The 72,089-nt window shown below is 34.3% G+C and overlaps 2 long non-coding RNA genes across 2 annotated transcripts; both read left to right on the forward strand.

Annotated features, from left to right (window-relative positions):
• Positions 1-16,416: 16,416 nt before the first annotated feature.
• Positions 16,417-34,054, forward strand: LOC116583446. The gene is made up of 3 exons (XR_004282744.1): positions 16,417-16,481; positions 21,394-21,398; positions 34,032-34,054. It is a non-coding gene; the product is annotated as an uncharacterized LOC116583446 (long non-coding RNA).
• A 1,939-nt stretch (positions 34,055-35,993) lies between these two features.
• LOC116583454 lies at positions 35,994-41,485 on the forward strand. The gene is made up of 3 exons (XR_004282745.1): positions 35,994-36,111; positions 36,780-36,824; positions 41,354-41,485. It is a non-coding gene; the product is annotated as an uncharacterized LOC116583454 (long non-coding RNA).
• Positions 41,486-72,089: the final 30,604 nt, after the last annotated feature.

Below are 72,089 nucleotides of genomic sequence, written 5' to 3' on the forward strand. Positions count from 1 at the left end.
TGTCAAAGATTAATTGACCATATAATTGTGGGCTTGTTTCTGTGCTACTTTGTTCTATTGTTTTATAAGGGCTTTGTGTGTGTGTGTATGTGTATGTGTGTTTGTATTAGCACCATACTGTTTTGATTACCACAGCTTTATAGTATATCTTGAAATCTGATTGTGACACCTCCAGTTTTGCTATTCTTTTTCAAGATTGCTTTGGCTACTCAGGTCTTTTGTGATTCTGTACAAATTTTAGGATTACTTCTTCTAGTTCCGTGAAAAGCGTTGTTAGCATTTTGATAGAGATTGTATTAAATCTGTGGATTGCTTTGGGAAGCATGTACATTTTAACTCTATTTGTTCTTCCTACCCATGAGTATGAAATATCTTTCCATTTGTGTCATTTTTAATGTCTTTTATCAATATTTTATAGTTTTCAGAGTACAGGTCATTCATGGATTTGTTTTAGTTTATTCTTAGATGCTATCTTTTTTTGGTGCAATTGGAAATGAAATTGTTTTCTTAATTTCTCTTTCTGCTACTTCATATTAGTATATAGAAATGCAACAGACTTCTATACATTGATTTTGTATCCTGTGTCCTTTCTGAATTCATTTATCAATTTTGTAGTTTTTTGGTAGTTTTTAGGGTTTTCTATATACAGTATCATATCATGTATCATATATATGTGTCATATCACCCACAAATAGTGAAAGTTTTACTTCTTTCTTTACTTCATCTAATTTGGATGTCTTTTACTTCCTTTGGTAGTCTCATTCCTATAGCTAGAAATTCCAGGACTGTGGTGAATTAAACTGGTGAGAGTGGATTTTCCTATATTTTTCCTGTCTTAAGGAAAAAGCTATCAGTTTTTAACTATTGAATATAATATTAGCTGTGAGTTTTCATATATGGCCTGTTTTATATGTTATGGTATGTTCCCTCTAAATCTGTATTAAGGGATTTTATCAGGAATGAATGTTGCACTTTGTCAAATACTTTTTTCTGTATGTATTGAAAGGATCATATGGGTTTTTTTTTTTAACAATTCTTTTCTTTTTTCTTTCTTTAAATTTATTTTTTATTATTTTTTATCCTGTCTCTTCTTGATGTGATGTATTATGTTAATGAATTTCTGAATATTGAGCCACCTTGCATTCCAGGAATAAATTCCACTTGATAATAGTTAACAGTTTTTTTAATGTATTGTGTGTTTCAATTTGCTACAATTTTATTGAGCATTTTGTTCATCTTTTTTCATTAGAGGTATTAGCCTGTATTTCTCTCTCTCTCTTTTAATAGTGTCTTTATTTGGTTTTTGATTCAGGGTAATGCTAGCCTCATAGAATAAATTGGAAGCTTTCCTTCCTTTTCTGTTTTTTGGAATAATTTCAGAAGAATAATTAACTATTCTTTAAATGTTTGGTAGCATTCACCTGTGAAGCTGTCAGGTCCTGGCCTTTAGTTGGTTGGGAAATTTTAATTACTGATTCAATTCATTGCTGATAATCATCAATTCAAATACTTCTATTTCTTCCTGTTTCAGTTTTGGAAAGTTATATGTTTCTAGGAATTTACTCATTTCTTCTAGGTTGTCCAATTTGTTGTCATATAATTTTTCATAATATTCTCTTATAATTCTTTGTATTTTTATGGTGTCAGTTGTTATTTCTCCTCTTTCTGATTTTGTATGAGTCCCCTCTCTTTCCCTCTCTCTTTTTCTCTCCCTCTCTTCATGTTGGGTCTAAGAAAAAGTTTATCAATTTTGTTGATCTTTTTAAAGAACAAGCTCCTGGTTTCATCACTCTGTTGGCTTTGTTTGCTTGTTTTCAATTGCTTTTTTTCTTTCTATTTAATTTCTTTTTAAAAAAATACTTTATTTATTTACTTGACAGAGAGAGAGAGAGAGAGAGTACAAACAGGGGGAGCAGCAGGCAAAGGGAGCGGGAGAAGCAAGCTCCCAATAAAGGGCTCAATCCCTGAACCCTGGGATTATGACCTGAATTGAAGGCAGTTACTTAACTGACTGAGCCACCCAGTCCCCCTATTTTTTGTATTTCTGCTCTAATCTTTATAATTTTCTTTTTAATGCTGGTTTGGGTTTTTTTGTTGTTGTTGTTCTTTCTTAGTTCCTGTAAGTATAAAGTGAAGTTGTTTATGTGATATATCTCTTGGTTCTTGAGACAGGCCTCTATTATTCTAAACTTTACTCTTAGAACAACTTTTGCTACCACCTAAATATTGGACCATTGTGTTTTCATTTTCATTTGTCTCCGTCTATTTTTTTTTTTTTTTAATTTCATCTTCAATTTCTTGGATGACCCAGTCATTGCTATTTAAACTCTGTGTCTTTGTGTTCTTGCCAGATTTTTTTCTTGTGGTTAATTTCTAGTTTTCATTGTATTGTGGTTGGAAAAGATGCATGGAATGATTTCAATCTTTTCGAGTTTGTTGAAACTTGCTTGTTTCAATCACACTCATTGGGTGTGATCTATTCTGGAGAATGTTTTATGTGCACGTGAAAAGAATCTGTACTCTGCTTTTAGGATGGAATGTTCTGAAAATATCTGTTAGATCAATCTGGTACAATTGTCATTAAAAGACAATTTCCTTGTTGATTTTCTTAGTGGAAGATATATTCATTGATGTCAATGGTGTGTTAAAGTCCCCTACTATTATTGTATTATTATCAATTAGTTCCTTTATGTATGTTAATAGAACCTTTATGTCTTTGGGTGCATAAATATTTATAATTGTTATCTTCTTGTTGGATCGTTCCCTTTATGATTATATAGTGTACTTCTTTATCCTTTGTTACTATAGTATTTGTTTCAAAGTCTATTTTATCTAATTATTACTACCCTGGTTTTCTTTTCACTTCAATTTGTGGGTCTTGTTTTTTTTTGTTGTTGTTGTTTTTTTTTTTTTTTAATAGAAATATCTTTTTAAATAGATAGGTCTTGCTTTTTTTTTTTTTTTAAATCAATTTTGTCCCCCTATGTCTTTTGACAGCAGTTCTTAGTCCATTTACATTCAAAGTAATTATTGATATGTACGTACTCCTTGTCATTTTGTTACTTATTTTATGGTTGTTTTTGAGTCCTTTTCTGTTCCTTTCTTCTCTTGTTCTCTTTTCTCATGGCTTGCTGGCTTTCTTTAGTGATATACGTGGGTTCCTTTCTCTTTATTTTTTGTATATCTATTTCTCATTTTTACTTTATGGTTACATTAACTTTGTATATAACATCTTCTAATCATCTTAACCCACACACACCCACACACATACATATATATATACACTCTATATTTTATATTTCTATAAACTATATTTTTAAAGATTTTATTTATTTATTTGAGAGAGAGAAAATCTGAAGCAGTTTCCATGCTGAGTACAGAGTCCAAAGTGGGACTTGACCCCATAACTGTGAGATCATGACCTAAGCCAAAACCAAGAGTTGTATGATTAACCGACTTAGCCACCCAGGCACCCATATAGTAATGTACATTAAGTTGATAATCATTTATGGTTGAACTCATTCTTTACTTCCCTCCCCACCACATGTTAGGTATACAGTATCACACTTCACATCCTTAACTTTGTGTATCCCTTGACTATTTTTTTTCTCTTTTCTCAACTCCAGAGAGTATCTGTGATCATTTTTTAAAATTCTCTATCAAGCGTATTACTCTTCTCGATTTTGCTTAGGTCTCTTGCCCTTACTTTGTCCTTTTCTTTCCTTTGTGACATATTCCTTTGTCTCCTCATTTTGTTAACATTCTTTGTTTCTATGTGTTAGGAAAGTCACCTTTGTCTCCTGCTGCTGAAAGTAGTAGTCATATGAAGAAGAGTTCCTGGAGTGCCCTGCAGTCCAGTGTCCCTTGTTCACCAGAACCTCGTGCTTCAGGGGTGTCTTCTATATGTGTTGCTGGTACTCTACTATTGTGACTGAGCCATTTTTGCATTCTCTCCAATCATCTGCAATGGCTCTCTTTGCATATTGCGGGTAGAGTTTGGTCTCAGTTTGTTAGTGGGCCAGTCTGGGAGCTGCCATGGGCTTAAGTTGAGTCAGACCAGTCATTTATCTGAGATGCAGTAGAAATAAATTGCCAGGTGCTGTCCATGTTTTGCTCCCTAGAGGCTTTCATTGATGTGTGGGGCCTGTATTCAGACCAGATGTCTGCCCCAGCACACTAGTGGGGCTGCAATCAGACTGTCTGTGTGGTTATCTTTGCCCTCTCCCTGAGGCAGAAGTCACTATGGAGTGTTGCTGGCTTCTGTCAAGATTGCTTGCACACTACCAGGTTGTGACACCAGTTTGGGTGGGTTAACTGAGGGCATATTGGAGAGGACAAGTCTGCAGGAGAACATGGGGTTGGGCTATAGGTGCCAAGAAGGTCTGTGGTGATTCACTGCAGAAGGGAGCTGGCAGTCATCTAGGAAAAACTCCTGCTTAGGCCAGGATGGAAGGGGCATATCTACAGAAGAATGCAGGGACAGGCTTATGCTACCAGCAAGGTCTGTGACACTGGTCCAGGAGGGTACTTGCAAGATCAAGGGGGCAGATCCATAGAAGTACACAGGGGTGAGATAAACAGTATTAGCAATGTTTGAACAGTTCTGCTATGGGAAGAGACCTGGAACCAAGACCTGGTTGTAGAGGGCATATCTGGAGAAGAATGCCTAGGTAGAGTGCACTGTTAGAAAGTTAGGTAACCAGTATTTGTGCATGCTAGTCCTGTAGGTGTCCCTGTATCCAGGCTAGGAGGTAGGGGGAGGGAAATAGCACATGTAGGCTCCCCTGTTCCTAGAGAAGTTTCCCAAGGATCCCTGTGCCTCCAGCACATGTTCTGAGATTAGTAAACAAATATCTGCCCTTTCTACTCCAGGTGTTTTTCTAAGATTTTTTTTTTTTTAATTTATTTACTTGAGAGAGAGACAGTGAGAAAGAGCATGAACGAGGAGAAGGTCAGAGAGAGAAGCAGACTCCCCATGGATCTGGGAGTCCGATGCGGGACTCGATCCCGGGACTCCAGGATCATGACCTGAGCCAAAGGCAGTCGTCCAACCAACTGAGCCACCCAGGCATCCAACTCCAGGTGTTTTTCAAACTGCTGCTTCTATGCAGTATCTTCATGGGGCTGTTTATTGTCTGTATATTTAAGGGTGAGGGACTCAGTTTCCTATCACCCTCTTGGATTTCCCAGAGCCAAGCTCACTGATTTCTAAAATTTCAGCCCTACTGATTGTAAGAACTCATGAAATTCAGCCCTTTTAGTTTTCAAAGCCAAGTGTTATGGGGTTCTTCTTCCTCATATGGTCTCCCATTCCTAGAATGCCTGACATGGGGATCTGCTCCTTTCTTCTCTCTGTGCATCTACCATCCCTCCCTCCTGCAGAGTCTTGCAGGTACATTCTGCATCTCTGCTTTTCCTACCTTCTTTGATGTTACCACTTCTCCACATTTAACTGTGAGGAATCTTCTGTTAGTCTTTGGGTCATATTTGGGTTATTTACACTGAAATGGGTGTTATCTAGTTGTATTGATGGATTGAGGTGAGCTTAGAGTCTTCCTTCCCCACCATTTTCCCCTTAGGTCTAACAATGGCATTTGTATTATAGAGTCATATCTTTCTTACAAGTTAATAATTAATGTTCATATATTTTCCTGAAAATTCAGCATCTAAATTTCAAGCCCCCCCAAAAAAGTGATATAAGTTTTATTCAGACAGAATATGTACTTATTTTTTTTTTTAAGTTTCAAATATACCATAAAACTGCCCAAGAAAATTCAAATATGCTGAATATTTTAGAAAGTTTGTGGGCTTCCTTGATGGCTCAGTTGGTTAAATGTCCAGCTCTTGATTTCAGCTCAGGTCATGATCTCAGGATCATGAGATCGAGTCCTGCATTGGGGTCTGCACTTGGTAGGGAGTCTTCTTGAGATTCTTTTTCACCCTTTCCTTTTGGTCCTTCCCTCTATGCTCGCTCCTTCTATAATATATTAAAAAATCTTTTTAAAAACTTTTTATCTACTTTCTGTTCTTTTTAAATTTATACTATTTTTTTACTTCAGTTTCTAAAAATATTATTTTAATAGACCATGAAGTGGTAAGACAGGTACAAGTAAAATATGACCTAATTACTACTATAGTCTATCTCTAATGTCTCTTAATTGATATGCAAATTCAAAAAACATGATTTCTATAAATGTTGAAATTCTCATGTCACACGAATTATATTAAACATATAAAAATTCAATAAGTTATTTTTGGTATTCTATTAGAAAATCATCATAGTAGAAATATATAAGATTTCTGGACATAAGAGATTTCATTTTCCTTTCTAACCAATGAACTCTTCAACTAAGCCAGGAGTGATCATTGTTTTACAAGCAGTTGCTCATAAAATTCAACAGAATAATTGACATTAGGACCATAAAACTGTTGATATAAACTTCGTAAAGACAGAAGAGTTAACAAATTAATGCCAGGAATAGTTTGACAGCAACAGTAAAATAACAAATTAGATAGAAATCAAAAGCAGTTCAACTGGTTAGCACCAAATTAACAGTTAATTTCTCTTCATTTATTATCTCAGTCATATAATTATCCCCTCCCTTTTTTTTTTTTTTCTTACAAAAACCCTTACTTCTCTACACATGAACAGTAACCCTTTCTACTACTCTGGAATCTATGCCCCTGAATTGTAATTCAAAGACCCTGAAATAAATATCTTTGTTCTTTTTCAATTCTACCTCCTTTTCTCAGTTGACAATAAATAAAAGAAATGGTTTAGTAGTTCTTTTCTGGCTGACTGGAGTTGTCCATGCTGATTCAAATTGTAAAATAGATCATATTTTAAGAAGTTCATTTCTCTACATAATAGTTTTAATTTTCATATTATAATACTTTCCTTCCCCTTAACCCACATGCCTTGCTTGCTGAATATCAGTGAATAATTTGAATCCATTATTGATTGGTAAGTTTTGTTATTGTCAATATTGTGGCTTCCACTCAACTTCACTTATGCAACTTTAATTTGTGTGCAAAAAAATCATAATGCCAGGGAACATGGGTGACTCAGTTGGTTAAGTGTCTGCCTTTGGCTCAGGTCATGATCCCAGGACACTGGGATCAAGCCCTGCCATGTTGGGCTCCTTGCTTGGTCGGATGCCTGCTTCTCCCTCTCCCTCTGCCTGCACTCCTCCTGCTTGCACTCTTTCTTTCTTTGTGAAATAAATAAAAAAATATGTTTTAAAAGTACAAAAAAAAAGTAATTATGCCATTGCATTCATTTCATTCCTAATCAGCATGTTATATTATAGGTAATTTTCTACTATATATGATATTCACAATAAAAAATCATTCTTTATTTCCTAATTTGTTTTCATAGTAAGAAAAAGAGCACCTTAAATTACAGGTGAGGGCACATTTTCCCTCTACTGGCATTAAGAGGGTGTGAACATCACTACTTATGGAATAAATTCTCAACCACAGAGCAATACAGTGTTAAGTCTGGTTGCAAATTTTCAAAGTCTAACAATATGTTCACTTTCTATTCAGTCAGACTTAAATAATTAATTCTTTTTCCTTTGAGATTGAGTAAAATTAAAAATATCACTGTGAACAACCCTGCTGTTTGTAAATCTAGTAGTCACAGTTCATTTTGTAAGCATTGCAGAGTACCAATTTGAACTTAAACAGTTGTATAATAATAATGCATTGCATAGTTAGTTTCAGAAAGATTTACAAAAATAAATGGTCCCAGTTTTATATTGTGTTTACTTAATTATTTACTTCTATACCTTGTCCTCTGGCTATAGTTTCATGCCAACTTAGCTTCCCAGGCCTAAAGGATATTTCTTTTTTCTCTTATTTAGAAACATACTGAAGAGGCGGCATACTTTGTGCATTACAACAGTGATTACTACTTTCTTTAAATGTAAAACCAAAACCTAAAATGAGCAATTCAAATGTCCATATACTGAAAGGAAATATAAATCAATGGGTTGATAACCACTGCCTATATTTAAACCTCAGAAGAACAGTAGTGAATTATATATCCTTTAAAAGCACTATGAACATGACAAAGACACACAGAATTCAAAGAAGAAAAATCTCTGAAATGGAGATCTTCATTGGCAAGGTGGGCTTTTTAATCTATCTGTTCAATAGGCCTGGTTATTAAGCATTGTCCACAAGTTAGTGAATAAAACTCAAAAAGGAGGTTTTTTTTTTTTTTAATGGTTTCCAAGACCCACTTAAAAAGAACAAAAATGATAGAAATACCGCAAGGTATTCTTCTGATAGGAAATGGCATCATATGTCCTAAATAAATCACCTTAATTATTTTAATGCAACACATATGGATAATTCTACCATTTTTATTTTATAATTATGGTCATTTTATCTGTAAAATAAGTAAGTTTAGTTTTATTTAAAATCTTTATGGAAATTATTATTATTTTTATTATTTTAATTTTTAGTTAACACATAATGTATTATTAGCCCCAGGGGTGCAGGTCTGTGAATCATCAGGATTACACACTTCACAGCACTCACCATAGCACATATACTCCCCAATGTCCATAACCCAACCACCCTCTCCCTACCCTATTCCCCCCTGGCAACCCTGTTTGTTTTGTAAGATTAGGAGTCCCTTATGGTTTGCCTCCCTTCCAATCCCATCTTGTTTCTGTGCATCCTCACCAACATCTGTCATTCCCTGACCTGTTAATTTTAGCCATTCTGACTGGTGTGAGGTGGTATCTCATTGTGGGTTTGATTTGTATTTCCCTGATGCTGAGTGATATGGAACACTTTCCATATGTCTGTTTGCCATCTGGATGTCTTCTTTCCAGAAATGTCTGTTCATATCCCCTGCCCATTTCTTGAGGATTGTTTGTTCTTTAGGTGTTGAGTTTGATTAAGTTCTTTATAGATTTGGGATACTAGCCTTTTATCTGATATGTCATTTGCAAATATCTTTTCCCGTTCTGTCAGTTGTCTTTTTTTTTTTTTTTTTTGACTGTTTCCTTTGCTGTACAAAAGCTTTTGATCTTGATGAAGTCCCAATAGTTCATTTTTGCCCTTGTTTCCCTTGCCTTGGTGATGTTCCTAGGAAGAAGTTGCTGCTGCTGAGGTTGTAGAGGTTGCTGCCTGTATTTTCCTCAAGGATTTTGATGGATTCCTTTCTCACATTGAAGATTTTCATCCATTTGGAGTCTATTTTCATGTGTGGTGTAAGGAAATGGTCCAATTTCATTTTTCTGCATATGGCTGTCCAATTTTCCGAACATCATTTGTTGAAGAGACTATCTTTTTTTCCATTGGACATTCTTTCCTGCTTTGTTGAAGATTAGTTTACCATAGACTTGAGGGTCTATCTCTTTCCTCTCTATTCTGTTCCATTGATCTATGTGTCTGTTTTTGTGCCAGCACCATACTGTCTTGATGATTACAGCTTTGAAATAGAGCTTGAAGCCTGGAATTTGGATGCCACCAACTTTGGCTTTCTTTTTCAACATTCCTCTGGCTATGCAGGGTCTTTGCTGTTTCCATATAAATTTTAAGATTATTTGTTCCATTTTTTTGAAAAAATGGATGGTGTTTTGATAGGGATTGCATTAAATGTGTATATTGTTTTAGGTAGAATAGACATTTTCACAATATTTGTTCTTCCAATCCATGAGCATGGAAAATTTTTCCATTTCTTTGTGTCCTCCTCAATTTCTTTCATGAGTACTTTATAGTTTTCTGAGTATAGATTCTTTGCCTCTTTGGTTAGGTTTATTCTTAGGTATCTTATGGTTTTGGGTGCAGTTATAAATGAGATTGACTCCTTAATGTCTCTTTCTTCTGTCTTGTTGGTGTATAGAAATGCAACTGATTTCTGTGCTTGGATTTTATATCCTGACACTTTATTGAATTCTTCTACAAGTTCTAGCAGATTTGGAGTGGAGTCTTTTGGGTTTTCCACTTAAAGTATCATATCATATGCAAAGAGTGAGAGTTTGACTTCTTCTTTGCAGATTTAGATGTCTTTAATTTCTTTTTGTTTTCTGATTGCTGAGGCTGGGATCTTTAGTACTATGTTGAATAGCAATGGTGATAATGGACATCCCTGCCATTTTCCTGAATTTAGTGGGAAAGCTCTCAGTTATTCTCCATTGAGAATGATATTTGCTGCAGGTTTTTCATGGATGGCTTTGATGATATTGAGGTATATAACCTCTATCCCTACACTTTGAAGAGTTTTGATCAAGAAAGGGTGTTGTACTTTGTCAAATGCTTTTTCAGCATCTATTGAGAGTATCATATGGTTCTTGCTCCTTGTTCCTTTTATTTTTTTCTCCTCTTGTTTTTATCCTCTTGTTCCTTTTTTTATCCTCTTTTATCATCTTGTTCCTTTTATTAATGTATTGTATAACATTGATTGATATGTGGATATTGAACCAACCTTGCAGCCCTGGAATAAATCCCACTTGGTTGTAGTGAATAATCCTTTTAACGTACTGTTGGATCCTATTGGCTAGTATTTTGGTGAAAATTTTCATTTATGTGTTTATCAAGGATATTGGTCTGTAATTCTCTTTTTTGATAGGGTCTTTGCTTTGGGGATCATAAATTATTATTATATTTTAATTATTATATTTTTAATAATTCTTCACTTAAAATATTATATTTCTGTAAAATTGACATATTGTATTGATGTTTGAATGAACCATAAATCCTAACATGGAGTATGAGCAAATCTTCAGAACAGATTCTGATTGAAATAATATTAGGTATTTTTTTTTTTTAATTTTCAGAATCTATTTTGAAAATCTGGGGCATATTCTTATGCACTCAGTTGTAATGCCCCCACCTCAATCCATATGTTGAAACCTTGCCCCTCAATGGAAGATATAACATGGAGATATAATTTCTAAGCAAAGTAATTAAAAAATAAAGAAGGTAATAAGTATGGGTGACTGATTCTGTATGAATGATGTCTTTATAAAAAAGGAGAGATACCAGAAATTTTTCTTTGTGCAATCAGAGAAGAGCCTTGTGTGGACATAGCAAAAAGGTGATCATCAACAAGCCAGACACCAGAAACTAACCCCTAACAGCACCTCAATCTTAGACTTCTAGCCTCTAGAACTGTGAGAAAATAAATTTCTGTTGTTTAAGCCACTCAACCTATGATACCTGTTATGACAGCTCAAGCAGATTAATACAGAACATATTCTATTTAAGGTAATCATTTAAAAGTTAGCTGCAATATCTAGTAGGGAAAGTCTTGCTGTTTCAGGAATTCAGGTGTAAGGAACTATGATATTTTCTGTTTCTGTAATTTATTTATCTTGCAGCAAAACTCCCATTTTCATGATATTTTAAATTACAAATTAGTCAACTTAAGGTAGTTAGTTGTTGCCATTTCTCAGTGTGTCCTTTTAGCTTGTCCTAATTCTTTCTTAGTTGCTGTATAATTTCTGGAGTGGGAGCCATCTATAATATAACATTAATTCATAGAGTCATTTTGTTCAAAGCCACCCTCTGTCTCCCATTGATATCAATAAGAAAAAAAACTTATCCTATCTTTTCCTTTATTATTGCTTTACATTCCACTACTTTTCTTAACTGTCAGTGGCTCTAAAAAACAGTAATTTGGAAAATGTGGATGCTCTATCTGGAAATAAGGGAAATTGCAGGACATCAGGGTAGAGGTTTTGAAGGGCAATAACCTCAAGATTTTTTGGTTAAACTCATTTTGCCACTAATCCTGCCCAATATCCACAAGGAAAATCCTTCTCAAGTCTCACCACATCCATGGCCTTCACACAGATCCTAAAGCTAGGCTTTTAGATTCAGTTCTTCCAAACACTCTGGGGTTTCCATCACCAAATCTGTACTTTCAGGGATCAGCTCAGGGTGGAGGGAACTAGAGCATTTATTTATGTTCTCATTAACATTAAAACATATTTATCTCTTTCTAATAATTCTTCTACTCACACCTCCAAAACAACTTACTGTAATTTGACTGGTTATTTTGCTCTTTACCTATTACGTTCCTTATTTATAAGATAATAAATTTGAAGATCTCTTATTTGAAACTGAACAGCCCAAGTTCTTGCATAGCATATAGAATTTTTCCTATCAAATTAATTGCTTAAACCCAATTTTTATTTTATTTTGAAATGTAATTAATACCGATTATAAATATTTCCTTATTTTTCCCTTTCACTTTGATTTCTGCTTCACCTACTTGCCACACTTAGTAGATAATAAAGGACAATCTGGATGGTGACTGAGCAAGAGAAGTCCTTGAGGCAAACATTTGTAACTTTTTGTGTGTGGTGGAAGTAAATCTCAGAATTTTATTATGCCTATTTATTTACTTTATAGTTTTATCATCATAATTTTTGTGGGCTTTTTTTTTTGCATAGTCAACATACAGATATAATTGGAAAAATGTCTAACATACTGTAATGATATAAGTTAGGGTCATTTTTTTCTCAGGGAAAGCCATAATTTGACATCGAAAGTAAAATGTAATGATCATCTATTATGAACAAGTCGATTACATAAATTTAGGAAATCCCTGTATATTTAGCATTGTGATTTCTTGTTATAAGAAATGGAATAGAGCTTAAAGGAATGAAGTGACTTACCCAGATTAATGCAGCTAGGGTTTAAGGACAAAACCTATTTTCTTTCTTTTCTACAACATTTTTCTCGACTCTGTCCAAAATCTTAAATATATCTATTTTACTGTTTAGTGTACATTATCTTCATAACTTCCCCATATATTACATATATTACATACTAAATATTGGTAGTTACTACATCCTACTTGCAATGCTGTCATGAAGCTTAGAAAAACTTACATATGTACAATAGATCATTTATTTAATAACATTACAGTTCAACTGAAAATGTGACTCTTTTTACTACAACACAATAGATCCTCTTATCAACTTCATGTAGATTAAAGCCCAAAGAGTAATCTCTCTTTAGTTCAAGTTTCAACACAAAGGAAATATTGACATTTTTGTTTAAAAATTTAAGATTGAAAAGGTAATCAAAATCTGAAGAAAATTGTTTTTAAAAGGCAATTATGAAAATATTATTAAAATAAATAGAAAAAGTATTGTAATATTTCATACTCTTCAAAAGATTGTTCAATAGGAAAAACTATGCTTCACTTTATATGTGCAGGAAGTTTAAATACTATTGAAATGGGATGAATTGTGTCCAACACTAAATTCATATGTTGACTTCTAATCCTTAATAATTCAAAATGTGACTTATTTGGAGATAAGTTCTTTAAGTAATAAGTTAAAATGAGGTTATTATGGTGAGTTTTAATTCAATATCACTGGTGTCCTCTAAGAAGAAGAGATTAGGACACAGACTCACACAGAGATAAAACCATGGGAAGTTACAAGAAAACACTGCTATCAGCAAGTCAAGAAGAGAAACCTCAATAGAAATCAATTGTACTCCCACCTTGATCTCAGAATTCTAATTTCCAGAATTATGAGAAAGTAAATTTTTGTTGTTTTAGCTACCCAGTGTTTGGCACTTTATTATGGCAGTCCTAGCAAAGGTTACTTTTAAAACTTGCTAAGCTCAGGAAGCATTAAGATGGTGGAGGAGTAGGGAAAAACCCAAATTTGTCTAGTCCATCAAATATAGTTAGATAGTTATCAAATCATTCTGAATACTTGAGAAATCAGTCAGATATCCAAGAGAACAAAACCTGCAAGTCTACAAGTCGAAAAGTGACCACCTTTGGTTGGTAGAAGGTGAGGAGATTTGAATCAGTGATATAGCTAAGAATACAGTGGAGGGGAGGGACCCTGCTTAAAGAGGTTATCAGAAAGTATTATAAGCAGTGGAGTGCAACATCAGAACTTTAGAAGCTTCCAGAATTGGAGACAAGCCTTGCTTAAAGGTGCTCAGGTGGTGAAGTAGGATGGAATCCCAGGTATGATACTATGTTTTGAAGATCCCCTGAGTCACAAGAAGAACAGATGGTGCCTAAGTGCTGCACTGTTCCCAGGTACCGGGACCTGGATGGCAACAGAACAGTGAGCCTAGGTGCCCTGTTTCTGCTCTGTATTGCCATAAACTGCGAAGGACTGTGCAGTTGTGAGACCAGTTTCCTGGAGCAGTCTGACAAAAGAAGGAATTGTGGGGAGACCCTCCCCAGGAGGAACAATGTGGTTCTGCACTGCAGGAATCCCTAAAAGTTGGAGTGCCTGAAATAAAACTCAGGTGCATGCATGAAATAAAAAAGTTCAGAGAGGGGGCACCTGGGTGGCTCAGTTGGTTAATCAACTGGCTTTGGCTCAGGTCATGATCCTGGTGTCCTAGGATCTAGTCTCACATCGGGCTCCCAGCTCCATGGGGAGTCTGCTTCTCCCTCTGACCCCCTTCCCTCTCATGCTTTCATTCTCTCTCTCTCTCTCTCTCTCTTTCTCAAATGAATAAATAAATTATATAAAAATATTCAGAGATAGGCAGGATGAACACAGGATCCTGGTAGAAACTAGGGAGAAGAGAGTGATTGATTGCTCTTCTGTGAGGGCTCAATGAACAGTGGGGAGTGTGAATTTTCAGCTCCAGGCCTAAAGAACAGAGCACCATCATGTCCATCCTGTGCATCAGAGCTGAAAACTGCCAGGGAGCAAAACACCACCATCTAGTGGAGTCTGGAGCAGATTAGGCCAAGCCTTACCTCTCTGCACACTAGAGGAGCATTTCTACTAGGGCAAGTCCACCAGAGAATCAATCATCCAGTGTCCATAGGCCCCTCCCCTAGAAGACCAGCACAAGAAACTCACTTTCACTAAGTTAACTGGTAATAGAGAGTTGCAAGTCTTCAGCTCTATGGAAAGATAGAATCTATCTTCCTCTGTACTTTATTCTTTGGTTTTCTTTCCTTTTTTCATTTATTTTCTTTTTTTAAAATTATTTTTTATTCTTTTTAATTTTATATAGTTTTTAATTTTTTCCTTTGATTGTATTTTAATTAATTAATTAATTGATTTTCTTTCTTATTTTGGGATCTGGTTCCTTTTAACAAGCAGATCAAAACACCCCATTGTTGTTGTTGTTGGGAAGTTGTTATTGTTTTCTGTTTATTTTGTCTTTTCTTTTTGAGACAAAATGACAAGACAGAGGAATTCATCCTAAAATGGATGGGAATTCATTTAGGAATTCATTTAGGAATTCATTCTAAAAATAAATTCTTTTGGGAATTCATCTCAAAAGAAGGAACAAGAGTACTTCAGTACCACAGTACTCACAGCCAGGGTTTTAATCAATACAGATATTAAGTAATATGTCTGTCTAGAATTTGAAACAATGACTATAAGGGTACTATCTGTGTTTGAATGAAGTATAAAAGACACTAGAGAATTCCTTACTGTAGAGGTAAAGAACTAAAATCAAGTCAGGCCAAAATTAAAAATGCCATAACTGAGATGCAGTCCCAAGTGGAGGCCATAAAAATGAGGATGGACAAAGGAGAATGATGAATCAGTAATACAGAAGATAAAATTATGTAAAACAATGAAGCTGAATGCAGAGAGAAAGAAAAATATTAGATCACGTGGGTAGACTTAGAGAACTTAGTGATTCCAAAAAGCAAAATAATATCCATATTGAGTCCCAGAAGAAAGGGTAAAGAGGGGCAGTCTTATTTGAACAAATTATGGCTTGAACTTCCCTAATCTGTACAAGGAAACAGGCATACAAGCCCAAGAAGCACAGAGAATTCTCCTCAGAATCAAGAAAAACAGGTCAACACCATGACATATCATAGTGAAACTTGCAAAATACAAAGGTAAAGATAATTCTGAAAACAGTGTGGGAGAATAATTCCTTAACCTACAAAGGTAGACACATAAGGCTGGCAGCAGACCTGTCCAGAGACTTGGCAGGACTTAAAGGACTGGCATAATATATTCAACATGTTAAATAGGAAAAAAAAAATGCAGTCAAGAATACTTTATCCAGGAAAGCTGTCATTCAGAACAAAAGGAAAGATAAAAATTTTCCAAGACAGGGGCGCCTGGGTGGCTCAGTGGGTTAAGCCGCTGCCTTCGGCTCAGGTCATGATCTCAGGGTCCTGGGATCGAGTCCCGCATCGGGCTCTCTGCTCAGCAGAGAGCCTGCTTTCCTCTCTCTCTCTCTCTCTCTGCCTGCCTCTCCATCTACTTGTGATTTCTCTCTGTCAAATAAATAAATAAAATCTTAAAAAAAAAAATTTTCCAAGACAAACAAAAGCTTAAGGAATTCATAAACACTAAACCAGCCATGCAAGAAATATTAAAGGGGACCCTTGGAGTGGAAAAAGAGACCAAATGTAACAACGAATAGAAAGGACCAGACACAGTCTATAGGAAAAGCAAATTTACCGGTAATATAATGGCACAAAATTAATATCTTTCAATAACTACTTTGAAAGTAAATGGAATAAATGCTCTAATCAGAAGACATAGGTATCCAAATGTATAAAACAAAACAAAAAAACACAAGACTCGTTGACCCATTGATACACTGCTTACAAGAGACTCATTTTAGATCCAAACGCAGCTCCAGGTTGAAAGTGAGGGTGTGGAGAACCATTTATCATGTTAATGGACATCAAAAGAAAACTGGGTAGCAATCCTTATATCAGACAAATTAAAAACCAAATACTGTAATAAGAGATAAAGAAGGACACTATATCATAATAAAAGTGTCTATCCAACAATAAGATCTAACAGTTGTAAATATTTATAACCATGCTCGGGAACAGCCAAATATATAAATCAATTAATAATGAACTTAGAGGGGCATCTGAGTGGATCAGTGGGTTAAGCCTCTACCTTCAGCTCTGGTCATGATCTCAGAGTCCTTCGATTGAGCCACACATCAGGCTCTCTATTCAGCAGGGAATCTGCCTCCCCCCCTCCCCCGCCTGCCTCTCTGCCTGCTTTTGATCTCTGTCTGTCAAATAAATAAATGAAATCTTTTAAAAAAGAACTTAGAGAAGGGCACTTGGGTGACTCAGTTGGGTAACTGCCTTTGGCTCAGGTTATGATCCTGGAGTCCCAGGATTGAGTCCCACATTGGGCTCCCTGATCAATAGGGAGTCTGCTTCTCCAGCTGATCTCTCTCTCTCTCAAATAAATAAATAAAGTCTTAAAAAAATAACTTAGAGAAAATTCTTCATAATTATACAATAATAATAGGGAACTTTTACACCCCCTCACATCAATGGACAGATCATATAAGCAGAAGATTGATAAGGTAAGGCTTTGAATGTTTCTGTTATGTCCATCTGGTCCAGCGTGTCATTCAAAGCCCTTCATTTTAAAGCAGCAGAATACACTTTTTTTTGTTTGTTTGTTTTTTTGTTTTGGGTGCATATGGAACATTCGCCAGAATAGATCACACACTGGGCCACAATAAAGACTCAACTGGTACAAAAAGATGGAGACCAACCATATCATGCATATTTTCAGAAAACAATGTTATGAAACTTGAAGGCAAATACAAAAAACATTTGGAGGGAGCACAAATATATTGGATGTTAAAGAACATCCTACTAAAGAATGAAGGAGGCAACCAGGAAATCAAAGAAGAATTTAAAAAGTACATGGAAGCAAATGAAAATGAAAACATCACAGTTCAAAACCTTCAGAATGCAGCAAAATTGGTCCTATGAGGTTAACACATAGCCATACAGGTCTTCCTCAAGAAGCAAAAAAAAAGTCTTAAATACATAGCCTAACCTTACACTTAAAAAACCTGCAAAAAGAGCAGCAAATTAAGCCTAACTCCAGCAGAAGGGAAAGAATAAAGATTAGAGCAGAAACCAATGATGTAGAAATCAGAAGAACAGTAGAACAGCTCAAAGAAACTAAGAACTATTTTTTTTTTAAGATTTTTTTATTTATTTGACAGACAGAGATCACAAGCAGGCAGAGAGAGACAGAGGAGGAAGCAGGCTCCCTGCTGAGCGGAGAGCCCAATGCAGGGCTCTATCCCAGGACCCTGGGATCATGACCGGAGCTGAAGGCAGAGGCTTTAACCTACTGAGCCACCCAGGCGCCACAAGAGCTGGTTCTTTAAAAGAATTAGCAATATTGATAAAACCCTAGCGAGACTTATCAAAAAGAAAAAAGAAAGGACTCAAATAAATAAAATCATGAATGAAAGAAGAGAGATCACAAAGAACATGGAAGAAATGTGAACAATTAAAAGAGAATATTTCTAACAATTACATAACAAAAAATTAGGCAATCTGGAAGAAATAGGTAAATTTCTAGAAACATATAACTTACCAAAACTGATTCAGGAAGAAATAGAAAACCTTAACAAACACATGCCAGCAAATAAATTGAATCTGTAATAAAAAATCCCCTAACAAACAAGAGTCCAGGGCCAGATGGCTTCCCAGGGGAATTTTACCAAACGTTTAAGGAAGAATTAATACCTATTCTTCTGAAACAATTAAAAAAAAATAGAAATGGAAAACTTCCAAACATATTCTATGAGGCCAGATTTACCTTGATCCCCAAACCAGGCAAAAACCCCACCAAGGATCTGTCCAACAAGAAGAGCTAACAATTTTAAATATCTGTGCCCCTAACATGGGAGCAGCCAACTATATAAACAAATTAATAACAAAATCAAAGAAACACATCAACAATAATACAATAATAGTAGGGGACTTTAACACTCCCCTCACTGAAATGGACAGATCATCCAAGCAAAAGATCAACAAGGAAATAAAGGCCTTAAATGACATGCTGGACCAGATGGACATCACAGATATATTCAGAACATTTCATCCCAAAGCAACAGAATACACATTCTTCTCTAGTGCACATGGAACATTCTTTAGAATAGATCACATCCTCGGTCCTAGATCAGGTCTCAACCTGTATCAAAAGATTGGGATCATTCCCTGCATATTTTCAGACCACAATGTTCTGAAGCTAGAACTCAATCACAAGAGGAAATTTGGAAAGAACCCAAATACATGGAGACTAAACAGCATCCTTCTAAAGAATGAATGAGTCAACCAGGAAATTAAAGAAGAATTGAAAAAATTCATGGAAACAAATGATAATGAAAACACAATGGTTCAAAATCTGTGAGACACAACAAAGGCAGTCCTGAGAGGAAAATATATAGTGGTACAAGCCTTTCTCAAGAAACAAGAAAGGTCTCAGGTATACAACCTAACCCTACACCTAAAGGAGCTGGAGGAAGAACAAAAAAGAAACCCTAAACCCAGCAGGAGAAGAGAAATCATAAAGATCAGAGCAGAAATCAATGAAATAAAAAGCAAAAACCAATAGAACGAACCAACGAAACTAGGAGCTGGTTCTTTGAAAGAATTAATAAGATTGATAAATCCCTGGCCAGACTTATCAAAAAGAAAAGAGAAAGGACCCAAATAAATAAAATCATGAATGAAAGAAGAGAGATCACAACTAACACCAAAAAAATACAGAAAATTATAAGAACATACTATGAGCAGCTCTATGCCAACAAATTTGACAATCTGGAAGAAATGGATGCATTCCTAGAGATATATAAACTACCACAACTGAACCAGGATGAAATAGAAAACCTGAACAGACCCATAACCAGTAAGGAGATTGAAACAGTCATAAAAAATCTCCAAACAAACAAAAGCCCAGGACCAGACGGCTTCCCGGGGGAAATCTACCAAGCATTTAAGAAGAACTAATTCCTATTCTCCTGAAACTGTTCCAAAAAATAGAAATAGAAGGAAAACTTCCAGACTCATTTTATGAGGCCAGAATCACCTTGATCCCAAAACCAGACAAGGATCCATCAAAAAAGAGAACTACAGACCAATATCCTTGATGAACACAAATGTGAAAATTCTCACCATAACACTAGCCAATAGGATTCAACAGTACATTAAAAGGATTACTCACCACGACCAAGTGGGATTTATCCCAGGGCTGCAAGGTTGGTTCAACATCTGCAAATCAATCAATATGATACAACACATTAATAAAAGAAAGAACAAGAACCATATGATACTCTCAATAGATGCTGAAAAAGCATTTAACAAAGTACAGCATCCCTTCCTGATCAAAACTCTTCAAAGTGTACGGATAGAGATTACATACCTCAATATTATCAAACCTATCTATGAAAAACCCACCGCAAATATCATTCTCAATGGAGAAAAACTGAAAGCTTTTCCCCTAAGTTCAGGAACAGAGCGGGGATATCCATTATCACCACTGCTATTCAACATAGTACTAGAAGTCCTAGCCTCAGCAATCAGACAACAAAAACAAATTAAAGGCATCCAAATTGGCAAAGAAGTCAAACTATCCATATTTGCAGATGATATGATACTATATGCGGAAAACCCAAAAGACTCCACTCCAAAACTGCTAGAACTTGTACAGGAATTCCGTAAAGTGTCAGGATATAAAATCAATGCACAGAAATCAGTTGCATTTCTCTACACCAACAACAAACCAGAAGAAAGAGAAATTAAGGAGTCAATCCCATTTACAATTGCACCCAAAACCATAAGATACCTAGGAATAAACCTAACCAAAGAAGCTAACAATCTATACTCAGAAAACTATAAAGTACTCATGAAAGAAATTGAGGAAGACACAAAGAAATGGAAAAATGTTCCATGCTCCTGGATTGGAAGAATAAATAGTGTGAAAATGTCTATGCTACCTAAGGCAATCTACACATTTAATGTAATTCTTATCAAAATACCATCCATTTTTTCGAAGAAATTGAACAAATAATTTGAAAATTTATATGGAACCAAAAAAGACGTTGAATAGCCAAAGGAATATTGAAAAAGAAAGCCAAAGTTGGTGGCATCACAATTCTGGACTTCAAGCTCTATTACAAAGCTGTCATCATTAAGACAGCATGGTACTGGCACAAAAAGAGACACACAGATCAATGTAACAAAATAGAGAGCCCAGAAATAGACCCTCAAATCTATGGCCAACTAATCTTCAACAAAACAGGAAAGAATGTCCAATGGAAAAAAGACAGCCTCTTCAATAAATGGTGTTGGGAAAATTGGACAGCCACATGCAGAAAAATGAAATTGGACCATTGCCACACACAAAAATAGACTCAAAATGGATGAAGGACCTCAATGTGAGAAAGGAATCCATCAAAATCCTTGAGGAGAACACAGGCAGCAACCTCTTTGACCTCAACTGCAGCAACATCTTCCTAGGAACATCACCAAAGGCAAAGGAATCAAGGGCAAAAATGAACTATTGGGATTTTATCAAGATCAAAAGCTTTTACACAGCAAAGGAAACAGTTAACAAAACCAAAGACAACTGACAGAATGGGAGAAGATACTTGCAAATGACATATCAGATAAAGGGCTAGTGTCCAAAATCTATAAAAAACTTAGCAAACTCAACACCCAAAGAACAAATAATCCAATCAAGAAATGGGCAGAAGACATGAACAGACATTTATGCAAAGAAGACATCCAGATGGCCAACAGGCACATGAAAAAGTGCTCCATATGACTCGGCATCAGGGAAATACAAATCAAAACCACAATGAGATACCACCTCACACCAGTCAGAATGGCTAAAATTAACAAGTCAGGGAATGACAGATGCTGGCGAGGATGCGGAGAAAGGAGAACCCTCCTCCACTGTTGGTGGGAATGCATGCTGGTGCAGCCACTCTGGAAAACAGCATGGAGGTTCCTCAAAATGTTGAAAATAGAGCTATCCTATGACCCAGCAATTGCACTACTGTGTATTTACCCTAACGATACAAACGTAGTGATCCGAAGGGGCACATGCACCCAAATGTTTATAGCAGCGATGTCTGCAATAGCCAAACCATGGAAAGAACCTAGATGTCCATCAACAGATGAATGGATAAAGAAGAAGTGGTATATATACACAATGGAATACTATGCAGCCATCAAAAGAAATAAAATATTGCCATTTGCGACGACATGGACGGAACTAGAGGGTATCATGCTTAGCGAAATAAGTCAATCAGAAAAAGACAACTATCATATGATCTCCCTGATATGAGGAAGTGGAGATGCAACATGGGGGGTTAAGGGGGTAGGAGAAGAATAAATGAAACAAGATGGGATTGGGAGGGAGACAAACCATAAGTGACTCTTAATCTCACAAAACAAACTGCAGGTTGCTGGGAGGAGGGGGGTTGGGAGAAGGGGGTGGGGTTATGGACATTGGGGAGGGTATGTGCTATGGTGAGTGCCGTGAAGTGTGTAAACCTGGTGATTCACAGACCTGTACCCCTGGGGATAAAAATATATTAAATGTTTAAAAAATAAATAAATAAATAAATAAAAAACACCAAAAAGGAGAATTACAGATGATTATCTCCAATGAACACGGATACAAAAATTCTCACCAAGATGTTAGTTAATAGAATCCAATAGTACACTAAAAGGATTATTCACCATAACCTAGTGGGATTTTTTCTGGGATGCAGAGGGGGTTCAAAACCGCAAATCAATCTACATGGCACACAACATTAATGAAGGAAAGAATAAGAACCATATGATCCTCTTGATAGATGACTTAAAAAGCAGTTGACAAATACAAACGTCCTTTCTTGATAAAAACCCTCAACAAAGTAGGGATAGAAGGAACATACCTCAACATCATAAAGGTTGTATATGAAAGACCCCACAGCTAAAATCATTCTCAGTGGGGGAAAAAATGAGAACGTTTTCACTATGTTCAGGAACACAACAAGGATGTCCAGTATCACTACTATTGTGCAACATAGTACTGAAAGTTCTAGCTTCGGCAACTAGACAACAAAAAGAAATAAAAGGCATCCAAATTTGCAAAGAAGTCACACTTTTACTCTTTGTAGATGACTTTATAGTCCATGCTGAAAACCCAAAAGGCGGGCGCCTGGGTGGTTCAGTGGCTTAAATCCACTGACTTCGACTCAGGTCATGATCCCAAGGTCCTAAGATCAAGCCCTGCATCAGGCTCCCTGCTCAGCAGCGAGGCTGCTTCCTCCTCTCTCTCTCTCTCTCTGCCTGCCTCTCTGCCTACTTGTGATCTCTGCCTGTCAAATAAATAAATAAAATCTTAAAAAACAAAAACAAAAACAAAACAAAACAATAAAAAAAAAAAAAAAAACAGAATCCACCAAGAGTCTGCTAGGACTGAAACAGGAATTCAGCAAAGTTGCAGAATATAAAATCAACACATAGAAACCTGTTGCATTTCTATATACTCACAATGAAGCAGTAGAAAAAGAAATCAAGGAATCAATCCCATTTATGATAGACCAGAAACCATAATAGACCTAGAAATAAGCCTAACCAAAGAGTTGAAATATCTGTACTCTGAAAATATAGAACACTTGGGAAATAAATTGAGGAAGACACCAAAAAATTGAAAACCATTCCCTGCACCTGGATTGGAAGAAAAATATTGTTAAAATGTCCATACTATCCAAAATAATCTACACATTTAATGCAATCTCTATCAAAAGAACAGCAGCATTTTTCACAGATCTGGAACAAAAAAATTCTAAAATGTGTATAGAACCAGAAAAACCCTGAATAGTCAAGTAATTTTGAAAAGGAAAATCAAATCTGGAAGCACAATAATTCTGGACTTTAAGCTATAATAAAAAGCTGTAGTCAATAAGACAATGGGGTCCTGGCACAAAAGCAGACACTTTGATCAATGGAACAGAATAGAAAACTCAGAAATGTACTGTCAACCCTTTGTTCAACTAATCTTGGAAAAAGCAAGAAAAAATATCAAATAGAAAGAAGTCTCTTCAACAATTGGTGCTTGGAAAACTGGACAGCAACATGCAGAAGAATGAAACTAGACCACTTTTCACACCATACACAAAAATAAATTTAAAATAGATAAAAGATCTAAAGTGAGACAGGAATACATCAAAATCTTAGAGAAGAACACAGGGAGCACCCTCTTTGACCTAGGCTGCAGCAACTTCTTGCTTTGGGACTTCTTCAAGATAAAAAGCTTCTGCAGCAAAGGAAACAACAAAACTAAAAGGCAACCTACAAAATGGGAGGAGAAGATAGTTGCAAATGACATATCAGATAAATGGCTGTCATTCAAAATCTATAAAGAACTTATCAAACTCTACAACAAAACAAAAACAACAACAACAACAACAACAAAACAGTCAACAAGCATATCTTCAAAGAAGACATACAAGTGGCTAATAGATATGTGAAAAAGAAATGGTCAATATCACTCATCATCAGAGAAATACAAATTAAAAGTACAGTGAGCTAACATGTCACACCCATCAGAATGGCTAAAATTAGCAATTCAGAAAACGAGAGATGTTGGCAAGGATGTGGAGAAAGAGGAACCTTTCTTCACTGTTGATAGGAATGTGAACAGGTGCAGGCAGTCTAGAAAACAGTGTGGAGTTTCCTCAAAAATTTAAAAATAGAGCTACCCTCTGACCCAGGAGTTACACTATTAGGCATTTATCCAAAGGACACAAAAAATGGCAATTCAAAGAAGCACATGCACCCTAATATTTATATCAATAATGTCCAGAATTGCCAAAAGATGGAAAAAACCCACATGTCCAGTGAGAGATGAATGGATATAGAAGGTGTGATTGATATATATATGATATACATATCTATCATATATATATATATATATATGATAGAATATTACTCAGCCATCAAAAGAATGGAAACTTGTCATTTGCAATGATGTAGATGGAACTAGTGTATTATGCTAAGTAAAATAAGTCAGTCAGAGAAAGACAAATACCATATGATTTCAGTCATATGTGGAAAATTAAGGAACAAAACAGATGAACATAAGGGAAGGGAAAGAAATATAAAATAGGATAAAAACAGAGAGGCATACCATTAGAGACTCTTAACTATGGGAAGTAAACAGTGTTGCTGGAGGGGAGGGTGGGGGGGGATGGGGAGATTAGGTGATAGGCATTAAGGATAGCACTTGATGTAATGAGCACTGGATGTTATATGCAACTGATGAATCACTAAATTCTACCCTGAATCTAATAATAAACTATATGTTAACTAATTTGAATTTAAATTAAAAAAAAAACTTGCTCAGTTTAATTTATCTCTAATCTTTTATGCACCGAAAACAAAGCATCTGAATTCAAAGAGTACTAGTATTGCTATTTACTTTTGATAAATGGAACCAATTGCATTTTCCAAGTTCAAATTAATTATCTTAAAATAGACCAGGCTAATGTATGATCGACTCATCTACATCAATTGGACATTTGCTAGAGACAGAGAATCTTATTTCCCACCCAAGGCATCAGTCGGAATCTGGATTTTGGAAAAACCTCTAGAGTGATTTATATTTACATTAAAGCTTGAGAAGCCCTTTTGAATGTTGGTTTAACATTGATAGTCACAGCCCTTCAAATTGTGAAACATTGAAACCTTATTGAATTATTTTAAATATGCTTGGTCTTTGTAATTAATGTTACTTTTGTTATTAGTATTAAGAGTTTGAGGGTTATTTTGTGATTACATTACATATTATTAAGAGTTTGAGGGTTATTTTGTGATTAAATCTTCTGGATATTTTTATTGCCTGATACTGTAGTGGGAATCCAGGGGCAAACAATCCAAGAATTGTATATCCTCCTCCATAAGGAACCTGTGTGATCACTTAACTCTGTCCATGAACTTTTTAGTTAGGTGACCACTAAAACTGTTTGAGAGTAGAGTTGTTCACTGGATAGAATGCTGGGACAAGAGAAAACTATAACTGTCTGGCACACCAGAGCCTGTGGACACTCTAATTATGGCCAATATGAGATAAGCAGGTATCTCCAGATAGATGTGGCCAGAGGTAGTGATATTCAGGAAGGGAAAATGAGAAGTACAATAGGACTTAGAAAGTTCATAAGGACAAGTTGTTGCTCCCTGGGTTTATGCCTTCTATAATGGCTAATTTGGCAACAGTGGGGGTCTATGACTTTTATGAAACCCTTTTGCTAAAACATTACTATTTTGAAGTAATTATTATGACTCAGTGTACATTATGAAGGTGGATGAAGAGTTAAAATTAGCCAATACTTTAGTGTTATATATATCAATGGAAAGTGCTATGATATTCAAAATAGCTTTCCTGGGACATAAGTGTCTTTATTTTCCTATTTAAACATCAATAGTCCTTTCTCTGTCATTATAAGTGGATAGAAGGTTGAGCTAATAATAATTAGGTTATATGTATATTATATATATATATATATATATATATATGTTTATAAATAAAAAATAGGTTAGGAAATCAGAATTGTTGACTGCTCATGAATATAGAGTAGCACCATTGGTTGGAGGTGCAATAAAGTACTGTCGACATCAGTAGTAACAGAGAGGAACATGTCTAACTTTATAATGTGTAGCATGCATCAATCTCATCTGTCCATTGAACATAAACTTCAGCTTTATTTAGGTTTACAGTATGCATAACAAAAAAATATACAAAAATATATTTCTCAACCTCCTTTACAATTATTTACAATTATGTCAGAAACAAACAAACAAACAAGAAAACCCACATACTTGGGCAAAGGATATAGGGGACACTTACTAGGAGAAACTGCCATGGATTTTATAAAGGGAGTCACTCATCTATCACATGCCTTTCATCTTCCTTCCTACTCTCTTCCTGTCTAACTAGAATTTAGGCATAGTTCCAGCTGAAGAAATGTCAGCAGGACAGAGACACATGCCCGTCTATGTCCAAAGACAAGAGTGATAGCACCATGAGGATGGAAGATCTTATGTCTCTCCATCACCTCTTGAATTAGAACCATCCAAGAAAACCTCTATTGGATTTGTAATAAATGACACATGTACTTATGCAATGTTTCAGTCATGATATATTTTTTGGTAGCTTGCTACAGCAGCCAGCAAAGCTTCGGGAAATTCACTAAAAATGGGGCAACAGGAAGAAAAGCTTTGATCCCGCACTCTTTTTCTGCTTTGTGCAACTAACAGGCAAATGAAATTTCTTTATTTTTTTTTAAAGATTTTATTTATTTATTTGACAGAGAGAGATCACAAGTAGGCAGAGAGGCAGGCAGAGAGAGAGAGAGAGAGAGAGAGAGAGAGAGGGAAGCAGGTTCCCCGCTGAGCAGAGAGCCCGATGCGGGGCTCGATCCCAGGACCCTGAGATCATGACCCGAGCTGAAGGCAGCAGCTTAACCCACTGAGCCACCCAGGCGCCCCGCAAATGAAATTTCTTTATTAAGTCTACACACTCATAATAAAACCATCAAATAAAAATTCACTCCATGATCGAGTCCCACATCGGGCTCCTTGCTCAGCAGGGAGCCTGCTCCTCCCTCTGCCTCTGCCTGCCATTCTGTCTGCCTGTGCTCGCTCTCCCCCCCCCAATAAATGAATAAAATCTTTAAAAAAAAAAACAAAAATTCACTCCATGAGTGTTGGTATATCTATCTCTATATATGTCATATATATTTTATGTATATCATATACATGTATATATGCATATGTGTGTATGTGTGTGTGTGTGTGTATGTGTATATATTCATTGATAATGGAAAACTGAAGTAACTATATCTCCATATATGAAATGATTTATCATTTCAAATTCATTAGAAGTTCCAATTGCTTGAATGCATTTGTTTCAAAAAGAATTTAATGCACAGGTATCTGACATAAGTCTGTACTGTAATTTTTACCCTTTTTCTTATTTATCTTCATGGATGAATATGAAGGATTGGAAATCAAGGCAGTATCTCCCACTCCAAATTCAAAGTATGTGAATTTTTCCATGTGTCTGGCAATATTATTTTTAAAATAAATAGATAATTCTAAGTCAGAAACAGTAAAAGGAAGTGTGAAAGCCCTATCTCAATGTATTATTACATTTCAACCTCCCTCTGCCTCAACCTGACTTATTTGAAAAACCTGATTTATTTGAACAACCAAGAAGTGCAATGTCTGGGTAGCTATTTTTTCTGTGTTTTAGATTTGGAGGTGATGACTTTGAAACAACCCAAAAGGCAAATATTTCTTAGCTTTCTTCTCTATGTAACCTTTTCTTATATACAGAAGTGAGTTATTAGAGTGTTAAAAATCCTGCCAATGGATATCTCAATAAAATTAAAACTAACATAAAAGTAGACCGAGTGGTAAAAGGAATATTGACTTTCTCTTTATTACACATTTACCAATATGAAAGATAGTAAAATATAATTTTATGTTAGATAATAATAAAAATGTGTTCTATAATACTGTGTATTTATGTATATTTATGGCAAGCTTTCCAATCTTCTGCTTAATTTCTGAATATGAGAACCAATAATGCATTTTCTTCATTAGTTGTGTATTTCTTAGTGAAAGTGACATTTATTCATCATTGAAGTATTAGCAATTTCCTTTTGCCAAATTATTATTTGTAACCAAGCACACATACATACATAATACATTGTGATCACTAAATGAGAAGCTGAGATGAAATCAGGTTCTAGAAATGGTCATATGTGTTAATAAAGGCTGTGTTTAGATATACAGATAAAAGACAGGCTGATGAGATTATCCACAGCTCCAAATAAAGTAATCATTTACTATGATTTTATTTAACCTTTTTTTAGATTTGGCTTTTATTAGATAATTCATTTTATATCTGGTTTTCTTTTAGATATTACTTGGAGCTGTTTCTTTTATAATTTAGGGGGAAAGCATATTTTTCCACAATTTCTTGGTTGTTTAGTTTTTCTCCAGTTAAACTGCATATACATATACATATATATACATATGTGTATATATATATGCATTATTATTATGGTGAACCACAATTCTGGTGTTTAATATGGAAAAATATTCTGTTAAATATCAGTTATCTCTTCCTAGAAATTATTGATCTTTCCCTTAACCTTGTCAAAACAATTCGGATTGAAGATGAGGAAACAGGGTTATAACAGAAAGATTTTGAAGGCACCATAAAGTCTGTGTAGCACATATTATTAATTTAAAAGTGTATTTTAAGAATGATTGCTGTAGGTTTGTAGTAAATATGATTAGTGATATCATTATAAAAGAAAAAAATCCCTCATCTCTTTCATTTTATGTGTGTAATTTGATTCTATTACTCACACTATTTGCTATTCATCTTGTGTCATTCTCCATACTCACACTGTTTGCTATTCATCTTGTGTCATCTTGTGCTTTAGTTTTAAGCAATAAAAAATAATATTATCTCACATATTATTTTCCTGTTTGTCAATTTTGTTTTAATAATAGGCTATACTTCTCAGGATTGAGGGTCAATTTCAAGTCAAACACACACATAAACATTTATCTTTCTATAGCTAATTCAATGACGTTAGTATAAGATGAGGTTTAGGAAAAGCTCATTACCCTGTGACTTGTCAGCAGCTTCTAAAATTGCTGTCAAGCAGAAGGTTTGACAACACTCTGTATCAAGGCCTGGAATTTCTTTGAATAGTAATTGAGGAAGCCTAACTATATTACATCTAAATCAGATTGTTCTTTCCTTCTCTCCATTAACCAAAAATAAATTTTCAAGAAATATATTTTTTTAAAGATTTTATTTATTTATTTGTCAGAGAGAGAGATCACAAGTAGGCAGAGAGGCAGGCAGAGAGAGAGGAGGAAGCAGGCTCACTACTGAGCAGAGAGCCCGATGTGGGGCTTGATCCCAGGACCCTGGGATCATGACTTCAGCCGAAGGCAGAGGCTTAATCCACTGAGCCACCCAGGCGCCCCAAGAAATATATATATATATATATTTAATTAATTTATTTATTTGACAGACAGAGATCACAAGGAGGCAGAGGGAGGCAGGCAGAGAGAGGGAGGGGAATCAGGGTCCCCGCCAAGTGGAAAGCCCGACTCCAGGGTCGATCCCAGGACTCTGGGATCGTGATCTGAGCCGAAGGCAGAGGCTTTAACCCACTGAGCCACCCAGGTGCCCCAAGAAATATCTTAAAATTGATGTGTCAAATGTGATTATTGATTTATATTTTATTAAAGCTGTGAATAAGGTGGAAGATCATTTCATTTGACTCTGAACCCAAATTTAGAGACTGCATAAATTAAAAGCAGTTTCAGAGTTATAGGAGTCCCCCATTATCTGTGGGTATATGCTCCAAGACCCCCAGTGGATGTCTAAACTTCAGATAGAACCAAACTCTATATATATAATTTTTTTTCCAATACATACATGGCTATGATAAAATTTACAAATTAGACCAAGTAAAAGATTAACAATAATCTCTAATAACAGAACAATTTTAACAATATACCATAATAAAAGTTATGTAAATGTGGTCTCTCTCTTTATCTCAAAATACCTTATTGTATTCTGTTCAACCTTCATCTTGTGATGATATGAGATGATAAAATGCCTGTATGTTGAGAGGAAAGGACGGGAATGGCATACACATTGTGATGTTGTCTTAGGCTACTGTTGAGTTTCTGATGATATTCAGAAAAAGGACTATCTGCTTTCAGATCACACTTAACCATGGGTAACTAAAACTGTGGGAAGCAAAATCCTGGATAAGGGGGCTGCTGTATTAATTGTATCCCTGTGCTAAAGAAATTCACTACCTAGAGTATAGTGTTTACATACATTTCTTTTGTATTTAACATTAGAGTTTCCAAACACACACACACACACACACACACAGTTTTCCAAAATACGTGGGTCAAGTCTTTTTCCCCACCTCTTGAGTTTAAATTCTGTCTATATATGAATGCATGTATGTATGTATGTATGTATGTATCATTTATTATTTAATCTATCTATCAACCTACCAATTTATCTATCCATCCACCCATCTCACCTATCATTTTTTTAATCATGCAGTTAGTTTCACTTTCTATAGTCTTCATTGTACCCTGTTGAGACTGCATTTGCAGGCTCAAACACTGTGTGTGTGTATTAATGAAAGATATTAGTATATAGTTTATCTGTGTCTGCTTGATATTAGTATTATTCTGGTCTCATAGAAATATGTAGGAAGTGTTCCCTCTTTTGTTTATTTTCTGGAACATATTATGAAATATTGGTATTAATTTTTTCCTTAAATTTTATTCAAATTTAAACGTGAAACTTTCTGGCCCTGGAGTTTTCTTTTTTAGAAGACTTTTAACCAAAAAAAAATCAATTTTTTTAGTAAGTGTAGAATTATTAAATTATGTATTTCATCTTGATTGGGTTTTGGTAGTTTGAGGTTTTCAAGAAATTGCCTATTTTATATAACTTGTCAAATTTATTGACATAAGATTTTTTTGTATAAATACCAGATGATCAATAATGTCATTTCTTCCGCTTTTCATATTGATAATATTTTTTATTCTGTGTTTTTCTTTTTCTTTTTTTGGTCAGCATTAGTAGAGGCTTATCAATAATGCTGATATTTTCAAAGACCTGTCTTCTGTTTTGTTGTGGTTTTCCCAATTTTATTGATTTCTACTCTGGTTTTTTTTTTAATTATTATTTCCTTATTCAACTTGCTTGGTATTTAACTTGTTCTCCTTTCCCTAGTTTCTTATGGTGGAATTTTACATTACTTGATTTTAGATCTTGCTTTTCCAATGCAAGTTTTTAATGACATAAATTTCCCTCTAAGCAATGCTGTGGTTATATTGACACATTTTGACATATTATTTTTTACCTTTATTCATTTGAAAATATTTTGAATTTCTTTTAGACTTTGTCCTTAACATATGGATTATATTGATGTGAATTTTTTTCCCAATTATCTGGAAATTTCCCCGATATCTTTTTAATTATACTCATGTCTCCTATCCCTTGTGTCTAGTAACCAGCAATCTGTTTTCTATATCTACTAGCTTTATGTTTGTTTGTTGTTTGTTTTGTTTTGTTATCAGATTCTGCACATAAGTGAGATCCTACAATTTTTATCTTTTCCTATCTTATTCCCTGTCTCTTAGCATAATGCTCTTAAGGTCCCTCCAGGTTGTTAGAAATGGCAAGATTTGATTTTTTTATGGCTAAAGAACATGCAGTTTCTTTATCGATTCATACATATGGACACCTAGGTCATTTCCATATCTTGGCTATTGTAATAATACTGCAATGAGCATAAGGGTACATATAACTTTTGAGTTAGTTTTTCAAGTATCTTTGCTTTTTTTTTCTTTTTTTTAAATTAATTTATTTATTTTCAGAAAAACAATATTCATTATTTTTTCACCCCACCCAGTGCTGCATGCAATCCGTGCCCTCTATAATACCCACCACCTGGTATCCCAACCTCCCACCCCCTCACCACTTCAAACCCCTCAGATTGTTTTACAGAGTCCATAGTCTCTCATGATTCACCTCCCCTTACAATTTACCCCAACTCCCTTCTCCTCTCTACCATCCCTTGTCCTCCATGCTATTTGTTATGCTCCACAATCAAGTATCTTTGTTTTTAATGTCCAAGATTACTCATTTAGGATCCAAGAACATACTTTGTATAATTGTTCTTCTTTTAAATTTGTCAAAAGTTATTTTATGATATAAAATATGGTCTACCATGGTTATTGTTTCTTGCAGATTTAAGAAGAATATGTTCTGCTGTTATGTGAGATGTTTTATTAATGTCAATTTGACCAAATTGTATGATATTTTACCTACTTATTCTATCAGTTTTTGAGATTAGTACTGATGTTTCCAAATACACTTTTAGATTTTTCTGTTTTTATTTTTTAAATGTGTATATTTTATCCTAGTGTATTTCGAAACTCTGATGTTAGGTAAATACACATTTAGGATTTTTTTAACTTCCTGTAGAATTCACTCTATATTATTATTTAATTTCCCTTTAAATTACTTTCTGGATGTTAATACTTGTGTGGAATATATTTCTCCATCCCATTCCTTTAAATTTATCTATGTCTATATTTAAATGAGATACTTCCAGTCAGTATGAGGTTGGGTCTCAATTTTTTTTCTTCAAGATTTTATTTGAGAGAAAGAAAATGTGAGATAGAATGCAAGTGGTGGGGACGAGGCAAAAAACGAGGGAGAAGTAGACTCCCTACTGAGCAGGGAGCCCAATGCAGGGCCTGGTCTCAGGGCCCTGAGAATATGACCTGACCAGAAATCAAGAATGGGAGACTTAACTGAGCCACCGAGGCACCCAATGAAAAGATATATTTAGACTAAACATGGTGCATGCTGTTTGCTTTTTTTGGGGGGGGGGGCGATTAAAAAGTTAAGATCTCAATGAATTAACTCTTCTTTGCAGTTATTCTTACAGCATAAATAATTTGTGAAAGTAGTTTTCCTTAAGGGGACTAATAGAGTCAAAGAAAGTATATATTTAAATAAAATTTGAAGTCTAAGAATTATAGATCTTATAAAAGAATCTATTAAAGTGCAAAAAATCAGTAAAACATGCTTGTGATAAATATTCATATTTTCAATGTATTACAAATTATCCAGCATTAATTAATAAGAATAAAATTGAGAGTCAGAGAAATGTGTCAGAAGCTTTCGACTTCCTTTTTATTTGGTTCTATCTTGTTTGGTTTGGTTTGATTGCTTTTTTGTTTGGTTTGGTTTTCCTTCCTTTCCACAAACCATCTCTCACTCTAACTTGGTGCCAATATCTGATGTTACCTAAGATTTCGGAGGACACTGATTCCTAACATGTGGTTCACAGATACTTAGAGCTCCCTCTTTTAAGGAAGACATTTTAGGGGGTTCACCAAGTCAAAACTATTTTCATAATTATACCAAGACTTGTTTTTCCTTTTCTACTATGTTGACATTTTCAGTAATAGTACAAAAACAATGAAAAGTAAAAGTTCTGGCATCTTAATATGAATCACTACAGGCACAATACTGTGCTGATAATTATTGTATTTTTTTTACCTCCTCACACAGGAAAAAAAGAGCACAGCAACATCATTGAATCACTGACTTTTAATACATCTCTTTTTAATAATTTTTGTGAAGCAATAACTATGTATAAAGCACTATTTCCAGGGGCACCTGGGTGGCTCAGTGAGTTAAAGCCTCTGCCTTCAGCTCAGGTCATGATCTCAGGGTCCTGGGATCGAGCCCCGCATCGGACTCTCTGCTCAGCAGGGAGCCTGCTTTCTCCTCTCTCTGCCTGCCTCTCTGCCTGCTTATGATCTCTTTCTGTCAAATAAATAAATAAAATCTTTAAAAAAAAGCACTATTTCCATTTGTCTTTTATTTCTAGTTATCAAAGCCTTAATTCCAATGTATTCTGTACAATTGGCACATATTAGGAGTTTAATAAATATTCCCACAGTTAATGTTATCAATAAAATTAAGGTGCTATGTGTATACAAGGTACAGAATAATTCTAAAATTATGCTGTCAGAAAGCTGCTTTTCTTATTTTGAATACATGTTCCTGCCCTCACTTCTGAATTCCATTACTAATAGTTGTTTTCTGGCAGAAAACACCCGGTGAGTGTGACCTTGGCATTTGGCGTTTTGGGGACCCATAGAGAGAGAGCTCTAATTCTGGCAGTTGAACTGGAGAGCAGAGAGAATTCCTCTTGGTACTAAAGAACACAGCTTGGCTCATTGCTGGTTTGATGGAACAGAGGCTACCACTTCTGAAGACCGAAATCTCTATCTGCCAGCCAGCATAAACTATGTTTGAGTATCCACAAAGAAAACAGCTTTATTTTATTTTATTTTATTTTTATTTTTAATTTTTTATTTTTTATAAACATATGTTTTTATCCCCAGGGGTACAGGTCTGTGAATCACCAGGTTTACACACTTCACAGCACTCACCAAAGCACATACCCTCCAGCTTTAAAACTGAGATGGATGACCTAGAAGCCACATAAAGGAAATTAATAAAAAAAAAAAAAAAGTTGTTGTTAGTAGAATAAGCTTCGGAGGAGACAGATAACAAATTGACTAACAGAAGGAGGAAAGAGAAGGAAAACAAGAAGGAGGGAGATTAAGGAAAAAAAAAATAAAGGAGGAAGAAAGGCTACAAAAATACAGATTTGAAGGGGCAGACGCACCCCAATGTTTATAGCAGTATTATGAACAATAGTCAAATTATGAAAAAAGCTCAAATGTTTTATTTATTCATTCATTCATTCTAATTTTTTTAGAATATGAATTTTAAATAATGCACTTACAAATATTTCATTATCAACCTTCTATTTAAACCTTCTCTTTTCGGGTGCCTGCGTGGCTCAGTCATTAAGTATCTGCTTCCAGGGTCCTGGAATCAAGCACTGCACCAGGCTCTCTGCTCAGCAGGAAGCCTGCTTCTCCCTCTTCCACTCCCCCTGCTTGTGTTCCTTCTCTCTGTCAAATAAATAAGTAATATTTTAAAAAAATAAAAAAAAAAATAAACCTCTTTTCTAGATCTGAGAAGCTAGATCAGAGGAGAAGAAATGCTGGGAGGCAGAGTACCCAGTCCTTGAAGGGGAATGATAGAGACATGAGCTGGAGGCAAGGACTATGACAAATTAATTTAATTTAATTTAATTTAAAAAATAAATTAATTACATAAATTAAAACCCTGGGTTTGGGGACAGGGGGCACTACAACGTGACCTTCTGGCTTCCAAGACCTTGAGGCTGACAGAACAAGAGCCATAAATGCAGAGCATATGCTCTCCTCTTCCACTTCTGCACCAGGGCAAGTCCTAGACTTACTGTAATGTATTTGCATTACAACAACCAAGCCTCTCCCCAACCATGGAGAAAGGCTGCCATGATGGTTCCTGTACAAACCTTGTAGGTTCAAAAACTCCCCCTCTCAACCTGAGGAAGTAGGGGTTCTCCATTTAACTGGAAGGAAACCAAAGTTGTAATACACTCAACTAAATTTCATAGTTGCTGGTATTTTAATAATTTATCTTTGTTAAAGAGATAACTGATGTTTGGAAATGTATAGAGAGCTTACTACATAAATTTGAGTTAACTTTTTTTTTTTTTTAGAAGGTAGAGAATTCTGAATGATCAACTGCAAGTGATATGACTTATTTAAGTGTTTAGGTGTGGATGCAAGGAGGTTGAAACATAAACAGAAGAGAATTCAAAACATTTCCAGTGAAAGTGCAAGTTACTAATGGAAAGGAAGTTAAGTTCTTTAAAAATTTTAAGGAGCATAAAATGCTGATATATAACATATCAGATATAAGCTACACCCTGCCAAAGGATACATTCAGAATTTGTCTTGCAAATGTCATGAAATGATTCACTCTATCATTTCTTTTTCTTTTATTTAATGATTTCACACAGTCTGGGAGACAAAGAAACAGTCTAACAAGACTTTTTGCTCATTTACTGCTTTGTATGATACATGCAGATGTATTTCATAACAGCCATTTAGATTCATTTAAATTCTCTTATTCATATTAGAATAAACACTTATTAGTTATTTCTTTAATAATAATAATAATTTGTTACTTCTGCATTTACTATTTATATATATTTATCAACATATACCTATCTATAATATTCATCTATTATATTTGTAATAACCAATATAGTCCATTAAAGATTATACTTGTAACCAGAGGATTAACTAAACACGGTGGTTGTTTCATTTTGTATTTTAATGGAAGTAGTAAAATATCAGTTTCTGAATTATATGAAGTCATTATTGACAGATGTTTATATTATAAATTTTTGCTCAATAATTATTTTCACATGCATTTTATATTATAAAATGAATAGGTATTCATAATAAAATCACCAAAATAGGTATTTTTTTTTTGTATTTCTAGGAAAATATTAAAGCACTGGCTATTCTAAGGACATTTTATATTCATGTAAGTTTTGGAAATATGACAAGTTCAACTTAGCATCCAAATGTATAGGTTCTAAGGATAAAAATAATAAATTTCTCATGCCAACAAACTTCTTAGACTTGATTTTAAACTCATGCTAAGAGAGCTGAGCAGTATGTAACAATTTTAGTTCCTTAATAATGTATAAGATGTGCTTGACTTAGTATTAAAAAGCTCTTGGAAGGCACGTTTTAAAAGATAAACCTTAATTTCTAAACAAACTTTAATTTTACCAAAAGAGTCCTTTTAGGCCTCACAATCCCATAACAACAAACACAGTCACATAACCTGTTTCTGCTTCACTTTTTTGCCATATACATTTAATTTAGGAAACACTTATGTGTTTATAAAATACAAATATTATATTTTGTTTAGGTAAAACAATACTGTCAACAACTCAATGAGGAGGTTGACTATAACACTCAGGGGATTACCAAGGTCACTATTGTCTAAAACCCAAACTGAAAATAACCATACAAGCAGTTTATAAATCAATCAATCTATCTGTCTTTATGTCATCTATTTGCATTTTACTGTGGGAGGTTTTTCAACTTTTCTTTGTTTAAGTAAGACTGATTTCTTAATGTATTTTACTCTCCCAATAACTGGCTTGTGTGTGTATATATATATATATATATATATATATATATATATATATATATCCTATACAGATTTTTGAGGTGGAAGACAACCTTATTTCTCGCAATGGCATTGAGAATTTAAAATGAGATGTTAAAATAAGAATTTAATGTTCTTCCCACATCCCCAGATGAACATGGCTGGTAATAGATGTGCATTAGGATCAGTTAGTTTACCACCTGTCTTTCTCTCTTGGTTTGACTCTATCAAAATGAGTGTAGATAACATCCCCAAATCCTGGCACTCTTGCCTATGTATTTGGGGCTAACAGGTAATTCATGAACACCTTACTGTCTCATTAATAAATTTTGCTAAGTCCTACAAAAAAATTTAGGGTTCATTTAAATATAAGAAGTCAGAATTGGAGTTATATTTTGCCTAATAATCCGGAGCATTTTAAACATAGACTAGTGATTTGTTAATTTTAATTCTTAAAATTTCCACAACCAAACATTCAATTAACCTATTCAAATTTCAAAACTCTAAATGTGAGTATTCTGAAAGTGATTTTTATATTTAATTCGTGAAGCTAAATACATGCATACATGTGTATTTTAATTAGAATAAAGTGTTCTGATATATATGTGTACGTATGACTGTGGGTGTATGTGAATATACTTTAAAATCACTATCACAATTAAGCCAGTGTGATATGAAAAGAGAGAGAACAGTTCAGATTAATCTGGGCAAAACAGAACTCTTAGAATATATATTGATTTTCCACCTTCCAAAATACTTCCATAAATCATGATCATTGCATGCCATTCCTATGTGCCCTTGATGCTGCAAACTATAATCTAATCTTTACTTCAAGCTTCTAGAAAAGGACATTTTTCTTAGCATTTCTTCCTACTTATGCATTTTACTTACTTTCTCTGTCTGCTTTTTTCTTTTATTTACCTACAATATTGCTAGCTATACACATGATGCTGACATCTCAAGGTCAACAAAATGAACTAATGAATAATAATACTTTTGTTCTCAGTGGGATTCTTGCCCATGAGTTTGGTAAACTAAGAAAAAATAAACTTTCAAGCAAGCAGTGTTTAAAAGCTTCTAAATGTGATTTCTGAAATGTTTAAAGCCCCAAATCCTTATGACTTCACCCTAAATTTAGGACTTCAACTTTATACAGACCATCTTCACCTAGTATTTTCTATGTTCTGTATCCCCAAGAATATCCTATATGATCTGACATTTGCATTCAGGATAAAACAAATTGATAAATGTTTTGTAATTTTCATTTTGTATGAAATCAAAAGTAGTATTATCCTGGCAATATTCAAGGAATGATTAGTCCTGTCTCATTTATATTTATTACTCTTTTCTATTTTGATAATTTTTCCCATATTCTGATTATTCATTACACCACTTGCACAATTGATTGGCTATAAATGAATGCTGTGAGCTCTACTCAACTGAAAAAGCTCTTCTTTGTAGGATTCACATTGGAAAACAATAAAAGTGGAACAGGTAAATATATTGGATATGAGAGTGCAAGAAAATGGATTAGAACAGGACAAGTGAAATGAAGAAAAAGAAAAAAATACAAAAGACTTTATTAGAAATGATAAATGTACAAAAATAGCATGATAGCAGGAAATAGATTGAATGAATCAATTGCACATTTGTACAGTGTTTCTTAATAACTTCTCCTCTTAAAACACATTCTAAAGAATCTCCAAAAGCAAAGAGTCTTTAATGGAATGCACCTTCACTGAAGGGTAGTAACTTGACACACTTCTTTCAGGAGAGTTTGAATTTTATAATGGAAATATCATGACATTAACCAAAGGTGTTCACTAACTGATCTGAATTAAATAGATACAAACCAAAGGCAAGATACCCTTAGGAATTTGAACATAGAATAATAATGGCCTAATTTATTCAGAGTATAAAGTGCAGCTTAAGATCAGTAAAGCAATTATAATTTCTATCTTCAGAAATGTTTTATTTTAATCACTAGACTCAGGTTATTTTTCTCTGATAATAATTGATTGCCTTTCATACACAATATCCATCTGTTTATCATCTATCTATCATCTATCTATCATCTATTTTCAGTAGCAAAGATGAAAGGCATTCTCATTTGAGGTTAAAAAAAAAGTAAATCTAGATTGTTATTTACTACAAAGATTCTAAATCTATAAACTAACCTGATTAAGCTCATTTTAAAATAAACATATGAAAATATAGAAAATATTTAAAAGATAATAATAAACAGGGGAAGTTTAAGATTTAGAATGAAATGCAAAATAGCAAAAAGGAAGAATCTAGTTATCTCTGATTGCTTTGAAACTTTGAAATAATTTTTAATAGTTCTAAAAATTCCTAAAGAATTTTGTGTTTGCTAAAATTTGTAAAAATAATTGTCATCATTTTATTCCTACTTTTAGTTACTATTTCCTAAAATTTATAAAAACAATTCATGTACATTATACAATTTCTAAGAATAGTAATATGATTCTAAAGTTTGCCTTTTAAATAATATACAATGCATTGCTATTTGTGATTTTCAGAAATGTTTTATTTATTCTTTTTCTCTTCTCTAGTGAAGTCATGTTTACCTTTACTGGATTCTAGCAAATAAGAAATGATTTAAAGTCAACAAATATTCTTAAACGCTTACAATCAGAACCGTATTATACAGATTAACTCAAATTTTTTAAAAATGTTCAATAACAATTGAATGAATTTTCAATAAAGTGAATTTTGAAGGTTATGAACTTTAATAAAACGATTTTATTTTCTTTACTGATTTGAGTAAACTACTCATTATAAATACAATTTAAATTTAGAAATAGGAATAATTTTGATGATGGTGTTCATGATAGTATTGACTTATTAGTCCACTTTGAAGAAACATTTGTATGTTTAACTTACTGTGTTACATCATCATTTTAACTCTAGTTGGTCAAAGATAAAGCTGGACATTAACTAAAGTAATGGAAACATTTTATTCTACAACTACTGGCAGTAGGGAAAAGTGTTGTGGCTGACCCAGATTTGTGCAGAGATGTCTGGGTGCTTTATGGGATAATGAGGGATTAAAGAAGAGACAAGTGGAGGCTTAGTCTGGTCAGGGAAATGAAAAATTATGAAGGCTTGGTTAGTGTAAAAGCCATTCAGATAGCTGGGTCTGCTACCTGGCAATATTGAAGGTAGAATTTTATTCTGCAACAAAGTTTGGGAGACAGAGTCCTTATCCTTTCTGAAAGAAATTTCAAAGGCATGGCTTCCAGGTCCTTGAGAAAGATACTACTGGGTTATAGGAGATACATACATATATTTATCAAAAGAACAGAGGAAGCTTTTTAAAAAATAAATGCTCTAGGACAGGGAGTTCTTAGCTGGAACAAGTAGCAAATTCTTTTGGCAGCCTTGAGTTTTCTCAAGCCAAGTTTTAAAGGACGGTGGGATGCTTCTAATGACTCCATCTGAAACAGTTGGAAGGCATGCTAGGGTTTGTTCAAATTTCTTAGCACAGGGGTTTGAATAGAGTCCTGCGTGCCCAGCGTGCTTTGCAGTTCTCAGATTAGAGCAGACAAACCCGGAGACTACAGAGAATAGGGATTGATGTAATGCTAACACATGCTACTACTTACAAAGAGATAATAAGAGGCAGACCAAGAAAAATTAAATAGAAATGGATCAAACTGTTCAGGAGCAACAACAAAAATGTGAACAAGAGGATGAGTAATTATTGGCATAATTAGCGACAATATTTACGTGTTGTTAGCAACTGAATATTTATAAACCCCATTTGTATGTTGAAACCAATTCTGCATGTGACATTACTGAATATAGGGGCTTTGAGAGATGATTAAGTCCTAAGTATGAAGCCCTCATGAATAGGTTTAATGTTCTTACAGAAGACCGCCTGGAGAGCTCCCTAGTCCCTTCTGCCATGTAAAGACACAGGAAGAAGATGGTCATCTATATATCAGAAAGTAAGCTCTCACCAGACACCAGCTCTGCTTTGATCTTTAACTTTGTTGCCTTGATCTTTAACTTTTCAGTTCCAGAATTGTGAGAAATAAATTTCTGTTGTATTAAAAAACTACTCACTCAGGCTTTGGTGTTTTGTTAGAGTAGCTCAAAAATACTAAATGGACATTTATCATTCAAATTAGAATATCTTTGAATTAATTTTATAATAAGTTATGGCAATTATTTATAAATTCAACAAATTTTACTTTTTTTTAATATATATTTTATTTTATTTTATTTTTTATTTCCAGCATAACAGTATTTATTATTTTTGCACCACACCCCGTGCTCCATGCAATCCGTGCCCTCTATAATACCCACCACCTGGTACCCCAACCTCCCACCCCCCGTCCCTTCAAAACCCTCAGATTGTTTTTCAGAGTCCATAGTCTCTCATGGTTCACCTCCCCTTCCAATTTCCCCCAACTCCCTTCTCCACTCTAAGTCCCCATGTCCTCCATGCTATTTGTTATGCTCCACAAATAAGTGAAACCATATGATAATTGACTCTCTCTGCTTGACTTATTTCACTCAGCATAATCTCTTCCAGTCCCGTCCATGTTGCTACAAAAGTTGGGTATTCATCCTTTCTGATGGAGGCATAATACTCTATCCCCAGGAGTACAGGTCTGTGAATCACTAGGTTTACACACTTCACAGCACTCACCAAAGCACATACCCTCCCCAATGTCCATAATCCCACCCCCTTCTCCCAAACCCCCTCCCCCCAGCAACCCTCAGTTTGTTTTGTGAGATTAAGAGTCACTTATGGTTTGTCTCCCTCCCAATCCCATCTTGTTTCATTTATTCTTCTCCTACCCACTTAAGCCCCCATGTTGCATCACCACTTCCTCATATCAGGGAGATCATATGATAGTTGTCTTTCTCTGCTTGACTTATTTCGCTAAGCATGATACGCTCTAGTTCCATCCATGTTGTCGCAAATGGCAAGATTTCATTTCTTTTGATGGCTGCATAGTATTCCATTGTGTATATATACCACATCTTCTTGATCCATTCATCTGTTGATGGACATCTAGGTTCTTTCCATAGTTTGGCTATTGTGGACATTGCTGCTATAAACATTCGGGTGCATGTGCCCCTTTGGATCACTACGTTTGTATCCTTAGGGTAAATACCCAATAGTGCAATTGCTGGGTCATAGGGCAGTTCTATTTTCAACATTTTGAGGAACCTCCATGCTGTTTTCCAGAGTGGCTGCACCAGCTTGCATTCCCACCAACAGTGTAGGAGGGTTCCCCTTTCTCCGCATCCTCGCCAGCATCTGTCATTTCCTGACTTGTTTATTTTAGCCATTCTGACCGGTGTGAGGTGATATCTCATTGTGGTTTTGATTTGTATTTCCCTAAAGATATTCTCTTTTTTTTTTTTTTAACTCTACTGCCAATGTGGGGCTCAAACACATGGCTTCAAGATAAAAAATCATATGCTCTACTGACTGAGACAACCAGACACTCCAACAAATTTCACTTCTGATTAATAACATGTGTTTTAAAATGGGAATAAAATATATAAAAGTAATTCTAATTAGCAGTTTGTAGGCCACCAGTTTCTATCAGCCAGAGTGAACATATTAATTACAGTATCCTATTTTATACTAGAAATATTTAGTTGTGTTACATGACTCCAACATCCTTCCTCATAATGTTCACTTTTCTGACTATAGATTTTTGCTTGAATATATTGAAATGGAATTTTAATTTTGATGAGTTTTAAGAAATACATATTCCTATATAAATAACATTAAGATACAGATCATTTCTATCACCCGAAAAAGTTTCTCTCTCACTTTTTGCTGTCAATTTTCAGGCAAAGGTAATCATTGATGTCGTATCTGTCACTATAAATTAGTTTTTCCTTTTTTTGAATTTTCATAGAAATAGAATATTTCAGTATGAACACTTTCATGTCCATCTTATTTTAAGCATCACAGTATTTTAGAGATAAATATGTTTGTGTGTAGTAGTAATTCATTACTTTTTTTAAAGATATTATTTATTCACTTATTTGTCATAATGAGAGAGAGAAAGCACAAGCAGGCAGAGGCAGAGAGAGAAGCAGGTTTCCTGCAGAGAAAGGACCCTGCCGTGGGACTCAATTCTAGGACTCTGGGATGATGACCTGAGCTGAAGGCAGGGGCCTAACTGACTGTGCCAGCCAGGTGTCCCTAATTCATTACTTTTTATTACAGGATGTTATCTCAATTATGGATTTATCACAGTTTTTTCTTCCATTTACCACTGAATGAGATTTTGAATTATTTTCAGTTGGGGATGACTATGACTACAATTGCAATAAATATTCAAGTGTAAATTTTGAAGTAAATATTTTTACAATTTATTTATTTTAGAGAGAGAGAGAGCAGATAGAGGGGCGGAGGGGAGAGAGAATTTTTATAATTGTCTTTTCTTTACATATGCTCTCATTTTTTTTTCCTCTGCTTCTATGATTTTTCTCTTTACCATTAATTCCAGCACTATGATTTAAATGGGCTTTCATGTGGGGGTACCTGGTGGTTCAGTTGTTGTTTAAATGTCTGACTTTTGATTTCTGCCCAGGTCATGATCTTGGGGTCATGAGATTGAGCCTGGCATCCAGCTCCACGCAGGCTGGGGACAGAGACTGGTTAAATTCTCGAAACTCTTTAAATGGCCTTAGTGTGATTATCTTTGTTCTCAACCTATTATAGGTCTTTGTTTCCTTCATGATCCATAATTATACATCTGCTAGATGGCTCACTATTTCACCACTGGTCATGGAATTGCTATTGTTTTCTTTTTATATTAGTACTTTTTGTGTGTGTACTTTACTTTGGTGGTTCCTATCACTTTGTCATTGAGTAGATTGATTATTTCTTCTGTGGTAGCTATTAATTCCATTCAGAATTGTTTTAATTTCAATATTGTAGTTTTTATCTTTAGAAGTTCCACATGGTTCTTAATTTTGATCAGATATAAGACATCACATATTTAATATTGTTGAATGTTCCTTTACTATGTTCCTTTAAAGTATTTTGAAGCTTGAACTTTAACAATGCAAAGTTTGTTTTTAAGCTTTGTTAGGATAGGTCTAGAGTAGTCTTTAATTGAAATACACTTTAGTCCAACTACTAAATTGTGACCCTATCTGAATACTCCAGGTGTTCCAAGAAGATCATCATTCTAAATGGCTAGAACTAAAATTAATGTCCAATTCTATATGAGTTCATTTCATTTTTCAGCTTCCAACATCCTTTGTTATTCTTTGTTCTGTACATGTATATTTTATCATTCAGCAAATATATCAAGAGAACGTCTTTGCAGATTTTTGAGGCTGCTTCTTTGTATACAATTGACTCTTAAATGACTTGGATTTGAACTGTGTGGGTCCATTCAGGTTGTTTCCAATAAATACAATACAGGACTATAAATGTATTTTTTCTTGTGGTTTTTCATAATAACAATTTCTCCTCTCTAGCTTACTTTATTGTAAGAATACAGAATATAATATATATGTTTTAATTGATTATGTTATTAGTAAATCTTTACCAATTCACAGTACACCACTAGGAGTTAAGTTTTTGGAGAGTCAAGAATTTTATGTGGACTATGCAACTATGCAGAAATTGGCTTCCCTAACCTCCATGTTGTTCAAGGGTCATCCATTGATTCCTGTCTTTGCTACTTTACCTGTAAATTCCAGCTATTTCTTCCTCCTTATTTATCAACTTCTATCTCTCTAACTCAACAAGCTCTAATGCTTTGATTGGGTTTTCCCTTCCTGAACCTTAGAACAAAAAGTACCCCTAGGCAAGAGCTAAGAGAATCTTCTGGCTCTCTTGTTACTCCCCCTTTGCTGAGAGATTATAGTCCTGTGCTTTTGTTATCAAGGTCTGAAAACCACTGCTTTTCATTCAGCTTATAGTTACGACTAGAAGATAAGTTTGATCCCAAGGACTCATTCATCTTAGCTGGAATTCGGTATTGTATGTGTGTGTCAATTTTAGTTTTGAGGTAGAGGAAATTGATTATTTATACATTTAGAAATATTTTGTAATTATGGAATTGACACACTTATTTAACTTTTTAATTTTTTAACTTTTATTATATACTTAAATACACAATATATTATCTAAAACACACACTTTTTTCTTTTTTTTAATTTTTTATTTTTTATAAACATATTAAGTTGAATTTTTTTTAAAGTGTGTGTGTAAAACACACACTTTTTTAAAAAAATATTCAACTTAAAGTCTCTTAGTTTTGTTTTTTTTTTTTTGAACTATGTAATTTTTTTGAACTAAGAATGTAATGGATCATGAGATAGAATGGGATCTGTAATGTGTGGCAACATATTCTTTTTAAACAGAATATATATGTAGTCTACATTTTAGTAAAAGTCTGAAAATTAAAGAGGCTGTTACAGTTTTTGAAACATGTTAAGCAACAGATCACCAGCCCCTTTTCCTCAGGACTAAAAGCTTTGTCTCACAGAGCACCTATCAGTTTGAGAAGCGCATTACTGATGGTTCAGTAGTCTCATTTGTTCTGCTTACCTAGGTGGAGATGTGTTTATGATACTTTTCTGGACACAGTTTTTGAAAAGACTCCATTTTATCATATTATGAAACACCTGTTTTTGTATTTGTTATCATATATCCTCCATACATCTCTAGCAAAGGGAAGCTCAGCAGAAGCAAACATAGATTAATAGCTGGTAGGTGTAATAAACTTCATAACCTAAAATCTTGCTGTTTTTAACCCCATCCTGTCATTGTAATTCACTGTAATATTTCTAAGACTCTGCTTTTTGTTGCTCTTTTTTTTTTCTTTCTTTCTGCAGCTGCATAAGCAGGTGCAGATTTGAAGCAGTATAAGGAATGAAAGAGAGTTTATCATGCAAATAATAGTATCATTTAACCCACCCCAACCCTGTAATTGACCTGATTGATCATAATGTTAAGATTGTCTCTTTGAATTCACTAAAACCACTGGTTAAATATAAAACAAGGGGTATTTTATTGACACAGTAGAACCTAATAGCGGTCTATCTTTTAAAAATACGTATTATTTTCCTAACAGAACCAACTGAGGTTTGTGTTCTATGAGTGTATCTTTACCCTTGCTTTGAAATGAGAAATACCATATCATTTTGTTTTCTGCTGTACATTTGCCACAGTCCTTAAAGGTTTCACGCAAAGCAAAGTAAATCATCCAGACACATAATATTCATAAGCACAGCAGTTTAAGTAAAATGAGGACTATTCCTTTTAATTCAAATTCCTGGTAGATTTTTTTTTTTTTCCCCTCAAGCCAGGTGCACAAAGAGCATGACGATGTAACAACATCCATATGCCAATTTGAATAAATTGGACTGATTGGCTCCTGGAAACTCTTTGGAAGGCGCAAGCATATCCAGGAGAATTAGACCTTAATGTCCAGCTGTCTTTTATACCTAATAAGATAAATATATCAAAAATAGTCTTTTATTTGGCTATGTCTCTTACAGAAAAACATGGAAACCAGTACAAAGGAAGTGACTCTGCCTAACATGAAACAAAAGGGAAGGACGCTTTGTAACAACTTTCTGTGAAAGGTTGCAGAGCCACATAATATAATCTTGAGTAACTGACAAACTTCCCTAGGTGATAACACAGTGAAAAAGTTCTGAGGAGCATGCCATATATTTTGTAAAGATAGAATTTAAAGGGACAACTGTTAATATAATCATATAGTCTTTGTAGATGGCATTCTGAGCTTTTTAAAACTATCCCATGTCAAAACAAATAGAAAAGAGCTTACCACTGATTTAGGTAATTCCAAATAACGCCACCTCCAATGTTTCTTTTTAAAGCCCATAGCATACAAATACCCAAACACATATGTTTGGCATCTAACTTATTTTTGCTATTCTGTGAGCCTAGTGCATCAATTTGCTCATATTTGAAGCACAGAGTTATAAAACAAAATTCAAATGTTGTGACTATTTCATTGAGGCCATTACTCTCTAGTCATCAAGGCTGAACATTTGAAATATTCTTAAAATCAATTTATCTCTGTACATTGACTTTGTATCCTGCCACGTTACTGAATTGCTGTATGAGTTCTAATAGTTTTGGGGTGGAGTCTTTTGGGTTTTCCATATAAAGAATCATGTCATCTGCAAAGAGAGAGAGTTTGACTTCTTCATTGCCAATTTGGATACCTTTTATTTCTCTTTGTTGTCTGATTGCTGTTGCTAAGACTTCTAATACTATGTTGAGCAAGAGTGCTGAGAGTGGGCATCCTTGTCGTGTTCCTGATCTCAATGGGAAGGCTGCAAGCTTTTTCGCATTGAAGATGATATTTGCCATGGGTCTTTCATAGATAGATTTGATGAAGTTCAGGAATGTTCCCTCTGTCCCTATACTTTGAAGCGTTTTAATCAGGAATGGATGCTGGATTTTGTCAAATGCTTTTTCTGTATCAATTGAGAGAACCACGTGGTTCTTCTCTCTTTTCTTATTAATTTGTTCTATCACATTGATTGATTTGCGAATGTTGAACCATCCTTTTAGTCCAGGAATGAATCCCACCTGGTCATGGTGGATAATCTTTTTAATATGCTGTTGGATCCTATTTGCTAGGATCTAGTTGGGAATCTTAGCATCCATATTCATCAGGGATATTGGTCTGAAATTCTCCTTTTTGGTAGGGTCTTTGTTCGGTTTAGGGATCAGGGTAATGCTGGCTTCATAGAAAGAGCCTGGAAGTTTTCCTTCTGCTTCAATTTTTTTTTTTTGAAACAGCTTCAGGAGAATAGGTATTATTTCTTCTTTGAAAGTTTGGTAGAATTCCCCAGGGAATCCGTCAGGTCCTGGGCTCTTGTTTTTTGGGAGGTTTTTGATCACTGCTTCAATCTCGTTACTAGATATCAGTCTATTCAGGTTGTCAATTTCTTCCTGATTCAATTTTGGGAGTTTATAGTTTTCCAGGAATGCATCCATTTCACCTAGGTTGCTTAGCTTATTGGCATATAACTGTTAATAATAACTTCTGCTATACAAGTCAATTTACAGTAATCAGTGGCTTTCTTATACACTAACAATGAAAATACAGAAAGGGAAATTAGAGAATCGATTCCACTTACTATAGCACCGAGAACCATAAGATACCTGGGAATAAAACTAAACAAAGGGATAAAGGATCTGTACTTGAGGAACTACAGAACATTCATGAAAGAAATTGAAGAATACACAAAAAGATGGAAGACCATTCCATGCTCTTGGATCGGAAGAATAAATATTGTTAAAATATCTATACTGCCTAGAGCAATCTATACTTTTAATGCCATTCCAATCAAAATTCTACCAGTATTTTTCAAATAGCTGGAGCAAATAATCCTAAAATTTGTATGGAATCAGAAGAGACCCCGAATTGCTAAGGAAATGTTGAAAAACAAAAATAAAACTGGGGGCATCACATTGCCTGATTTCAAGCTTTACTACAAAGCTGTGATCACCCACCAAGATAGAATGGTACTGGCATAAAAACAGACACATAGACCAGTGGAACAGAGTAGAGAGCCCAGATATGGACCTTCAACTCTATGGTCAAATAATCTTTGACAAAACATAAAAAATATATACAGTGGAAAAAAGACAGTCTCTTCAATAAATGGTGCTGGGAAAACTGGGCAGCTATATGTAGAAGAATGAAACTCTACCATTCTCTTACACCATACACAAAGATAAACTCAAAATAGATAAAAGACCTCAACATGAGACAGGAATCCATCAGAATCCTAGAAGAGAATGTAGGCAGTAATCTCTTCGATATCAGCAACAGCAACTTCTTTCAAGATATGTCTCCAAAGGCAAAGGAAACAAAAACAAAAATAAACTTTTCAGACTTCATCAAAATCAAAAGCTTCTGCACAGCAAAGGAAACAGTCAACAAAACAAAAAGGCAACCAATGGAATGGAAGAAGATATTTGCAAATGACAGTACAGACAAAATGTTGATATCCAGGATCTATAAAGAACTCCTCAAACTCAACACACACAAAACAGATAATCATATCAAAAAATGGGCAGAAGACATGAACAGACACTCCAATGAAGACATACAAATGGCTATCAGACACATGAAAAAAATGTTCACCATCACTAGCCATCAGGGAAATTCAAATTAAAACCACAATGAGATACCACCTTTACACCAGTTAGAATGGCCAAAATTAGCAAGACAGGAAACAACATGTGTTGGAGAAGATGTGGAGAAAGGGGAACCCTTTTACACTGTTGGTGGGAATGCAAGTTGGTACAACCTTTTTGGTGAACAGTGTGGAGATTCCTCAAGAAATTAAAAATAGAACTTCCCTATGACCCTGCAATTGCACTCCTGGGTATTTACCCCAAAGATACAGATGTAGTGAAAAGAAGGGCCATTTGTACCCCAATGTTTATAGCAGCAATGGCCACGGTTGCCAAACTGTGAAAAGAACCAAGATGCCCTTCAACGGACAAATGGATAAGGAAGATGTGGTCCATATACACTATGGAGTATTATGCCATCATCAGAAACGATGAACACCCAACTTTTGTAGCAACATGGATGGGACTGGAAGAGATTATGCTGAGTGAAGTAAGTCAAGCAGAGAGAGTCAATTATCATATGGTTTCACTTATTTGTGGAGCATAACAAATAGCATGGAGGACATGGGGAGTTAGAGAGGAGATGGGAGTTGGGGGAAATTGGAAGGGAAGGTGAACCATGAGAGACTATGGACTCTGAAAAACAATCTGAAGGGTTTGAAGTGGTGGGAGGGTGGGAGGTTGGGGGAACCAGGTGGTGGGTATTAGAGAGGGCACAGATTGCATGGAGCACTGGGTGTGATGCAAAAATAATGAATACTGTTATGCTGAAAATAAATAAAAAATAAATTTAAAAAAATCACTTTATCTCTTAGACTAACATACTCTGCCACTTTTAAATCTGATAATGACCGTAGAATTTCTTTTGGAGATGAAGTAAAGTAAATGCTGCATCTGCTTGATATAGTAGTATTTAAGGTATCTAAATTTCATAAATTCCTTTATACAAAAATAAATAAAAATAAAATAAACTGATACAAAGTACAAGTACAATAGTGAAATAATATTACACTTGGCACATCTGGCTTGAAATCAGATATGATTCCACTTTGATAAGCTGTCATACTTAAAATAATTACAGCAGATAGCATTTTCCATGAATAAGATTTATTGTGTTTTTTTAAGATTTTATTTATTTATTTATTTATTTATTTATTTATTTTGAAGGGGTAGGTCAAAGGGAGAGGTAAGAAGGGATAGAATCCTCAAGCAGACTTCTTTATGAGTGCAGAATCTCACATGGCACTCCATCCCAGGACCTTGGGATTACGACCTAAGCCAAAATGCATGCTCAGCGAGGAATCTTCTTGAGATTCCTATCCTCTCCTCTGTTCTTTTCCTGACTTGCCCTGTCCCTCTCTATCAAATAAATAAAATCTTAAAATAAATATATACATATATATTTATATATATATATATGAATGGAAAGATATACCTTTTTTCTAATGTATTTCATTATACAACAACTCACCAGGAAAAAAAAAAAAAATTCATCATACATTCTAGAGTTCTTCAAAATCAGTGGTGCTTTCACTTTTCATACACCATTTTTAGTTATCTACTTAGAAAAGAGCAAAATCTGTTGGGTGCCTGGGTGGCTCAGTAGGTTAAGGCCTCTGCCTTCAGCTCAGGTCATGAACCCTGGGTCCTGGGATTGACCCCTGCATTGGGTTCTCTGCTCAGCAGGAAGCCTGCTTCCCTTCCTCTCTCTCTCTCTGCCCGCCTGCCTACTTGTGATCTCTGCCTGTCAAATAAATAAATGAAATCTTAAAAAAAAAAAAAAGAAAAGAGCAAAATCTAAAGTTAAGTTTATGTATGCCAATCACACACCTCTGATTTAATGCAAATGATAATTTCTCAATGTGTAGAACAGAGTTCTTTGAATAGGAATGTAAAAGTGTGAAACTAGAAACTGAGAAAGCAAAGCAAACCAAAAGCTTATTTGGGGTCTTTAAGGAATTTAAATCCAGGAGACTTAGATTCAAGAGGAGACTGAAAAGTTCCAGGTAGGCAAATCGAACTCCATATTTCAAATCTTGGGGGTCTGTTTCAGATCCTCGATTATTGTGAAGCCATTGTTTTTGCACCCATCCACCTTATTAGAGTTCCTCCCCATCTGGCCAAAATGACTTCCAGGAAATTTAAAAGCCCATGTCTTTTATTTCGTCTTCATTTTTATTTTTCTCCACTTTTATGGGTGAAAAGCAGCCATATATACTGGAGGAATTTAAAAAGTCACTGTACAAGTCCAGAGAAAGTTGCAGAATTAAAAAAGACCTAAAGGTCTAAAAAGACCTCAAGCTTGCCCTTCATGTTTACTGATCTTCTACACAGAGACAGCTTACAACAAAAAAGAAAACACTGGGAAGGGGAAGAGTCTGATTTTCAGAGTAAACACATTATTAGATTCATATGTCTAGTTTCCAACAAAAATATCACAAGGCATACAAAGAAATGAAACCAGGTCCCATTCGATGGAGAAAATAAAACAACAGAAACTTTCTTTAAAAATGACTTTAAGAAATGTACCCAATAAATACTTTAAACAGTTATTCTATATATCCTCAAAGAACCAGAGGAAGACATAGACAAAGAAAACTAGAAATATAAACTTCCCATTAATTATAAAATAGACTATGACTCTATATTTGAAGAGAATGAGCTAGTAATACTTGCATGAACATGCATGGACCTCAGAAGCCTTGCATTGAGAAAATGATTAGTGAATGAAACCAGATATAAACCTATATATACCATGTAATTCCATTTATATGAAATCCTGGAAGAGGCAAAACTAATTTATAGTAATAGAAATCAGAGCAGAGATTGCTTAGGTGTTGAAAGAAGAGTGTTTCACTGAAAAGGAGCATAAAGGGTTTTCTGGTATAATAAAAGTGTCCCATTTCTTTATAGAGATCTGTGTTACATGGGTGTTAGGAATTACTCAAAAAACAAAATACATCTAATAAATAATAAGAAGAAAGTAGATCATTTAGTCATCCATTTATTGATCCATCCCCTTTCATCCCCTTCTATTTAGCAAACAGTGATTTAAAAAAAGACCTAAGCACAGTGTAGTAACTATTTTATATTTTTATATTTAATATTTTTTAAATTTTATTTGTAAATGAATTACCCAAGATAAATGGGTACCCAGGGTACTCAAGACACCAAGGTGTTCCTTATATATTTGAGACTGAATATTTGTTTTACTAAAATAGATGGAGATCCCAATTTTTTTAATAAGAAAGTACAAAAAGGCCTGAAAGAGGGAAAGAAAGAAAATAACAATAAACAGCATGTGGTTTATTCATAAACCATAAACTTGAGACAGTTATCTATGACCCAGTTCTCAACCTAAAAAGAAATAACTCAGAAAATTTGTAAAAGTAAGAGATTTGGGATTGGTGTAATTTAATTCTTGAGTCAAGTTCTCTTCTGGTTCAAAGAGAAGAGGTTCAAGCAGTAGATGTCCCTACAGAATTAGAGAGTTATGAGAAAATTTTTCTGTTATCCTTTGTTTCATAAATAGGTGTTGATGGAGGATAATTTTTAGCTTTGTAGGTCCATCTTGAACATTGTCACCCCAAGTCACTGGAACAGCCAAAAAGCATCCTGTATATTTCCAAATGTTCCTCTGGGACATTGTCTCCTCCCACTTTTCTTCCTCCCATCCCCAACTTGGAAGCTATTAACCTAGAAATCTTGAGTGACCACATTTCTATCAGGGAAACCCTGTCCTGGAAGTGTGACTAGTGTGGTAAAGAAATACTTTGAGAGAACCATCTAAGAAGAGACTAAGGGTGGTCCTAGACAACACTTAAAAACACAATGTGGTTTAAAAAAAAATTCAAATACTGACCAGCTTACATGGAATACAAAGGACGGGCTGAGTGCAATCTATTGTACCCAAAGACTCTCGAGAAAAGTAGCGGCCAAAGAACTGAAACAGGTAATCAAAGACCATGCTGTAATGAAGGACTTCAGCAATGGAGGCACAAAAGGAGTGGGAAGATATTGAGTGATTTGCTAGCTCTGTAGATATCAGGATGGACCAGAAGTTTTTATGAATTAAGCAGCCCACAAGATCTGAAAAAGGATGATCCATAATTCTCAATCTTATCACTAATCCTAGAACTTAGATAGCCTTCTGAGCTGTCAGAAAGAGAAAATGTATTCATAAAATTATTCTAGAGTGACTGAATGGTTAAAAATAAGTCAGACTTCAAATGAAGAGGTTCTTTTTAGCCTTACCTGGCAATACTGAATTCATCCCAATAAGAGAAATAAATGTTTCGGCTAAATAGAACTCAGTCGGAGACAAGTACATTTGCAGGCTTGAAACCCTCCTTCTTCCGAGGTGAGAGTATGTAGTAAGAATTTTTAAGAATATTCATGTAGTATATATCTTTATCTGTGGTTGAAGACAATTCTCCAGATATAATCAGAAAAGAAAAATATCTCATAAGCACATTAGAGTAATGCTGCGTGGAGAAGAGGCATACTCTTAGAGTTATCAATTTTAGAGTATTCCGTAAGATTAAGCTTCAGAACATATTAAAAAGTTTGTCAAATTCTTAGAGAAGAGTGAGCAGAAGGAGTGAATTAAGTAGCATAGAAATATATATTTAAAAGCCAAATATTGGATTCTGCATTTTATAATGAAATAACTATCTTCTTAGAGGTTTTGGTACTAAAATTGAAGCAGCCTTCAGAAGACTTTGCTATAGAATTAGAGGAGACCATTCCTAAACCAGAAATTTTAGGGTAGAAGTGCCCAGTTTTTGAGAGGTTCTCTCTCTCTCTCTTTCTGTGTGTGTGTGTGTGTGTGTATAAATATATTTATAAATATAAATATATATTTATATTTATTTATATTTATATTTATATTTATATTTATATTTATATTTATATTTCTTCAAGGGCATGCTTTGTTTTGATTGTATAAAATCCTGACTTGCTGATGTACATTAAACCCCTAAAGAAAGTCAATGGCAAGTCATATGAAAGCTGGAATTATGGGTTTCAGAATAAAGGGAAACAAAGTACAGGGAAATGGCCTCTCATTTTCCTCTGGAGCCTGGCATCTCAGTCCTAGAGATTCCTGAAGAGCCAAGCCAGAAGGTTAGTTGTAGATTTTGTTGGGGGAACCAGCCCAATTATCTGTTCCCTTTAAGCAGCAGAATCTAGTTGTTGACAAGCTTACTGGTGTGTTTCCCTGATTTAATCAGAAATTCTAATCAGAACCTCCATTAGAAATTCTAACTATACACACACTAAATTCACTGGGGAGAAAGAAGCCAATGACAGAGGTAAGAGGATGGCCTGGGATATTAAGTAGAGCAGGCTGGGGTGCAAAGATATTGTTTTATCCTCTATTCATAAAGGACAGACATCTGTAAAAATAGGATAGCAAAGATATTAATCCTAATATTTAATACTTAATGAGTACTACCTATAAAGCTCTCTTCCAAGAACTTTATATGAGTTAAATCTTTTTTCACCTCAGAGTACTCCTCAATAGCAGGTAATAAAATTAAATTATTTTATAGGTTATTAATTTATGTACAGAGAAGCTGAGAAATTGCCCAAGTTACAGAGCTAGAAAATGGTACAATCAGGAAATCTGCCTCTAAACACTTCAATAGCAAGTATCACAAAACCTTCATAATAAATTAATATTGTTCCATGTAAGAAGCAGGTGTAAACTTTACTCAGTATGCTGACTAACATGTAATAGAGAGGAATATTTAAGACAAAGATCCATGCACTAATATTTTAGTACTAGGAAATTAGCTTGGAGCAAAACATTCAAAATTTTTTACTGGAGTTGTACTCATTTACTAGCATGAAACACATAGCACATAGGTGTTGAATATAATACTCCTCTTATGTTTAAGTGTAAATATTGCATATATTATATAATATTAAAATAATATACTATATAAAATGTGTCTTCTACAAAGTGAAAAAATGCTTATATTTTTAAGTCTTTGGAACAAATTTATAATAACTTCATATAGGCCACAAAAAGTGTCAATACTTTCTGTATAACTTAAACTATACAGGTGACATCTATGATATGGCTAAAATTTATTTGAAAGAAAATTAAAATATATAAACATATCTGAAGAAATTCAAGGAAAAGTTAAGAAACTCAAGTAATACTAGAAATGAAATAAGGTATAATTTTAAAGATGTAAAGAATACAATGTAAAATCAAAGCATTAATGGATAGTTTTTCTGTGTTCTCAGCTAAGAAAATTAATATTCAAATAGAAAAAAAACAATTAAAATATTGTTTCAAGAGTGAAATAAATATGGACGGAAAGAATATACTTTTCCCAAATAAACTCAAGTGTCCAAACTTAAGGTGCATAAAAAATCTCAAGGTCAAAATTATTCTTAAGGGTTAAAATATCTTTCCAACACTTTAGTTCAGTTCTTTTTTATTTTTAATTTAAACTTTCCATGGCAAATATGATCTCTAATCTGTTATTGTTACTGATGAGTTTTACATTTCTTTCTTTATATTAAGCTGGGATAAATTCTCCTGGGGTGTCTTTCTTCAACATAATGGTAATTAAATATTGGATTTGAATATAGCTAGTATTCAAATTGTCCCCTACTGTAAACAAAACAAACACAATGAAGTCTTCAACTCTTTCTAATTTAATATGATTAAATTTCATCTATTCTTCAGCATTCACAAATTCCAAAATAAACTTAGTACCTTCTATAAGTTAAAATCTATTCAAAGAATTCCAACTGCAGATGCTTGCTTACAGAAAGACTTTTTTTCTTGTCAAGAGAGTTTCCTTTACTCACATTCCTCTCTTATATGAGCCATGTCTTAATCTACTTCCATTACCTGGCATGTTAAATCTCTTTCAAAGTCTATATCTATCCAGTATTTAATCATTTTCAATGTTGTGAATTTTCTCCCAAACTTTATCCTGCATCAATTTTTCCTTTTTCTGAAGACATGATTTATCATACATTTTTGGAATATTCTATTATCCTTTACAAGATTCACTCTTGTAACTATATAGAGTAAGAAGTATTTATCTTTTTTCTGCTTATTCTTATATATATGTCTAAATCAAAGTGGAAAGCACCTAGCAAAATTAATGTAAATAATATATTAATATTTCAATTATAAGCCTATGGAAAATATGCTTATTATCAATTAATATGATCCTCACTGTAATTAATGTTTCTTGTCTATTGATGTCTAATTATGATAACAAATTATTTTTTAATTTTTTCAGCATATTCAGTAATGAATTGGAGGTTTTTTTTTTTTTTTTTAGTTTAAGCTGATTTGCTCTTATTGTAATTTGAAATGCTTCTTAAGCAAAGTCAAGGTTAATTCCTAGAATATTGAAATAAGGAGATGTAAGAAAAGGACATAAAGATCAAACCGATTTTATAAGCCTCTTCATATTTAAAGTAGTCCTTAAAAGCCTGTTCATGTATTTGGAAATTGTATCTATAGAAAGAGAAACTTTCATCTGTGGCTTAATGAGTTAATTTTCATACTTTCAGGCTGTATGTGTATTTACGTACATTTTACACCCACAACTCCCTTCTCAATAGGAGACTGGCCTCGACAGTTAGAGAATTGCATGTGTTTGACATCAATCCTACACTAGCAATAAGATTCAAAGATTTCAGAAGAGAAGAAAAAAAAGGTCCTTTCTTACTAGACCAATATTAGATCTGGTGATTCTTAAACATATCAATTGCTATTTAAAATAATATTTTCACATGGCTGCTTACAAAACAACTATTACCCTCCTACTACTTTCTTAAGAATAGAGCCATTATTTATTCATGCTTTGGGTAATTGGTAGATGTTGATTAGTACAAGGCAACAGTGGCATTTCTGTTCCTTTGCCAGTAATTGGAAATCAACATGAGTATGTCACATATCTAGCCAATAACACCTAAGGATAAGTCCACTGATGTTTCTGAGAAAGTTTAAATAAAACAGCACAGAAGCTAACATTTTACTGTCTTAGATATTGCCATGTGAGGACGATGCTTAGAGCTTCAGAAGTCATTGTAAAAAGTATCAGAGTAAAGCCAAAATAATTGTTTAGAAGGCAAGAAAGAAATGAATAAAGCATTTAACTAATGAATATTTCTTTTTATATTGTATGGTAACACATTATATATGTATTTTGTAGGGTAACACATTATCATATTTATTTTATTTCCACATTTAGTTACTTGAAACCAAAGACCTCTTAACTGATACACTATTAAATGCTTATGATATTGTCTTATTATTAAAAACCAATAGACAGGGCGCCTGGGTGGCTTAGTGGGTAAAAGCCTCTGCCTTTGGCTCAGGTCATGATCCCAGGGTCTTGGGATCGAGCCCCACTCAGCTCTGCTCTGCGGGGAGTCTGCTTCCTCCTCTCTCTGCCTGCCTCTCTGCCTACTTGTGATCTCTGTCAAACAAATAAATAAAATATTTTAAATAAAAATAAATAAAAACCAATAGACAGAAATAGGTGAAGGGAATTGGAGGTACAAATTCCCCATTATAGAATAACCAATGAGAATGTAATGCGCAATATTTGAAATAAAGTCACTAATATTATAATAACTTCGTATGGTGAGAGATGGTAACTAAACTTATTGTGACGATTATCTTATAGTATATAAAGATATTGAATCACTATGATATGCATCTTAAACTAATGGGATATTCTGTCAATTATACTTAAACTTAAAAAAAATGCTAAGTAGAGGAGCAGCTGAATATTTCAACAATTTAGTTTAAATAAATAATTTTGCACAATCAAATTTTCTGTGCTTCAGAACTCTTTTTCATTGTTCAAGATAACAATATAAAATAAATCCATCTAACATATACATTAATTTATTTGCTGGGAAACAATGTTTTCAGCTTTATACTGACCAAATCAAATGTTCTTCAAGAGCAATACTGAGATTCTCTTTTGCTTAATAGAATTGAATAGTTTTGGTCTAAAACTTCACACTATATAGGACATTGATTAGATCTGAAACAACTACATTTTGTTTGTATGAACAGATTAGTAGTTGGTTAGAGGAAACATTTTGGATTATTCTTGGAAATTCCGTTACCTCAACTTTTCATGTGAGGATTTTAAGAAAAGATTTCATTTTATAAGGTGATCTTCAAGAAAAATAGATTTAAATAAAAAAGACAAACATATGTCTTGCGGATGACTGCTTGCTCTCCTTCCCTGGGGCTTGTGGCTGTTGTTCCCTGAGAGAGATAGGAGAGAAGAGGGACGCTTTGTCTTTCTATCAGAAATGACTGTTCCTGCCTTCCCAGTTTGCACAGGTGCCTGAAGCTTTGCTCAGCCTCCTATCTGCCCACAGTCTTTCTCAGGACCACATAGTGGTATCTGTGAGGAAGAGCCTGCAAGTCTGTGCAAACCCATCCTTTGTCCGTGGCTCCTAGATATTTTATACACATTAGCTAATTAGCTGGCTTTTAGCAATTCATTAAACTTTTTAACTGAAATCTTCTTAATTACTTTAATGATACTCCCATATTTTCTAGCGCTCTGCTCCAACTAAGCCATGCTTTGCTCATATTTACCCTCATAAGTGTGTGTTTTTCCTTAGATTTGGGGCTGGTTGATTGCCTTCCAGTCTCAGCATTCTGATGGGTTCAGAATTTCTTTTTATCTGGCTTTTTCCTATTTTTAATGTCGGAATACACTCTCTAGCTATTACATTTTAAGTAGAAGCCAGAAATGCTGACCCTTTTAATTAGGCCAGAATAAACTTGATACTGAAAGAACACTAAACAGAAAAGAAATCATGCTTCCAACTCTGTTATAAACAGAGATAGAAAATTACTACACACAATTCTTACAAGTAGAATCCAGCAACAAATAAGAAAAAAAAATATTTCAATGACCAAAAAAAGAAAAAAAACCTAAAAAAAATACATATAATGTGACAGAACTTTGTACTGTAAATTCCAACTAAATGTTGATAAGTCAATTCTAAATAAATGAAAGTATATCATGCTCACAAATTACGAGATTCTATATTAGAAATATATGAATTCTCCTCAATCTGATTTATATATTAATAAATATATTAATTCTCCCCAAACATTTCTAAAATTATAGAAATATGAAGAATCAAGAATAAATAAAACAATCCTGAAAAACAAGGAAAAACTAGATACTTTAAGAGGAACAAAGAGGGCAATATCGTATATTACAAACCTAGAGTAACCAAAACAGTATGGTTCTGGCACGAAAGTAGACGTCTACATAGGTCAATGGAACAGAACAGAGTCCAAAGATACACTCATTCTTATATGGCTAATTAATCTGTGACAAAGGAGGCAAGAATACACAATAGGGAAAAAAGAGTCTTTTCAAAAAATAATATTAGAAAAACTGGATTGCTACATGCAAAAGAATAAAAATGGACAACTTTCTTATACTAAGCACAAAAATAAACTTAAAATGCATTAAAGATCTAAATTGGAGACCTGAAACCATGAAACTCCTAAAAGAAAACATAAGCAATAATCTCTTGGACACTGGGTTGGCAAGTTTTTTCTAGATACGTCTCCATGGAGCACCTGGGTGGCTCAGTCGATTAAGCATCTGTGTTCCATTCAGGTCAGGATAGCAGGACCCTGGGATCAAGCCCATCCTTGGGCTCCCTGCTCAGCGGAGAGTCTGCTGCTCCCTTTGCTTGTGCACGCTCACACTCTCCCTCTCTCTCTCTTTCTCTGTCTAATAAATACAGAAAAATAAATAAATAAATACAAAAAATATTTTAAAATTGAAAAATAAATACAGAAAATAATAAATAAGTACAGAAAATACATAATAATAAATAAATGTAGATAAGTACAGAAAATACAGAAAAATAAATACAGAAAAATCTTTTAAAATTAAAAAATAAAATAAAATTATAGATATGTGTCTCAGGCAAGGGAAACAATGCAGGCTTTCTGAGAAGAATGCATGGCAAGCAAGGCAGCTCTTTGTACCTGGGGCAATGATAAAGGAGGTGACAGCTTCTAGTTATTTGCTGACCAAAGATCTTGCAGCTGACAGTATATTCTTCCTGGATCTGGGCTGGTGCATCTCAGTGTCAATCAAAATATTTAATAGAAATGCGTTCATACATTCACACATATACACACACACACACATAAAATAGTAAAATGGAACTGTACATAATAGATAAAAACTGGATATAAGCAAAGTATTCTAAAAGGGAATGGAACAGGCATGGTTTTCACAAACATAATACTGAGATAGACTCTGGACACAGAATAAATTATATGTGAATTCATTTATAGAAAATTCAAAAACAGGAAAAACTAATTTTGTCATTAAGAACTTGACATTGAGGAGATTGCTTACTGGAAATGGGTAGATTTTTTTCATTTTGCTACTGTTCTACACTTGGTTTGGGAAGTGATTATCTCAGCACATTTACATTATGAAAATGCATTTAGCTATGCATTTGTTTTTATTTTACTTCTTTCTCAATATTTTATTTCAAAGACCTAAATAGCTGAAATAATATTACAATGAACATCAATATGCCCATCATGTATATTATACCATTAGCACTTTATATATTAATTTTTTAATTTTGTGTAATTTAAAAATTTTTTAAATCACAATATCCATAATTTTGTATTGTCTTTCAAAAATTATTTATGCAGTATATTCTTCTCTAAAATTTATTAGCAGTTATTACTGAATATTCTCAGGACTCCTTGATGCCTGGACTGTTTTCTTGTTTGTTTGCTTGTTTTGTAGAATATAATGTGCCTATATATTCATGTATATGGTCATATCGAGAACATATAAGTTAAGAATATATAATGTGGGGCACCTGAATGGCTCAGTAGGTTAAGTGTCTGCCTTTGGCTCAGGTCATGATCTCAAAATATTGGTATGGAGCCCTGCATGGGCTCCCTCCTCATCGGGACGTCTGCTTCTCCTTCTCCCTCTGTACCACATGCATTAATGTGACTCTCCCTCAAATAAATAAATAAATAAATAAATAAATAAATAAATAAAATCTCTAAGTGAAAAGAATGTATAATGTGTGTGCATACTCAAACACACACACGGACACAATGTATGCCCTTAGCTTAAAAACATATAAGTGTATTTTGCAAATATACACATATTTTGGAGTCCCAGAATTTCTCTTCATATAGTATCCTATAATAGGAATGAAATAAAATTATGTCTTAAACTATTTTTTAAGATTTTATTTATTTATTTGACATAGACACAGTGAGAGAGGGAACACAAGCACGGGGAGTGGGAGATGGAGAAGCAGGCTTCCTGTTGAGGAGGGAGCCAAATGTGGGGCTTGATCCCAGGACCCTAGGATAGTGACCTGAGCAGAAGGCAGACACTTAACTACTGAGCCACCCAGACTTCCCAAAATTATGTCTTGATATAGTTTATCAGAATGATACAAAGCTTTGGATAAATAATTCAATTTTTACAGGTGCATTAGAATATATTTATAATGTGATTTTTGTGAGGTGAAAAAAAAGAATGTCTGAAATAATGGAATATGATTAATCACAAACATTCTCCCTCAATGATGCCTTATTAAGTTTATTGCAGGATAAGAATTATTATTATATGACTGACGGACAAGTGGTTTAAATTTCTGTTTTTATTACCTGGTTCTGTGGAGGAAAAATGTACAAAAAAAAAAGAGTATTTGAAAGCTTAATAATAATAGTCAAAGGTTATTAAAATGATGTGTGTGACAGTGTTATTCCCTCTCTAGGTCTATCATGAATTTTTCTAAGTTGTTTGTAATAGAATCAAAAGGCAGTTACCAAAAATCCCCATAAATAATATAAATAAAAAATTCCAGCTTAGTGAATCATGTGTCATAGACAAGCACTGACTATAGTATATGTATTATCTTATCCTATCTTCTCCATTACCCTGTCAGCTTATGTGAACAAGATACTTTAGTTCAAAGCTTCACAGTGAGATTTCCCTTGCTTCAATTGCTACAGATACCCAGCTGTCCAAAATTCTTTAATTATTTATTTATCTTTTATTTATCTATATCCCAGCAGAACAATGGTTTGCTACGACACATCTTTTCTAAGTTTGAGTGATCATGAAAGTCATAATGTAACTTCTTGAGGGATCTGGCTAGTCTAGTTAAAGGGACACACTGCTTTTTCAGCAAGTTTTTCAAAACATTTTTAAATTGAAGCTATCATAAATAATTCTGATGATTTACTTAGAGATCAAAAAACAAATCACAAATTAGACCCAATGTTTTATTTCTTTTGTTCATAGCTGTTTTTTTCCACGTTTCTAATGACAAATAATCATTGGGAATACCCCTTCAAAACATGTACTACTATGTTTGCTGACCTATGAGGTATTTCATCTGTATAGAAACAAACTAACACATAACAGACAAAATAAAACTGTGACATGACAAAAAAAGAAATCTATTCTTTATGATTTTAATGTTGTACTTATGTTTTCTGTATTTAATGTTTATTACATAAAACTATTGAAAAATAAACTTGTTTTTGGTTATAATCTCTAAAGGATGAAAACCTGTGAATTTATAGAACCTCTTTTATAGATAGTGCCTGGGACTGTTTAGAACTAATTATATTTCAAAATGTAACCTGTTTGAGGGATGTATCATATCCAAAATACAACCATAATGTTCTTTCTTAAAACTGATCACAGTTTCTTTATAGCAGCAGTGTCTACAATAGCCAAACTATGGAAAGAACCTAGATGTCCATCAACAGATGAATGGATAAAGAAGATGTGGTATATATACACAATGGAATATTATGCAGCCATCAAAAGAAATGAAGTCTTGCCATTTGCGACGACGTGGATGGAACTAGAGGGTATCATGCTTAGCGAAATAAGTCAATCAGAGATAGACAACTATCATATGATCTCCCTGATATGAGGAAGTGGAAATGAAACATGGGAGGTTAAGGAGGTAGGAGAAGAATAAATGAAACAAGATGGGATTGGGAGGGAGACAAACCATAAGTGACTCTTAATCTCACAAAACAAACTGAGGGTTGCTGGGAGGAGGGGGGTTGGGAGAAGAGGGGTGAGGTTATGGACATTGGGGAGGGTATGTGCTATTGTGAGTGCTGTGAAGTGTGTAGACCTGGCGATTCACAGACCTGTACCCCTGGGGATAAAAATATATTATGTGTTTATAAAAAATAAAAAATTAAAAAAAAATGATCACAGTTTCAAAACTTTAACATTCTTGAAGTCAACTGAATAAATCATCTCCAGCTACCATGTTTAGGGACATGATTATAAACAAATACATAAATAAATAAATATGAATAGATAGTAGTTAGAATAGACTTTTTCAAAAAAGTCAACATGACAGGAATTTCACTCAACTAATTGTCACAATACATATATTGTCTCAATCTTATTTCTACCATTTCACTAATTTTATTGTAAGTGTAAATATATTGGAGACCAATATATATCATTATATTGAAAATGAAAATCTTGTATAGTTTATTGTTAAAATCCTTCCAACCTCTTATATTGATATGTTTATTTCAATAGCCTAATCAGTTATTGTGTTGCTTAATAACATATTAGGTACTTGTTTATGTTATGGTATTTTCTGAAGTTTAAATAAATATTAAAAAAAATTAAGAACTTAAATAAGGGTTTCAATTCAGCATCAGTTTTCTTCCCCTAGATGTATGGCACTAGTAAAGAAGCAAACAATATGGAGGCTTCTGCAATGTTCCTTTAAGTAGCTGTAATTAAATTCTAAATTGATCTAGTTATAAAACAAAAGCAAGCTAATTGAGATATCATGAGAATTAGTTATCAACTAAAAGACAATGATATACAGCCTCAGCAGAATTATATTTAAAATTAATTAAAATATATTCATGTAAAACTTTAATTTATGGTTTTATTACTTACATAAAGTTGTCTAGTCAGTAATATACTCATTATATTTAATGCAATGGCCTCTACACCCAAACTGTGAATTAATTTTTTTTTAAATTTGAGCAACTACCCCAGAAAAATTGACATAATTCAGCATACACTATGTTTCAACCCAGAGGAGAAAACTATAACACCATATAAAGTCATCAACTAATGTGTTTTGGTTAACAAATATTAGTTTATTAATTGAAGAATAAGGGCCTTACTACTTTTTGGATTGAAATGTTATTAAGTATTTATTACCTACTATGATGGTAACATCTAGGTATACTAAAATGGACAGGGTATATGTGCTTCTTTCTTTGTACACCTATTCCCACCAAATTTGTATCAGCATTATCCTCTCCAAACTACTTAGAGCCATAAAAAGATCAATTATGCCATTCATTCATTCATTAAGAAATTTTTTTCTCAATCATCTTTTAAAGTTTATTCAAACCTGTGCTCTTATCAACACACAGCTTTCTCATTCCTCAATCTTTTTCTAAGCTAATACCTGATTTCCAATAGATTGCCCTTTCTTAAATGTTTCTTAAATGTTTCCAAAGATAACATTTCCTTCCCTATTCTGTCATTTTTGAAATGATGACACCATCTTCCATTTCTCTTCATTCCTGAAGACCCTCTTCCCTTGCCTTCAGTGACAGGACACTCTGTTCAGGCAGTTTCCCATGATAGAGAACCATGGCATCTCTGGAATCAGACTAACTGGATGTGAATTCAGGCTTTATCTATTCCTTGCTGTTACCATATTGGAATAGTTCTTCTCTTTACCTCAGTTTTCTCATTTGTAAATTATGGATAACAATAGCATTTGCATCACTGTCTAGCTCTGTGAAGTAAATAAATTAATATGTGGAAAGCAAAGGAAAAAAAAGTTTGCTGTGAAGATTAAATGAATTGACATATCTAAAGCACTTTTTTTTTTCTTAAGATTTTATTTAGTTATTTGACAGAGATCACAATTAGGCAGAGAGGTAGGCAGACAGAGAGAGAGAGGAGGAAGCAGGCTCCCTGCTGAGCAGAGAGTCTGATATTCTGATCCATCCCAGGACCCTGGGATCATTACCTGAGCTGAAGGCAGAGGCTTTAACCCACTGAGCCACCCAGGCGCCCCTATCTAAAGCACTTTAATATTTGTCTCACACATAATCTAGATCAGAGTTTCCGTGTTATCATTGGCTGTAGTATTATTACTGCTTTTCCTTTCAGTCATCTTTGTCTTCTTCTTAACATTTAAATTATTGGGACTATTTCTCTACTTAATCCTAAACTATTCCAGTTCCTAAAGTTTTTGTATTCAATCATTTTCTCTTCTCATGCTACCTATGCTCCTGGACTCACATTCTGCACCCCCATGATTTCAGTTAGTGTCTGATGTCTCTAAAATCTAGATTACCAACTCAGATTTTGCTTCTAAATTTCATATATATTTTCAAATTGTATATTAGACATTTTTTTCTTCTCTTGAATATCATAAAGGAATATCTCTATGGGACCATTGCAATTTATTAATTTCTATGTATTCTCTTTTCTTTCCATCTCCAAATTAGTGACATTTTAGTTTAAACATAAATAGTTTGTTTTTTTTTTTTTAAGATTTTATTTATTTATTTGACAGACAGAGATCACAAGTAGGCAGAGAGGCAGGCAGGGGGGGGGGGGAAGCAGGCTCCCTGTTGATCAGAGAGCGCAATGAGGGGCTTGATCCCAGGACCCTGAGATCATGACCTGAGATCATGACCTGAGCCAAAGCCAGAGGCTTAACCCACTAAGCTACCCAGGCACCCCAACATAAATAGTATTTTTAACCTAGATTATTATGATAACAATTCAGTGATACTACTCAGTGATACCATCTATATAACACTCTTAAAAAAATACTTTTATTTATTTATTTGACAGATCACAAGTAGGCAGAGAGGCAGGCAGAGAGAGAGAGAGGAGGAAGCAGGCTCCCCACTGAGCAGAAAGCCCAATGCTGGGCTCGATCCCAGGACCCTGGAATCATGACCCGAGCCAAAGGCAGAGGCTTTAACCCACTGAGCCACACAGGTGCCCCTATATTACATTCTTGCAGAGAATCCAAAGTGATTAAAATTACACAGATAAATCTAATCATTGCATCACTTTTCTTTAAGTCTTTAAAAGCCCCCTAGGACTTTTATCATGAAAGAGAAAACTTCATGTTTTGTCCTTACTAAGATATTCCTTGACCTCCTCTTAATTTTCTTAATTCTTTCTATACTCCAGTTATACTGTTTTTGCCACCATAATGTGCTATTTTTCCTTTTTTTTATTATCTTTGAGGTCATTATTTCTTTTTTTCCTAGATTGTACTCACAAACCTTCTCCTACAATTCAGGATTAAGTTGCATTGTTATGTTCAATACTGTTGGTTTCCCTAAGTAACAACTTATTGATGAAGTATTTTAATCATATACTTGCCATTTTCTCTAATCTTTAAACACCTGAATTTGTGCATCTAGAAGGTACCAGGCATTTATTAAATATTTAGTATATGTGGGAAATGTTTCATCATTTAAGAACACTGATTTGGGTTTCAGACATACACTTGCCATACCACTGTAGCCAAAAAGTTGGGGATAATAAAAAGTAATCACTGGGGTTTCTGAGGAGTGATAAAATGCGTTAATATCCAGTAGAAGAGAATCAGGAAGTTAGTATGATAGGTATCGAAATTATTGAATAGATTTGTATAAAATGATGTATAAAGTTAATATAAGAATTTTGTGGTATTGGGGCACCCACGTGGCTCAGTGGTTAAGCATCTGCCTTCAGTTCTGGTGGTGATCCCAAGATCCCGGGTGTTGGTCACCCAGGGTCCTGGAGTCAAACCCTGCATTGGGCTCCCTACTCATCAGGAGGCCTGCTTCTCTCTCTTCCACTCCCTCTGCTTGTTCCCTCTCACGCTGTGTTTCTCTCTTTCAAATAAATAAACAAAATCTTTAAAAAAAAGAATTTTGTGATATTGACATCTAGGTATAATAAGTGACAGAAGATATGGTAAATTAGAGAAAATATTTACTTGGTAAAGATTGTTTTCTGTTTCAAGATTCTATTTCTAAGTGTGCTTTTTTCCCCTGAGAAGTTGTTTACCCTCTCTATAAATCCACTTGATAAATACTTATATTAACAATCATATAGTTAGGGCGCCTGGGTGGCTCAGTGGGTTAAAGCCTCTGCCTTCAGCTCAGATCATGATCCCAGGACTGGGATAGAGCCCCACATCAGGCTCTCTGCTCAGCAGGAAGTCTGCTTCTCCCTCTCTCTGACCGCCTCTCTGCCTACTTGTAATCTCTGTCTGTTAAATAAATAAATAAAATCTTTAAAAAGCAAACAAATAATCATATCGTTAGTAATATTACGTATGGTAATATAATACAAAGGCAATATGTAGTAGTAGCAAGTTTTTAAGGTCATGAAGAAAAAATAGTAAGGCTTCCATAGTCCAGATATTACACTGAAATGCTAAGACACATCAGTTTTCATATTAAGCTCAGTAAATGCAAAAATTCAATGCTACGTGTGAATTTGGTCAGTGATCAAAAATCATTTTTGTATTTAAATTTAATAATATCTTAAGATTTGAATATTTTTGAAATTACTTTCATGAAATCACCTAGCTATTTCTAATTTTAAGTTAAAAGTTGCTTATTTAAAAAAATAAATAAAAATTATCAGCGTATCATGCTTAGCGAAATAAGTCAAGCAGAGAAAGACAACTATCATATGATCTCCCTGATATGAGGAAGTGGTGATGCAACATGGGGGCTTAAGTGGGTAGGAGAAGAATAAATGAAACAAGATGGGATTGGGAGGGAGACAAACCATAAGTGACTCTTAATCTCACAAAACAAACTGAGGGTTGCTGGGGGGAGGGGGTTTGGGAGAAGGGGGTGGGATTATGGACATTGGGGAGGGTATGTGCTTTGGTGAGTGCTGTGAAGTGTGTAAACCTGGTGATTCACAGACCTGTACCCCTGGGGATAAAAATATATGTTTATAAAAAATAAAAAATTAATTTAAAAAAAATTATCTAATAGATATATATTGGCTTGGAAAACAACATAATTAGATTTACACAATTTCAAGTCATGAATCTTCAAGAATGCTTAGGTGAAAAGCATATAGGCAATTTGTGAAGTTCTGGATCACCTCTAAGTTTGTTTAAAAATAAATGGCAATTATTTAAAATACTCCTCTATCATGTTTCTTCAAAAGCTCATGTTTAAAATGTGTATGTGTGTGTGTGTGTGTGTGTGTGTGTTTCAATCTCCAAGGGCACACTAATGTTTCCAATATCTCCCCTCCCCCCACAAACCTTCTGTCAGAAGTTCCTGCTGGTTGACTTCTATCGATTTCGTATTTAATCCATGGGGCATGAAATCAACTTCTCATTTACTCACATACTTTTCAGATGAAGTACACATTTACCACAAACGTTATTTTCATTTAAGAGCTATTGTGATGCTTTTCCTTCTATATCCCAAGATACTTGGTTGGGTTTTTTTTTGTTGTTGTTGTTTTGTTTTGTTTTTCCTTATTTGTGTTGCTGTCTATTAAATGCACTGTTCTTAAGCTAAGGCACAAATAACTTGAAACATAGTTTAGAATATAAAAAACTACATTTTGGGACACCTGGGTGGCTCAGTGGGTTAAGCCTCTGCCTTCAGCTCGAGTCATGTTCTCAGGGTCCTGGGATCAAGCCCCACATCAGGCTCTCTGCTCAGCGGGGAGCCTGCTTCCATTCCTCCTTTCTCTACCTGCTTGTGATCTCTCTCTCTCTGTCAAATAAATAAATAAAATCTTAAAAAAAACCACTACATTTTAATACTACTTTGTTTATATTTGTAATGAAAATTTGTCAGTCTATGTTGTTTTGTGAGTTTCTGGTAACTTTTATTTGGTTTAGATATATCTCTTTTTATAACAAAAATAGTAAGATACTAAGCAAATCCTGAAGATAAATGGTATTTTAATTATTTTCTGGTTCTCTGATCTTGACCTGCATATTTCTGTTGTTGTCTATTAAGTACAGTTTGATATTTCTTTGAAACTTTCTCTTCAACTTAGTATTATCTTTCTGAACTTTTGGCCCTGTCAGAGATAAATGTAACATTCTTTATTTTCTCAAAAACTTTAATGTATATATGAAAGCGAGTCTGATAATTCTAAAAAACAATCATTTAGTTATGGTCAGAAAATCCTGACAGATACAATACTATTTCCAATCCATTTTATACATCCTAATTGAAATTGTATTTTCACAGCATTTTATAAGAAATAATACTGATATTCAATACATGCAAATCAATAAATGTGACATATTACCTAATTAATAAAATGAAATAGAATATCATATGACCATCAGAATAGATAGAAAAAAAAAAGGATTTGACAAAGTACAACATCTTTTCATGACAAAAACTCTTAACAAATTGGATATAGAAGAAACATAACTCACCTTAAGAAAGGCCATATATAATAAGCCCACAACTAACATCATATTCAACCATGAAAGGTTGAAAGCTTTTCCTTTAAGATCAGGAACAGAACAAAGGCGATCACTCTCATCCCTTCTGTTCAACTTAGTAATGGAAGACTTAGCTAAGGTAATTATATACCAAAATAAATAAGAAAGGAAGAAGTAAAAATGTCTCTGTTTGCAGAAGACATGATTTTGTATAGAAAACACTAAAGACTCTTGAAATAGGTCCTTAAACTATTGACTTGATACCTTCCATTATTTCTAATTTAAGCATTTAGTGCTCTAAATTTTCTTTCCAATACTGTTTCATCCCACATATCTTGATATGTTCTTTCTTTCCATTTATTTCTATACATTTTTTTTAATTTCATTTGAGGATTTCTATTTTGCCTATGGATTATTAGTTAAAATGGTGCTGTTTAATTTTGTGTGCTTAGAAATCTCTCAGTTGGCTCTCTCTTACTGATCGATTTATTTATTTATTTATTTATTTATTTATTTGACAGACAAGATCACAAGTAGGCAGAGAGGCAGGCAGAGAGAGAGGAAGGGAAGCAGGCTCCCTGCTGAGCAGAGAGCCAGATGTGGGGCTCAATCCCAGGACCCTGGGACCATGACCTGAGCCGAAGGCAGAAGCTTTAATCCACTGAGCCACCCAGGCAGCCCTCTTACTGATTTCTAATTTTTTTTTTTTTTTTTACTTTCTAATTTTTTTTTTTTTATTTCCAGCATAACAGTATTCATTATTTTTGCACCACACCCCATGCTCCATGCAATCCGTGCCCTCTATAATACCCACCACCTGGTACCCCAACCTCCCAACCCCCGTCCCTTCAAAACCCTCAGATTGTTTTTCAGAGTCCACAGTCTCTCATTGTTCACCTCCCCTTCCAATTTCCCCCAACTTTACTGATTTCTAATTTAACTCCACTATGGTTAAGAACATAGTCTGGGGGCGCCTGGGTGACTCAGTGGGTTAAAGCCTCTGCCTTTGGCTCCGTTCATGATCCAGGGTCCTGGGATCAAGCCCCACATCAGGCTCTCTCCTCAGCAGGGAGCCTGCTTCCTCCTCTCTCTCTGCCTGCCTCTCTGCCTACTTGTGATCTCTGTCTGTCAAATAAATAAAATCTTAAAAAAAAAAAAAGAACATAGTCTGTATGATATCAATTATTTTAAAATGGTCAAGGTTTGTTTAATGGCCAAAGGAATTATCCATTTTGGCAAATATTCCTTAGGCACTTGAAAACATCATATTCTGCTATGATTGCATGTATGTACACACACATATCATATACACACACACAATTAACTAATACATGTGTGTGCTTATGTATAATTCTGCTGGTTTTGATTATGTTGTTCAGATCTCCTATTGTTCAGATCTCCTATATGCTTGCTGTTGCTGATTTTTTTTTTTTTTGATCCAGAAGTTCTAGTAGTTGCTGGAAGAGCAAAATCCACAACTATAATTGTGAGTTTGTCTATTTTTTATTTCAGTTCAATCAGTTTGTTCTTCATGTATTTTGAGACTCCTTAACTTAGTGCATACACATTTAGAACTGTTTGTTTCCTGGTGGACTGATCCTCTTTTCATTAGTAATGTCCCTCCTTGTTTTAGTAATTTTCTGTGGTCTAAAGTCTAGATTATCAAATATTAATCCATATATTAATAGAACCACTATTTCATTTCCTTATTAATTTTATAAATGATTCCCTGATTTTTTTTTCCCATTCTTTGTCAACCTGCCTATGTCATTGTATTTGAAGAGAGTTTCTTGTAAGCAGCATATAATTGGGCTGCTTTTATCCATGTGGCCAATCTCTTCTTTGACTAGTGTATTTAAACCATTTACATTGTAAGGTAAATTATTAATATGCATTTGTTTCCTCATCCACTCATTCTGTTTCTCTTCTCTTACTTTCCCATTGCACTTTCATCTTGATTTACTTAAATAGTTTTT

Source organism: Mustela erminea, chromosome 2 (genome assembly GCF_009829155.1).
Source record: "Mustela erminea isolate mMusErm1 chromosome 2, mMusErm1.Pri, whole genome shotgun sequence".
In the NCBI taxonomy this organism is placed as follows: Eukaryota; Metazoa; Chordata; class Mammalia; order Carnivora; family Mustelidae; genus Mustela; species Mustela erminea.